Here is a 55,367-nt window from a genome sequence, read left to right as displayed (position 1 = left end):
ATGACTTGAGGCCTGATGTCTAAAAGCTCTTTTGGAGGCACTGTGAGCACAAAGTTATAAACAGAGACAGTGGTTCTAGAGAATAGTCTACAAAAGTACTCATCTGATTGACCCATTGTAACAATGAGATGTACAAGACACTATGTTGAAAATGAACTTTACAACTTGGGAGTTGGGGGGGAGGAGTTGGGGAGGTGGGGATGGATAGGATGGTAGAGGAAAAACAAAGGAGGGGTAACAATGCTCCATAGGAAATGTACTCATTACCTTACTCATGTAACTGTAATCTTGCTGTACAGTATCTTTTGTTGTTGTTGTTGTTGTCCTTGTTGGTTGTGGGGCCTGAACTGGGCCTGGGCATTGTGCCCAAGCTCTTCAGCTCAAGGCTAGTGCTCTATCACTTGAGCCACAGCACCACTTTTGCCTTTTCTGTTTTATAGTGCTGAGGAATCGAACCCAGGGCCTCATACATGCAAGGCAAGCATTCTACCACTAAGCCACCTTCCCAGCCCATTTATACACTATCTTTACAATAAAAAATATATATAAAAAAGAGAAAAAAGTACTCAGTTTAAGGAGCGAATCGTCACCAAAGGTACCAACAGAAATTATAGTTTCAAATAAACCCACCTCTTTCAATAATTCACTTCTGCAATTACACACAGGAGCATCTGAGTTACATATCAAAATGCCAATAATAGATAGTGATAGTCTGTGTATCTGTCATTTGTGAAGCTCCTCTTATATGACAAACACTATGGAATATATTTAGAGTCAGGAGGATTTTGATTTGGAGGGCAATCCTGTCTACACAGTGAGTTTGAGGCAAGATTGGACTAGATAAGAAAATGTATATCAAGAAATAAAATATAAGCAAATTATATTTAATATTTGTAGTGTTAATTCTTAAATACTTTAAGGTCTTATTTTACCAGCAAATAGTTTGCATCCGTTTTTCAGAACCAAATGTTTAATGTATAATAGACATAAATATAAAACTTACCAGCATAACCATTTTTTTGGTATACAGTTTAGGATCATTAAATGCAACACACATTTTTGGGCAACCATCACTACCCATAGTGTTTCATCTAAATAAGGTGCAAGATGAAAATCTCCATTCTCACCACTCCTATACAACATCACAGACTAGAAAACATGGAAGCCCTAGACAAAGAAATTAGTTTAAAAAAAATCAAAGGCATCCAATCAGAAAAGGATTGAAATTTTCTTTCTTTTTTTTTTAACTTACTTATAATTTTTTGGTGGGATGAGGGGCTTGAACTCAGGGCCTGGGCACTGTCCCTGAGCCTCTGTGTGCTTAAGGCTAGCTCTATAATTTGAGCCACAGCACCACTTCCAGTTTTTTTTTTTATTATTTGAAAACTTTTTTTTATTATTGTGAAAATACTGTACAGAGGGGTTACAATTACATGAGCAAGCAATGAGAAATGAGTACATTTCTTACCAAGCACTGTAGCCTCCTTTGTTTCCCCTTCCCACTCCTTCCTATTCCTCACTCCCTCCATGCCAAAGTTGTAAAGTTCGTTTTTTGACATAACATCTTGTACATCTCATTGTTGCAATGGAAACAATTATATTAAGTGAAGTAAGCCAGGCCCAAAGAAACATAGGTCCCATGGTTTCCCTTATTTGCAATCACTTCCAGCTTTTGAGTGGTTAATTGGAGATAAGAGTCTCATGGGGACATGCCCAGGCTGGCTTCAAACTGCAATCTTCAGATCTCAGTCTCCTGAATAGCCAGGATTGCAGGTGTGAGGCACTGGTACCCGGCTTAATTTAATTTTTTTAAAATCATCTTTAAGTAGTTGTACAAAGGAGTTTCAATTTAACATGTTAGTTTAATGATTTTTTCTATTTGAAGATGACATGATTTTACATGTACAAAACTCTAAAGATATAATCAAATACTGATTAGAACTTATAAATGCATTCAGTAAAATTGTAAGATCAGGATACAAAGTAGCTACACTTACACAACAAACTACAAAAATTAATAGAAAAGAAGAATTTATATTTTTACAATAGCATCAAATAGAATAAGATATCTAGGGAAAGAATTTAATGTAAGACATGAATTAGCAAAACAAAAGTACAGAGAACACTTTGATATTAGCAATAAACTTCTGGATATAGCACCAAAATCATAAGCAATAGAAGAGAAAGTACAGAGTTGTTTTTCTTCAAACTAGAAAGCTTTTACACAGCAAAGCAAATACCAGTAAAATAATGAAACTTACTGAGATGGGAAACATTTAAGACTAATATCCAAAATAGACAAGGAATTTCTACAACTCAATAACAAGAAAACAAATAAACCAACTATGTACATATGATCATATAAAATGATGCTTACTGAAATGAACTCCAAAGACATGGAAGCAAGAGGTTTTTTATTGTACTTCTTTTTCTTTTTTTTTTGGTTCACTCCCTTTTGTGGTTGTTTTTGGTTTCTATACCCTTTGTCTTGCAAATAAATTTATTGGATTTGGGGAGGGGAAACACAGAGCAGAAACAGTGGGGCAAAGGGTGAACCAATTCAGCAATGATACTCACTAGACACTGTTGGAAATGAACTACACAACTTTAGAGGGAGGGAAGTAGTAGGGAAAAAAACAGAATGAGGGAAAGGATGACATTGTTCAAAAGGAAATGTACTCATCAGATTTATGTAACTGTAACCCCTCTGTACATCACTTTTACAATAAATTTAAAAAATTAAAACAAACAAACAAAAATGGGCAAAACCCAAAAACAGATCTTTACCCCAAAAGACATAAATGACTGCCATGCATATGAAAGGTGCTCAGGATCATTAGTCAGTAGGTAGGACCACGTGAATCACATCACAATGGAGACATCTTTCATGCTAGATAACAAATATTGGGGAAGAATCAGTACACTGTGGGAGGGAGAACAAATTGGTTATCATTATGGAAAATGGTGGAGATTCAAAAACAATTAGAATTTAATATGATGCAGCAATCTCACATCTGGGTGTTCATCCAGGGGAATTTAAACTATATATTTGAATCCTCATGTTTACTATGTCAATCTTTACCATAGCCAAGATACAGATGTAACTCACATGCTCTTCAACAGCTGAATTAAATACATGAGCCTTACATGGTAGCACACATCTGTAATCTGGGTATTTAATAGCTAGAAGGTGTGGGTTCACAGCCTGAGGATAGCCTTGAAGTACAAGAAAATGAAACTATTCAAAAAATAACTAAAGCAAAAAGTGGTAGAGTACATAGCAAGCATTCAGTTATGAGTTCAAATCCTACTACTGTAAAAAAAGAGAAAAGAATGTGAGATAACATTCTCTCTTGTTACACCACACACACACACACACACACACACACACACCCAACTCCCCCCCCCCCCACACACACACCAGGATATTTCAAAAATAAGGAAATTCTGCCATTTGCAACAATATGGGTGTATCTGTGAGTTACTCTGTAAAATGAAATAATCCAGACCAAAAAAAAAGACAAATTCTATATGGTTTCATGTATATGTGGAACTTAAAATATTAAGAATCATAGAAATAGTAACATAGTGGAGGGAAAGGGAATGGAAGAAATTTCAGCGAAGTCTTGGAGATGTGCTATAGAGCGTAGATTCTGTAACTAATAGTATTGTAGATTATGCTTAAATTTACTAAGATGGTAAGTATTTTGCTAAGTGTGTCTTTATATTCTAAAAGATAATGGACCTTCGGGAAATTTTGGGAGGTGTTTTAGGCCTTGTTGGTTTAATGATTTTATATATTTAATGTACCTGTATCGTTATATGTAAACATTTAATAACAACAATACCTTGATAAAGTGGTTTTTAAAGGATGTGACCAGTTATAAAACAAAATTTAATTAGGCAAAATAATGGCATATTTGAGAATAAGACATAAAAATGGCTAAGACCTGGACAATACAGCGGAAGCACTCTACCTTTCTGTGCTTTGTACTGTAGGGTCTTTTGCAGTACAGTCATTGCAGAAGTTTTTTATGAATAGGATTGTTGCAATTTCAGACTCTAGTTGGAAAGTACCTCTCTTTTCCCTCAAATTCCTCATTTACTCTATTGTATTTGAAATTCTTTGGTAGCAATAACAACCCTCCATTCTCTGTATGGCACCTGGATGAAATGTCCCCAAACACTGGGTCAACCAAGCATAATTTAGTATAAGATATCTGTTACTGAGATCAGATGTCTTTGTAGAAAAAAAAACTCTTAAAAATATTGGGGAGGTGTTGGAAGGATACGGGAGAGGTCGAGAGCTTGTCATTTGGTGAAGAAGAAGATAACATCCTCTCCCAGCTGACATAGATCAGCTGTGGACGCTAAACAAGGTGTCCATTGCTCTGGATTTTAGGGGAACACTCTAGGATTTCACTCCTAAGAACTCTTGACTGTCAGTCTATCTAGTCTCAGAAGAGAAATGATCAGTACTTCAAAAGGCAAACAGATCTTACACATTCATGGCCCAGGGTGGAGTAAGATACTCAGCAGGTAAACAGGTGTGGCCTTGCTTTATGTTTTATGCTAACCCAACTTACAGGAAAAAAGCTCCTGAAGGAATGATGCCTTCCTTCCTTCATGATAGTTCCAAGAATAGAGCTCTAGAAAATATTATTTCTGGAGAAGTCATTTGCTTTCTCCTTGGGGCCATTCAGGAGGTTAAAGTGTTTCTCACCGGAGGTCTTGGTGCTCTTATCTCTTTCACACATTCTTCTACCAATAAGGTTAGTAAAGGAACAGGGGAAGAAAACCAAACCTTCAGTGGAAATCTCTAGAATATTTTTATATTGGTTCTTCATCTATGATTTGCAAGGGGACACCCAAAGTATGTGTCCTTTGAAGTGAAGACAGTTCTGTAACATGTGAAGATGGTATAATGATGGTGAGAAGCTGAGGAAAATCACCAGAAGAAAAACAAGAAAGGATCTTCATGGCCCAGGATGCCAGACTTGCTACAGAAATTCATGTTATTGTGTGTCCCTTTATTTATTTTTCTTTCTATATAATCCTTATACTCAACCACATGGTCTTTTTTTTTTTTTACAGAGTAAATTAATGAAAATGGCACAATTTTTCAAATTCAGAGGCAGACTTCCTCCTTCTTCAGGACTGTCACTTCGATGAAGATTACAGTCAGCTCTGCATTTATCATCTCTCCATGAGGTAGTAAAGACATTTTACATAAATACCCAACCCTACACACATCAAATTAACCATTAGCTATGTCTGTGTGCTTAGTATAGAGACACAGGAGGATAGATTATGAGAATGGAGGTTGGGGGATAATTTTTGCAACTGAAGTGGTACAAGTGGTGTGATGGTTTCCATAGCTGCCAACAATAACACACGGGGTCATGTAACTACTGCCATAAAAGTCCCTGGGGAAATTCCTCAACCTCCTTGCTCAAAAGGAATGTTGTCAGAGACTTCAGCAGAAGCACAGAAGCAGGACGTAGCAAAGCAATACCTAGGTGGCTGCCACATGGAGTGAGAGCATAACTCATTTGTGAACGAGAAAGAAACAGATACCAAAGTTTTTAAGTGATTCCATCACTCACATAAAAATCTCAGACCAAGTTTATCTATAGATACAGTAGACAGGGGCCCTGGTTGTTAGGAAACTTAAGAAATATTGAAGTGTTGTTTGTTTGTTTTCTTTTCCGTTCCTGTCTTTGAATATCTTCTCCCATTTGCCTGCAGTTGATTTACATTCATCTTGGAAATTACCACCATAATTGAAAGAGAAAATAGAAAGAGTCTATAAACAATGATTACAGGAATACGTAAAAAAAGTTTCATAAGATGGGATGGGAAGGGGAAACAAAGGAGGACACTATAATGCTTGATAAGAAATGTACTCATTATCTTGCCCATGTAATTGTAACACCTCTGTGCAGTATTTTCACAATAAAAAAAGTTTCATAAAGCAAGAGTATTCACAAGTAGAGACAAGGTGCCAATCCATTAATTATGATATGATCTCCAAATTTTCCATAAATTTCCAGAAGAAAATGAAGTAAATATTGGATCATTAAAGTTCTTCTGAAAAAGCAATGAAATTTAGCATAATATCAAATTTCTTGATGATAGCAGTTCGCTTGGCACTTACAAATTAAGACATTTCAGGGTCTATTTAAACATTATAAAAATAGGTAAAAGCTATGGAAAGCCTTAGTAATTTAAAAATGATGTTGACATTACAGTCTCATCCTGCTCCAAATAGCTGTTCCAAAATCTTTTTCCTTCCTCTTTTTTTCACAAATAAACTTTGGTAATGACCATCTGCATAAGATCTGAGGATGAAAAACAAGACATAGTATTTTGCTTCCAATCTGGACTGTAATAATTAATAATCACACACATAATATTGTAAATGCTAATGCTTTCCAAGATGAGCACGTCTTATTAGTAAGCACAGAAACACTGTATGAATTAATGCTCATCATAGGCAATGCACTCTGACATTTTTTTTCTGTTTCACTTCATGATATTTCCCTTAGTTAATATGTACGGTCCTGACTTTCTGAAGACATTTCATAATCTACCATTAGAGGAATTAGCTGAGTCAGTACAGACAGAGAAGCCTTCCTCAAGGAAGTGAGGATGGGGCTGACATTGAAGATGAGTAAGAGTTAACTAGGTGACAGAGACATGGAAGCAGACGACATGCAACAAATGGAAAACCTGGGCACTAACAGAAGTCAGTATGAAGGAAGGCAAGTGTGCAGCAATAGTGGTACACAGAGGAATGAAGGCGTTGGCTGAGAAAGATGTCTGAAGCCAGATAGGCTTATGGGAAGGATTGTTGCCTTTGAAAACAATGAGGTGACACTGACATTTAATACTTAGAAAGATTATGTGAACTAAGTGTGCCATGTACATAAGGCTAAGAATGACTATAGAGAACTACTAAATATTAATCCAGGAAGGGAAAAATGTATGTGGTTTGGTTCTATCATTGTGGACATGGAAAAAAGAAGTGTCTTCAAAAGATATAGAAATAAATTCCTTTTATTTCACAAAGACAATAGCTTATAAACATTGGCTCTTGAATACATGTCAATGCTACATGATCAAAGCTTTGATGGGTTAGTAGGGCTTATTCTCAAAGATTTTGATTTGATGAGTTTGTGGTAGAGCACTGGTATATGTACATATTGCAAAGCTTCAAGGAGATCCTGATATATGACTAGAGTAGAAAAGTATTAAGAAGATAGCTTCCTTTTTTCCTTTATACTTATCTTCTTAAATGACCTCCTCCAATTCTTTCTACATAAAGACTATCTGTATGCCAGTGACTTTCTACATAAAGACTATCTGTATGCCCAAATGTTTAATGCAAGCCCAGACCTTCTGCTGAATCACACATTTTTTACAACAAAATATCATTTCATATCTCTGCTTTGATTATGTAACAGGAATTCCTGTTGTAATAATTAATACCACCAAAATAAAACCTTGAATCCCATCTATCTTAACCTTGGGTTTCCACGTCTCAGCAATGGAAACTTCATGCTTCTACTTGCTCAGGTTAATCCATACTATATCATGCATGCCACACATCTAATTCACTGGGAAGTCCTGTCAGATATCCCTTTTGATAACTGTTCAATCCCATGATGTTAATACTGCTCAGCTCCACTGATCTTTATATTATACCAAGCAAAATTTTACCTTGACATCCTCACACCTGCTGTTCTCTGTGTCTTGAGCACCATGGGATCTCTTTCACTTCTTTTACCTGTTTGCTCAAACATTATTACATTAGAAATCTTCTCAGGGCACTATAATTAAAATACATATATGTGCTCTCTCTCTCATCACATACATAAAGACACAGACACAGACACACACACACACACACATACACACACACACACACACACACACACACACACACACACACACTTTTTCTTGTCAACTATCACCCTACTTCTCAAACAGAATACTCCTTGAGTGGGAAACTTTGGTTTAGTGCCTTATCCTCAGTTCCTTTAACACTTCTGGGTATGTAGACAAAGTTCAGTAAATATTTGATGAAGGATGGAGAAATGGATATGGAGGGAGAAGAGGTGAGACTGGACAGGAGATCGGGTGGCTGAGTTGCACAATCATGTGTGGTATACACTTGTACTTTTGCCATACTTGAATAGCATTGTAAAATTTCAAATTTGCACCTCACTTTTTGTCAGGTAAAGCTGTGCATTTGCAAAGTAGACCTTAGGAGAGGTGAGGCAGAAGGTCAAGCAATGGGTACTATATTGGCTCTGCTCTCAGTCAGCCTGGCCTGGAGCACTATGCTCCACCATTTTCATGTATAACTACAGCCAAGTCACTTAACCTCTCTAAGCCCTTATCCAAACATGGGATAAAAGAGTTTGTGGAAGGACTAAATAAAGGTAATCCATAAATACTTGGGGCATAGGAGTTGTCATCAAATTTTAGCTGGTGTTTATTATTATGTGATAGAGCGGGGTTAGATAGTAATAAGAAGCTAGTAATAGAAGATAAAAGAAGAGGATTAGATACAAAACACTGGGATTAGTCAGCCACGCATGTTTAGATAAGGAAGATCATTCTTACCTATTAAAATGCTTGTTTAAAGTAAGGGATTTGTAGGTGTGTGGTGCTGTCACAATCTTTCTAGTATTGACCTACTTAGTCCTCTTTATTTCATAGATGGAGGTAAGGCATAATTAGATCAAGTGTCAGATGGAAAGAGGAAAGTAGCTGAGAAAAATAAAAGCCTGATTCAGCAGAGGATTTAGTGCGTCATGTTACACCAACCACATCCTGTTTTTCTTTTAGGCCATTGACCAGTATCATGTGTCCAAGCAATATCAGGGTAGTTCAGATACACTTTACTTCACATCAGCAGTGATTTCCTGATACAACCAGTTCCTGCTTTCATCAATATGACCATCAAATGGTGAGGAAGAGAACAAAAGTCCTAGTATTGGGAGACATGTTGGATGAATGACTGCATTTTATAGATGCAGAACTGTCTGTATATTCAATCACAACACTTGGAATGAAGAATATGTCTGAATACATTTGAGTGGTCAATTCGCTGAAATCGAATCATGCCCTTTGGGATTAGCATGCCATTAGGAATTGGCATGTTTGAATGGATTTAGAACCAAAGCACAATTTTAGTATTTACCCAAATGGTTTTATATGAAGGTGTACACTGGGGTATCAACATGATTAACAAAACCAGATTAGCAGTCTCACTCACAAAATTGCACAATTGGGCTGGTTTTATTATTGAATTTGGCACTCCAGTGTCTTTATGCCTCTTATTAAACAGATAAGTATCAGTGGATTTCTGTAAGGCACAGTATGAGTTGGCTGACCAATAACAGATAAATCCTTAAATCAGACATTGAAACAGGAGTAGTATGTTGTAATTAAAAAGTGTTGATAGTTTAAATTTCATCTGCATTGGAGCATTTGGGAAAGGAATCTGATAAGAATGGGAAGTGAAGATGGGGAGAATGAAGATCTTGGAGGCTCCCTCTAAGCATGCCCATCCACAGATTAAATGGGCTATGATGCCCAGCTGTGATATACACTGAAGGACCATCAACCAATGCTCCATGCTTACACCTGGCAAGTCTTGTCTTCCTGGAGAACACTTCTTTGTTGCTGTTTAATGTAAACATGAGACAGTGTTGGTCTGGAAGTTGAGCACAACTGGTGATGGAAGGACAAGGTAGATAGCAACCATGGGATCTCATTGTCTTCGCAGGTGATCTCTAGGATGTGTTGTCCTGGGTTCTGCAACAGACTTGACTGAGGCAACTCAGTTTTAACTACCTGGAAACTTAAGGCACCTGATATGGGCTAGAGTTTAATGAGCAATAGAGATTTATAAGGCATTTCTAGGGAATACTAGACATTGTCACCTAATAACATCTTATATGCCAAATGCCCACTTTGCTAATTATAGCCTGGCAAAATGCCAGTGTGTTTAGGTTTTAATCATTATGCATCAGGATCCCATGATGTCTCAGACATAAAGGAGACATAAGTAAAAAATAGTCTTATCACAAATGTGTTATTTCTAGGCAGAGTCATTGGGCAATATATTTTACATAGCTACCAAACTATGCATTAATGGGGTTTTTTTGTATGTGTGTGTGTTCATTTTTTGGTTTTGTTGCTGCTTTTGTTTTAGTTTTGTGGTGCTAGGGATTCAACCCAAAGTCTTGTACATGTTAGGTAAGTGCTCTACCATTGAGAATCAGTTTTGAAAATAAACTGGCTGGGTTTTGTCTGGCTGGAATTTGTGTCTAGTTTTTTCTTAGCTTTCTAAGCTAACTTCTATGGAAGTGGGGCTGTAGCTTCAAAACTGGTCAGACAGGTCTTGGTGTCTACAGTAGTATCTATAATTTATCAAAATCACAACTGGCATTAGAGAACTATACATTTCTGGGGAGACTACATAATCTTATGGCAAGAGAACATGAGTGATAAGTTGAAAGAGGAGGATGCTGGCAAGATCCTGCTTAGGAAGTTTATTCAGTGACTCAACACTTCTAAGATTACAGCCCTCTAAGACTTTGGGATGGCTATAGGGGAGTGAAGAAGAGGAAGAAAAGAGATAGGAGGGAAACTTAATAAATGGGAAAGAAGAAACATGCCTGTTAAATTCCCAAATAAGTATGTAAAGATGGGGAGAATAGGTGAGAACAGCAGAGACAGAAGTGATGGAGAAGATTCTAGAAGATTAGGCTTACTCAGTGGAGAAAAAGAACTATTGTTAGTAATCAGAACACACCCCCCCCCCACACACACAAAAACAAACAACCAAAGACAATCACATTTGGCAATCACAGTTGCTGACTTACAGATTAGATCACAATTATTCTCTCCTCCTATTGCCTTGGAGAGCTATGACAAAATATTTAGGTTTGCTATCTTCCAAATATTATGTCTTAGTTGGAGAGCCTTCTGCAGAAAGAAGGTGTTTCAACAGCTGCTCCTAGAAGCTGTGAGGGTAGATGTCCGCTGCAGCGATGGGCTTCTGGACTGTTAGGTGGATATTGAATTACCACCATATCTTTGTTGTCCTTATCTTCGTTGTCAATAATTGAATCTGAAAGAGACTACAGAGAGGAAAATGATTTAGGGTAGACAACTATTTAAAAGATTTAAAGTAGTGAGGAGAAAGAAAAATATCACCCATTTGGTGCTGGAAATTGGCGTATATCTTGGTTATAGCCACTAAGGTGGTCATGTTGAGATCATCTCCCCTTTGTTAAAAGTTTGGAGAGGTGTAGGTAGCCCAAATGTCCATCCCCAAGTAGAGTCCACATAACATTAAGCTAAGATGTAGTATTTTATTTGTCTCTGCTACTTTTTTTTTTTTTTTACCAACCCAAGGAAACAAAATAAGTGATTTAAGACCAAGAAAATGCCCATTAAAATTAGAGAAGAGTGATAGGGATGCAAATATAAAGACCTTCAGTCTCATTAGAAGTCAAGCTCAGAAGTTCTGAAGTTGATTTATAAAACTGATAAGCCTTTGTCAGGGAATTAGCTGAAGTAGGAGTAAATGAGTAGTTTAAGGACCCTTTGTGACTGTCACCTGTCTCTCCTACCTGAACATTATAGGAGTCTGTTGATCCATGGACCCAACATGCCTGAATCTATGAGTTCTGAGGGAAATAACCATTTCCTACATCTAGAAGAGAATTTTTTTTTCTTTTTGTGTAGTGCCAGTTCTGGGGCTTAAACTTGGCCTGGGCATTATCCCTGAACTTTTTGGCTCGAGGCTAGAGACCTACCACTTGAGCCACAGCTCCAGTTCTAGATTTGAGGTGGTAAATTAAAGTTGAGTCTCCTGGACTTTCTGACCCAGGTTTCCATCACCCTGCCATCCTAAGACCTCCGACTCCTGAGTAACTAGGATTATAGCCACTTATGCTGGGCCAGAAGAGATTCTTAGTTACATTATATCTCATTATATTCCTTCCTGGTCTTTTGCATCACAGTAAATGGCATCATCATATACTCAAGTATGTTCTTCAATTAATTGGAATGATTTTTTAACCTTTTTTAACCTGTGACCAATCCACCTGCACATCTTGAAGGATGTATCTTCAAAGTGAAATCCCCCAACAGTGCTGCATTTGTACCAGTATAATCCTACCCCAATCCATTTTAAGTTTTCAGCCAAACTAGGAATTAAACAACTCTGTAAAGGACCAGATAGTCTTTTTACTTGGCAAGCCTCTCAGACTCTGCCACAGCCCCTCAGTATTCTCCTGTCATGTGAAAGTAGCCATAGGAAAAATGCCATGTCAATTATTATAGCTATATTTTACTAAAACTTTATTGACACAAATGTGGCAGACTAGGCTGGCCCATGGCAGATACTTGCTAACTCTTCACCTAAAACTGTCTTTTTTATTGTGAAAATACCTTACAGAGGGGTTACAATTACCTGGGCAAGGTAATGAGTACATTTCTTATCAAACATTGTTGCCTCCTCCTTTATTTCCCCTTCCCATCTCTCCCCCCACCCCCTTCCCCCATATACCACATTTTCTTGATCCATTCATCTACTGAGGGGCATATGGATTGGTTCCATATCTTAGCTATGGTAAATAATGTTGCAATAAACATAGTCGTGCTGGTAGCTTTAGTATGGTCTTGTTTGTGATCATTTGGGTAAATGCCCAAAAGTGGGATTGCTGGGTCATAGGGGAGCTCTATATGGAGTCTTTTGAGGAACCTTCATACTGCTTTCCAAAGTGGTTGAACAAGTTTACACTCCCACCAACAATGCAGTTGGGTTCCCTTCTGCCCATATCCCTTCCAGCATCTGTTGTTATTAGAGTTCTTGATTTTAGCCATTCTAACTGGGGTGAGGTGGTATCACAATGTTGTTTTGATTTGCATTTCTTTTATGGCTAGGGAGGTTAAGCATTTCTTCATGTGTCTATTGGCCATTCTTCTTTCCTCTTCAGAGAAGTTTCTCTGTAAGTCTTTAGCCCACTTATTTATTGTTTCTTTGAGGATTTGTTGTTGGGGGATTTAATTTTTTGAGTTCCAGGTATATTTTAGATATGAGACCCTTGTCTGTTGTATGGCTAGTGAAGATCTTCTCCTAATTCGTGGGCTTTCTATTGATCTTGCTATCTATTTCCTTTGCCATGCAGAAGCTCTGCAATTTCATGTAATCCCATTTATCCAACCTTTCTTTGATTTTTTGTGTTTCTGGGTCTCTATTAAGAAAATTTTGGCCTGTGCCAAGGAGACCTAGGGTTTCTCCTATTCCATCCTGTAATGTTTTCAGAGTGTCTGCTTTGACTCTGAGGTCTTTGATCCATTTGGAGTTGATTCTGGTGCAGGGTGATATATAAGGATCTAACTTTAGTTTTCTACAAGTAGTTAACCAATTTAGCCAGCACCATTTACTGAAGAGGCTGTCTTTCTTCCATTCTAACTGGGGTGAGGTGGAGTCTCATTTAAATCCCCCAACAACAAATCCTCAAAGAAACAACTGCCCAATAAATAAGTGGGCTAAAGACTGAAAGAGAAACTTCTCTGAAGAGGAAAGAAGGATGGCCAATAGACACATGAAGAAATGCTCAACCTTCCCAGCCATAAAAGAAATCCAAATCCCTGTGAATTTTTGGATCACCTCTTCTTGAGGAATGAAGTTGGAAAATTGATAGGTATCGCATTGAATCTGTAGATAGCCTTGGGAAGTATTGCTGTTTTCAAGATGTTGATCCTTCCTATCCAGGAGCGTGGGAGGTTTTTCCACTTTCTAAGTTCTGTTTTGGTTTCCTTTTTCAGGTTTTAAAAGTTTTCATCATAGAGGTCGTTCACTTCTTTGGTTAATTTCTAGGTATTTTATTTTTGTGGGGCTATTACGAATGGAGTTGCTTTCCTGATTTCAGCCACACTTTTCCCATTGTTGGTATACGGAATAGCCATTGATTTCTGAGGGTTAATTTTATACCCTGCTACTTTGTAAAGTTGTCTTTTATCTTGAGTTACTGAAGGTAAATTTGATGCCACTCTATTTTCTTACAGAATTTAGAGAATTTTTAAATCATATCTTCTTATGACATAAAATCTTCACAAAAGGCTTTATTTTTTGCACATAAAATAAAACTTGAGCTCTGTCTCTTGGTCTAGAAATTTCTGAGTGGCCTGCTTCTTGCCTACCTGTCTAATCTCAGTCATACTACTCTCTCCTGTCTATTCCAGCTCCAGCCAGCATGAGCCCACATTTCATTCAGACACAATGAACATTTTACTCCTTCTGACTTCTGCTCCTTCTACCTGAAACCTTCTGCTATAGGCTTTTTCCAAGCCTGTATCACTTTTATCATTCTAATGTCAGTTTAAAATATCATTGCTGTTCTAATGAGCATTTCCAGCCCATATACCTTTAGTGGAGTTATTGAATCACTGACTTTTTCATGCCATCTGTCAGAATGATTTCCTTGTTTTCTTTTTACCTCTCCTGCAGGAATATAAGTTGTATGAAGAAAAAGTCCTTGACATCCCCAAGAACCACTGAATCACGAGCTTTTAGTATAAATCCCAATTAATACCAATTGAATGCTGGAAGGAATAAAGCATAAAGACAGGTAAAAATATTGAAGAGTCTGAAGTCAGAAATTGAAATTTGCAGAATTGAGACAGAATGAGAGGGGAGAAAGAGAAGGAGGAGGAGGAAGAGGAGGAGGAGGAGGGGGGATGATGGGAGAGAAAACAGGAAAAAGGGAAGGAGGGAGAGTGGGGAGAGAGAATCTTGAAGAGATTAGTTCAGGGAAAAGTTAAATTGTTGCTGAAGGGAACAAGAGGACTTGCTGACTGAGAACAAATAAAAGTCTTTATGTCATATTGGGTCCCCACAAAGAAATAGAAGAATATATGGTACTGTGATCTGACTGGTTTTATGATTGTTTTAAATTTTACTAGCATATGTGGTGACCATTATATTGTTGTTATTACTATTATCATATACTTATGAAAAGCATTATTGTAAAGCTCTGAAAACATATATTCTGAAATCTTGATGAGAAAGTATTCCAGAAAAAGTAATTTAAGTATCATGTAGATAGTCCTTCTTCCCTTGTTAATACTGTAAAAGAAGCATCCGTGTGTGTGTGTGTGTGTGTGTGTGTGTGTGTGTGTGTGTGTGTGTGTGTGTGTGTGTGTGTGTGTGTGTGTGTGTGTGTGTGTGTGTGTGTGTGTGTGTGTGTAAGAATCTACTCAAAAACTTGTTAAGGAGATTTTCAGTCACTCCACCCACTCCTGATTTAGTGGATGATCTGGGGTAGAGCTCAGGAAATATATTCATTTTTTCCCATTGGAGATCCAGTTCACATTCCCTTCGAAAGTACTCAACTGTGTTTTTAACAGAGTCATAAAGCTGTACAACTCTCATCACTGCTCAGTTCCAGAATGCTTTCCTCATTCCTCAAACTCATATCCATTGGGTACCCCTTATTCCTCCCTTGCTAAGCTTTTGGCCACCAATAGTTTCTCTGTCCCATAGACTTGCCTTTTCTGTCATGGAACATAAGCAGAATCATCCAATACATAGCTTTTTGTGTCTAGTTTGTGTCTCTCAGCATAGGCTTTTCCAGGTTGATCCATGTTGTAGCACATATCAGGACTTTCTTGGTTGATTCCTTATTCCACTGAATGGACATTCTAACATTTTGTTTAGTCATTCAGCAATTGATGGATACTTAGCTTGTCCATTTGACTATTACAAATAATGGGGCACATTTTTGTGTCCAGATGAATTTTCAATCCTCTATGTTTTTATATCTAAGATCAAAATGACTGGATCATATGACAATTGTGTGTTTAACATTTTCAGGTACTGTTAAACTATTACCCACATCTTCTGCACCATTTACATTCCTACACTTAATGTATGAAGGTGAACATGTCCTAATGCTTTAAAAAATAATTTTATTGTCAAGGTCTTAATGCTTTTATTATACCAATTCAAGTGGGTATAAATGTTATCTCTGTGAGCTTAGAAACAATGATAAACATTTTTGTGGTTATTGATTATTAATGACAGACATCTTCCCTCTCTAACTCTTTCTCTTTCTCTCTTTTTATCTCTTCTCTTTTGGTCATGGGGATCAAACCTAGAAACTAATATGGGTCCTTCTATTAAGGTATATCTTAACGAATTCTACCACTTGAGCCCCACTTGTGACTTTTGGGGGTGAGGTTGTTTAATTAAGGTAGACTTTCTTGCTTGGGCTGACTTTGATTCATGATCCTCCATTTTCAGCAACCTGAGTAGAAAGGGTTATAGGTGTGAGTCACCAGTGCCTGGCTATGCTTGTCTTCTATTTTATTTTTAATTATTTAAATTTTACTGTCAAGGTGACGTACAGGGGAGTTACAGTTACCTAAGTAACTGTTGAACTTGTCACCCCCTCCCTCATTTTTCTCCAACTTTCCTTCTCCCTTGAATCCCTGCTTTGTCTTCTATTTTAATTAATTAATTAATTAGTTAATTAATTAATTATGGCTAGGTTGTGAACTTAAGGTTTCATGCTTGGTAGGTAGGTGCTCTGCCACTTGAACTACATTTTGATGATTTAGGATTTTCCCTTTTATTGTGATACTGGGGTTTGATCTCAAAGTTACTATACCAAGTGCTCTACTAAGGTCTACTTAAGCCATGCCTCTAACTCTATTTTGCTATAGGTTGTTTTCAGATACTTATTTTATAGGTTTTTATTTTCCTAGGGCTAGCTAGCCTTCACTGATCTTTGGCATCTATGCTTTCCTGCTTGGCTGGGTTAACAGATGTGTGCCAACACACCAAGCTTTTTTCCTGGCCTGTACTACAGATAAAATCCTCCAAATCTGTGGCTCCACATAGTTGCGATTATAGGCATGAGCCTCTGCCCAAGAGCTTTTCTAGTTCTTGTTTCTTATTGAGTCGTTTCTTTATTACTGCACTGAAGAGCTCTTTATATGTTCTGGATACTAGATGCTTATCATAGATTTGAATATATATGTTCAGATTCCTTAGGCTATCATTTTTACATTTTTTGGCAATATTTTTCGAAACATAAACAATTTTTTTTCTTTCGTGTAAACATCTAAATGATCATTGTCTAATCTAAGACCATAAAGACAAATAGATATGTCTTATTCTAAGAGTTTAGTTCAGCATTTATATTTAGCTTATTAATTTTGCATTAATGTTTTACATGGTGTGAAAGGGAGATCCAACTTCACTCTTTAGTCCATGGGTATTCACTTGTTCAGCATCATTTATTGAAAGAGCATTCTTTCCCCATTTAATTATCTTTGCACCATTATTGATATCTGCTTGATTGTAAATGTAGGGGTTAATTTCTGGCCTCTCAATTCTACTGACTCAGTTTACACATCTTTCCTCATGCCAGTAGGGCACAGCATTAATTACTATAGCTTTCTAGTGTGTTTTGAAATCTGGAGGGGTAATTTCATCAAATCGTTCTTCTTTTGAAAGATTGTTTTCACTATTTTGAATCTTACATTTTCAGATTTTTTTTGTCTTTCTTACTGAACTTAAAAAAAGTACTGTTAGGTATTTGTACAATGGAATTGCCATCCAACAAGGCAGTTTATGAATACAATGCATTTTGATCACTGCTAGATAGATTTTAAGATCAGGCTGTCAGGTACCTAATTTAATTTCTCAAACTCTGTGAAACTAGAGGAAGGAGACAAAAATTTAAGGAGTGGAGGTATACTTGACTTAAAAAAGAGATTTTAGACTATTGTTAGTAGCTGATATTGCTATTATTTTGGTTTACATAATAATATCAATTTTAAGGGTGTATAAAATTTCTTATATGAGGATGAAGAAGAATGAGTTTAAGAATTTTAAAATGCAAGTTTTTCCATTTCCTAACAAATGGGGCAATGTCATTCTTTCTGATGGAGGCATAGAATTCCATTGTGTATATATACCACATTTTCTTGATCCATTCATCTACTGAGGGGCATATGGGTTGGTTCCATATCTTACCTATGGTAAATAATGCTGCAATAAACATAGTTGTGCTGGTAGCTTTAGTATGGTCTTGTTTGTGATCATTTGGATAAATGCCCAAAAGTGGGATTGCTGGATCATAGGGGAGATCTATGTGGAGTCTTTGGAGGAACCTCCATACTACTTTCCTAAGTGGTTGAACAAGTTTGCACTCCCACCAACAATGCAGTAAGTTTCCCTTCTGTCCATATCCCCTCCAGTATCTGTTGTTATTAGAGTTCTTGATTCTAGCCATTCTATTTGGGGTGAGGTGGTATCACAATGTTGTTTTGATTTGCATTTCTTTTATGGCTAGAGAGGTTGAGCATTTCTTCATGTGTCTATTGGCCATCCTTCTTTCCTCTTCAGAGAAGTTTCTCTTTCAGTCTTTAGCCCACTTATTTATTGGGCAGTTGTTTCTTTGAGGATTTATTGTTGGGGGATTTAATTTTTTGAGATCCAGGTATATTTTAGATACGAGACCCTTGTCCGTTGTATGAGTAGTGAAGATCTCCCAATCCATGGGCTTTCTATTGATCTTGCTAGCTATATCCTTTGCCATACAGAAGCTCTGAAATTTCATGCAATCCCATTTGTCCAACCTTTCTTTGATTTGTTGTGTTTCTGGGTCTCTATTCAAAAAATTTCGGCCTGAGCCAAGAAGACCTAGGGTTTCTCCTATTCCATCCTGTAATGTTTGCAGATTGTCTGCTTTGACTCCAAGGTTAAAAACTTATATTAAATGAAGTAAGCCAGGCCCAAAGAAACATAGGTCCCACGGTTTCCCTTATTTGCAATAACTAGTATATGTCTGAGACAAGCAGAAAAGGTCCGATAAGTTGATGTTAGGTGAAATAACCCCAAGATAAGTTTTTAAATGTTTTTTCTTTCATGTGATTGTTTCTTTCTTTTTTTGGCACATTATTGAAAATTTTTTTATTGTGAAAATACTGTACAGAGGGGTTACAATTACATGGGCAAGATAATGAATACATTTCTTATCAAGCATTGTAGCCTCCTCCTTTGTTTCCTCTTCCCATCCCATCCTCCCCCCTCATGTGATTGTTTCTAACATATTTATAAGATGATTTCTTTGTTGCTTTGTATGTCCCTCTCCCACGGTATAACCCCTGCTTTCACTGTATTTGATGTTGGTATAATGTGTAGAGGGGAAGGGCAAAAACATATCGTTTAAATAGGGATACAGGTGGACCCATTGCAACAATGAGATGTACAAGTAGTTATGTCGAAAAACGAACTATAAAACTTTGGCGGGGGTGGGAGGTGAGGTGGGTGGGGGATAGGAGATGGGAATGCATGGGAAGGGGAAACAAAGGAGGAGGCAACAATGCTTGATAAGAAATGTACTCATTATCTTGCCTATGTAATTGTAACCCTTCTGTTTGGTATTTTCACAATAAAAAAATTTAAAAATGCATCCACTCAAGATCTGACATGTCAGAATTCCTTGCTCTGAGGAGAGCCAACCATATAGTCAATCTGAAAGCGTATGCACAGGATTACTCTGCAAGTATGAACTAGCAACTTCCTCTCTTGCCTGTGTTACACCAGAAGCAAGAGCGCAGTTAGAAGAGATAGCCATCCAGATGGAACCTTCAGTGTGTCCTGCAAATCAGATGATGGCAAAGCGATGCTGGCAAACTTCTGAAGGAAAAGAAGGCTTCCACATATAGTCATCAAACCATGACATAACTTGGTCACAAAAAGGCAAATGTAATGAACATCAGCAATCACTTATAGAATAAATTCATTGGTGGCACGATAACCTAATTCCATGAATGATATGGTGTCTACAATGGGCTGACAAGCGTTTCCTTGTGGAACCCTTGCAGGCTTGGAATTGTAATGATTAAGCCAGGTATGGTGGCACAGAACTGTAATGTCAACATTCAGATAGCTGACAGGAAGACTGGGTGTTCCAGATCAGCCCAGGCTAGTCTCAAAGGAAAGAGGGTGGTGAAATACTTTAAAAAGAATAAATAGCATATTTCATTTTTGAAAAGTATTTTCACATTAACAAATAGTTGAACCATGTAGTAGAGCACTAGCTTTGAGTGAAAAAGCCAAGTGAGCATGTCCCAGTAAAAGAATACCAAATAATCCCCCATTTAAATAAAGAGCCCATCCGAGTATTTGAAAAACAAACAAACAAACAAAAAACAAAACCAAAGACAAATATGGAAGAGAATTAGAGAAAAGGCACTTTTAAGGATAAAACTTAGTTTAGTAAGAAGGGTAAAATTTTATATGGACAAAGCAGAATTGTCTTGATCCCAGAAGTATTACCTCATGTTTTAACGATGTTACTTTACTATTTGATAAGCCAGAAAAAAGGAAAGATTTTTTAAAAAATCTTTCTTGCTGTTGTTTTTAATGTACTTATAATGTACTGTGTGATTTTTTTTGTTTTCCTTTGTATGATTTTCCCCCCATGGTGTAACCCCTGTTTTTACTGTATTTTATTCTTTTTTTTTTTATTGTGAGAATACTGTACAGAGGGGTTACAATTACATGGGAGGAAAGAATTTTAAAGTTAGTAAAAGTCTAAGTTTGACTGATGAGTTGATTTGTCCAAACATGACTGAAGACCTCCATTGTGTATCTCAGACTCTCCACTGAATAAAAGTTAGGAGGGATTTAATTTAGACCTTGTTAAATATGCTATATACATGAAGATCAAACAGAATAGTTTAATGTGTACATTTCATTATGTCTATTTAACTTCAATGAAGGCATAAAAACAAAACATGTAGAAAGTTTTCATGGCTATCTTATTTTGTTCCTCTCAATATAGTTTTAGGAGGAAGAAAATTGGTATTTATTAGTTTTTAAAGTTCAGGATCATACAGGAAGTTTGTGACATATGAATGACTAGAATCCAGTAAGACAAGTGTTCATGGCTAAGGGAATTTCTAATATAGAAATATGAATAACGCTTTTATTTTGCAATAATCACAGAGATCTGGTACTATACTTTGATATAAAACTTTCATAAAATTTATTAATTTATATTACATTAAAAAACCAAACACCCAAAACCTTGGAGCTGGGTGCTGGGTGCTGGTGGCTCATGCCTGAATTCTAGTTACTCAGATGGCTAGGATCTGAGGATCAAGATTTGGAAGCCACCCCCAGGAAGGAAAGTCTATGATACTCATGTCATCAACCAACCACCAAAAATATCGCAAATGGAGCTATGGCTTACACAGTAGAGTGCTAGCCTTGAGCATAAAAGCTCAGGGATAGTGCCTAGGTCCTGAATTCAAGGCCCGGAACCAGGACTAAAAATATAACAAAACAAAAATCTTCTTGGACAAAGCCACATAACAGATAACAGTTTGTATTCTATTTCTCATACATCAACCATTTCTCTTTTCTAACATAAACAGTCTGGTCTTAAATTTAAATTACAAAAAAGAAACTATTTCCAAGGAATATTCTGTTCCAAAGAAAATAACTTGCAGTCTGATTTACTAATACTGAATTTTTGGAAACCAAAATGACTCAACATAAAATACTTTGTTAGAGAAATTTGGTCAACCTATTCTTCACAAGAAGCCATACTTTATAATCTCCCTGGTAGTCCAAAAGGAACTCTTAGTTTAGCATTAGCCATAATTTCTAGGATTTCATGATTTGGGGATTGGCACTTCAGCACAACTTATGTCAGAAGGAACAATTTCCTAATTCCCAATTCTTGTAAAAATACCTTAAATGCTCATGGAAGTAGTTGTTCACTGAGAATTCATCATGGTATTTTACAAGGGATTAGTGGTAAAGCATCATCTAAAGATTGTGTTTTCTCTTATCTGGTTATAGACCTTGTCTTGGATACCTGTCAAATATTAGATCTTAGCTTGTTTTTCAGTCAATGATAAGAGAAACATATGGTTTTGACTGTCCAAGAAGCACATAAAACACACCTGTAACTACATCCCAATTTTTTCCACTAAGGCAGTATTGATAAAAGCTCACTGTATTTCAAATACATTACCTATCAAAGGTTTACAATATATCAAATGGAAAGGCTATATATTGTGTCAGTGTGCAGAAGTGAATGTTCTACAAAAAAGTAAAAATAAAATAAAACAAATGCAAGGCAATGGTTGCCAGAAGAGAACAATCGAACACACTGCCATTATTAGGCACAGTGTTCTAAGCCTAACTTCTGTGAAGGACCTTTGTAGTACTATACAAATGCTTTCTTAAATTATTTAAAGTAGTTATCACTAAAAAGGATTTCTTTCTCTTATTTGCTTTGCTTAGCCCAGATCAAATTTCTGAAGGAAGCAATAACTACTTCCTATTTCTAAGAAGTCCTGGGCTTCTGGATATTAAAAATTTAAACCTCATCTGTTTTTCTTTTCTCTATATGTTATCTAACATTGGCAACAACCACAACAATAACCAAACTAGGCTTGTACAGCTAAATGAAAGTAATTCGTGATCTCTTCTGTCCAGCAGTTGGTGAGGGACAACCCTGTATTGATTATTTAGAACCTTGGTCAATCCACCCATACCTCAGTATGTAGTTAGGGTATGTGCATTTGATGTTCAAAGACCAAAGGTAATATATATTCATCTCCAATGGTCTTGAGAGAAAAAGCTGATGGATTTTTTGTTTGTCTTGAAGAAAGTGAAGGACATAGAAAGTAAAAGATACCTTCAGAGTCAGTGATCCAGAAGTCTCTTGGAACCTGGTATTACTGCAGCCCTGAAGACAGGCACAAATAAGCCAAGGATTTCTATAGTTCAAAAACATGATCCTTGGTCAGTATGATACAGTGTTTAACAAGATTGTGGAAAACACTGGAAGGACACTGGTCAGTGACTGCTTTATAATCTAGAATATATATAATTTGTAAACATGTATATATATATATATGTACGTGTGTGTGTGTGTGTGTGTGTGTGTGTGTGTGTGTGTGTGTGTGTGTGTGTGTGTGTGTTGTAGCTGGTTCCTTAGTGCCCAGTTTCCAATCCTGAATTTTTTACAGCACCTCAGCTCTTCAGCTGAAGGCGAGCGCTCTACCACTTGAGCCACAGTGCCACTTCTGGTTTTCTGGTGGTTTATTGGAGATAAGAGTCTCATGGACTTTGCTGCCTGGGCTGCCTTTGAACCATGATCCTCAGATCTCAGCCTTCTGTTGCTAGGATTACAGGCATGAGCCACCAGCACCCAGTGAATTTTCTACTTCTTAATTATTTCTCTGGCCTGTAGTTGGTAAAGAGAAAGAGTACTTATCTTATTTGTCTCATCCTTTGTATTATATACAAATCTATCTTTTGGGGGGATGGGAAGGAGAATCTCAGAAATGTTGAGACATAGGACAAAGGATAAACAAATGCAACAATGATACTCACAGGACACTATGTTGGAATGAACTTTACAACTTGGGGGGAAGGAGAATTGGAGGGAGAGTTAGTGGGAGAAAATGGGAGAGGCAGTATCATTGTTCGACAAGAACTGTACTCATTTCCTTAGTTATATAACTGTAACCCCCCTATACATCACAGTTACAATAAAAAATAAAAATAAAATAAAAAATCTACAAACAAAAAGAATCAGCGGGAAACTCAAGAAACAATGAGCAGGTGTTGAGAGCTGAAATCATAGAGACTGTCTTCATATTACATAACTGATATTATAACTAAAATTTTTTTGCTTCTGACAGAGACAATAAATCAAGCTATCAGGATAAATGTCATTTGTGAGTCGTTTCACCAGTACTGGGGAAAACAAATAACAGAATTTTTTCTACCACCTGGACATAGTACAGGAAGACGAATGCCTTCTTTTTAAATTGGCAATAAAGAAGTAATCGCTGTTAAAGTACTCTGTCACTACTCATTATTGGAGCTGTCATTCTTAAATTAGCGAAATCTGTGGTTCATGCACATTCCTATTTGTTTTTGTACAAGGCCAGCACCAGAGGTGCCTGGACTAAGGAGCCAGATGTGGCAGTAGGCCAGAACAAGTTCAATGAAAAGCCAGGTGAGGTTAGAGACAGCTTCCTGATGAGGTTGAGCAACACAGCAGCCCACTTCCATTGCAGGGACTTTCTACAACCTGCTTTCCAGTTAGAAACACTGTTTTTCCCCCCCTTATATTCTGCAAATAATCCATGGCAAATTGATTCAGAGTGAAAAGCAGGTGAGGCATGTACATGTATGAAACTGTCAGTTGAAACTGAGACTCTGATCTTATAACCCTTATCTGGTCTTATCCTCTGATGCCAAGACTAACTCATATGGTCACTTGTGTTTAAAGTATTATATTTGGAACTAACCTAAGAGTGTCTGTGTGATGTGGACATGCGTGCATGTGCACAGGTACACACACACACACACACACACACACACACACACACACACACACACACACACACTTGTCCAACCTATGTCATTCAACTCTTTTCCACAAAGTCTTATTACAGTGTGACTTCTTCCTTGTGATTAAGTTGAATTTAATGGAACAAGCTCTTTATTCACATTTCAAGTTTTGTCTCATCCATGTTGGTGAAGCTAGATTGTAATCTCAAAAAAGGCAACGTGATGTCTCTGGAGCAGCTTTCTCTGGATTAGGGCTTCTTAGAAGGCTGGAGGATTACATTCGCTGAGTCAGGTATGATGCTGATGGTATCAGGAAGTTGTGCAGGACATAGAACTTCCCTTTTAGAAGCAACAGCCAAACCTCCCAGCTTTCCTCAGTCAGACTTCAATTTTCCTTCCAGAATAAAAGTCTTAAGGTCAAAATACCATCTTGCTCAGGAATGGAGGTGATTCTATTCCAAAAGGAATGGGTTGGGGGATTTTATCAAATTCCCCAGAGTCACAAGGGACAAGGAAAAGAGTTTCATTTCATGACTAGTTTCTGACTACCATCATTTGTACCATCATTTACTGGCTCATTAGAGGTCAAAGGTCTTGATGACAATCTACTAAAGTATCTAGTTAGATTTCCATGAAGAAAAAAACCCATGCTACTCAATCCTAGCCATGACTTTAACATAAAAACTTTAATCCTAGCCATGACTTCAACATAAAAACTTTAACCTTAGCCATGATTTCAACATAAAAACCTCAGTTCTGGAAGCCGTTGCCCTTCAGTTTGAAGGAGGCGGGGGGCGGGGGGGAACCGCTGGGCTCTAGAGAAGATTTTGGAAATAGTTTTAAGCATGAATAATGAAACTGGAAGGTTCCAGAAGTCTGGAACCTCTCCCTACCTCATGAAGTTGTTTAGAGAAATTAAAGTTCATTCACACCCTTAGATCAGATCTCCAGATGAGCTTCTCAAATGTGTCAGCTTCTCTGAATTCTGTCAAATCCACCCATGGCTGGAGAACCCCAGCAATAGCACTAGGTATAGGCTCTCTGTAACTGAAGTGTGTGTGTGTGTGTGTGTGTGTGTATGTGTGTGTGTGTGCATGTGCACGTATGCTCGTTCTAGGGCTTGAATTTAGTGTCTGGGTACTGTCCCTGAGGTTGTTCCCCAACCTCCCAAGGCTAGCCCTTGAGCCACAGCTCCACTTCTGAGTAGCTATGATTATAGACGTAAACCACCCTGCTCTGTTACTGCTTTTAGTCAGCTCCACTACCTCACACCCCTCTCTACCTCCCAAAGACCCAAACTTCATCTAATTCTATAGTGTATGGACTTGTCAGTAGCAATTACTCTTTCAGAGTAATTTGCCGGGTGTGACATTTTTGTTTCTTAAACCACCCCCAACAAATGACTGTACTCACTAAACTACAGATCTAGAATTTCTAGTAAGCAGACTTGATTTCCAAGTCTATTCCTATATATTTACAATTCGGACACAACCATATTAACTCAAGTATGGCATCTGCATGGGGGGATTCCATTGATGGAACTCCTTTAAACAATGAATTATCATTGAACAAAAGGAATATTAGAGAATCTGTGTTATGTCCCAAGAGGTGATGTGAAGGGGAGGGGACACACAAATGGAGAGAGGAAGGGTGGGCAAATGCAGTCATAATATTCAGTGTATATCTGGAAAATGGAACTGGAGAGATTGACCTATCAATCTGGTGGGGATAAAGGTGGGGGAGGAGCATGGAAGGGGGCACATTGATCACACTGTGTTGTACTCATAACCTGATTTAGGGAACTGTAACCTCTTGGTACTACTTAGCAATCAAATTTAACATTTGAATAAAGAGGGGGGGGAGATGTGAAGCTGGTCACTGATGGCTCCCACTTGTAATCCTATCTACTCACGAGGTTGAGATCTGAGGATTGCACTTTGAAGCCAACCTGGGCAGCAAAGTCTGTGCAACTTTTATCTCCAATTAACCAGCAAAAACAAACAAACAAACAACCAGAAGTGGAGCTATGGCTCAATCAGTAGAGTTCTAGCTTTGAGAAACGAAATAAAAGAAAGAAGAGATGCATTGTACTCATAATCCATTTATATAGCAACTTAAAGATAGGCACGTTCATCATCATTTCTTCGAAAGCTGGCTGATAATCACTAGATAATCTGAGAAATAATCACTAGATAATCTGAGAAATTTAGAATAAAGGCAAGGAGAGGAAGGTCTTTCAAATGAAGAGCAACGCTAGTTATGGATTCGATGTCTATGGTAACTGAAGACCTAAGGAAGTTTTTCTCAAGTCAAACCTCGCTACTTGGGTTCCAGTCCTCTGGTCTCTATGTAGACACAGGTCGCCTTTCCCAGCGCACTCTCTCCTGGTGAAGCAGCCCAGGAATGATGTCCCCACCAGATCGCTCCTTCAGACTGGGTCTAGCAGAGGCAGCTTCTGCCGCCATCAGCGCTGGGGCTGGAAAGTTCTCTTCAGGTACAGGGGTGCAGGCTGCCCCTCCCAGACACCCTTTTCCCCAACCTTCCATGCCCAGCTCCCTCCACCACCTCCCACCCCTAAGCGTAGGGAATTCCCCAGCATCTTCGAGCTTGGGCTTCCTGCAAAAGGCGGATAAAAGGCGTGCAAAGAAGGCTGGAAGCGACAGTGCTCCCGAGCCTCCAATCTCCACGCCTCCTCCAGCCTCTCCCCAGGACCCGCGCTCGTCCCGGAGCTATTTCCGCTATGAGCCTCCTGTCCAGCAGCCCCGCCTGTGCCCGCGACTCCCGGCGCGCGCCGAGCGTCCTGCTGCTGCTGCTGCTGCTGCTGCCTTGGTCCCAGCCTCTGGTGGAAGGTAGAAGAAACCCGGGAAACCCTTGGCAGGGCTGCAGATCCCTCCCTCTGCGGGGCTGATGCATCCAGGGCTGGAGGGAAGGGCTCTCTCAACACCCTTTGCAAACCATGTCTCTTCCCCAGCTGTCCCCGTCAGTGCCAGTGCGGTGGTGGTGAGGGAGCTGCGTTGCACCTGTTTAAACACCTCCTTGAAGGTGCACCCCAAAACGATCACGAGGCTGCAGGTGACCCCCGCAGGCCCGCAGTGCTCCAAGGTGGAAGTGATGTAAGTTTTAGGTGCTGTGCACGGTGACCTTGGCTAGAGGGAAGCCCCCCACCTCCTTTTGGGTCTTTAGTCCTGCGTGGCTCATGCGGATATTCTCTGACTGTCTGCAGAGCCTCCCTGAAGAATGGGAACACAGTCTGCCTGGATCCAGAAGCCCCCTGGATAAAGAAAGTCTTAGAGAAAATGTTGGACAGGTACTTGTGGCTCTGAGCTTGATGGTTATTTCATCTCTTCCCAGTCAGGATTTGGGTGTTCTCCATGGCTTAGCATAAAAAGGTTGATAAGAAGCAGACATGGTTTTACATGGTCCTGGGAAAACCCTTATGGTCAATTTTACATGTAAATGAGCCGTGCTAATGAAATGCATGAGGTTGACAGTACTGCCAGCCTATTCACCTCTTCATTATAATTTTAAGAACTGTGCTTTGAAAGCGGAGTGGAGTGGACCCAAGTGTGGAAATTGGAGTTAACTGATACAATTCTTTCTCAACAGTGGAAATAAGAAAAGGCAATAAAAAGGAAATGATCATCCATTTGGACATTTTCCCCAGTCTTCATTGGAGTGGTTTTGGGGGAAGAAACCTCTGAACCTATGGAAGACAAGAAGGAAGGTTCTTTATTTCCTCCTCCCAACATTTTTCTTTGTGAATTCCCTACTTTGAAGAGTGTGGGGGGGGGAGGGGAAGGAGTTAACCCCTAAAGATTTCTTCTCAGTTAGTGAAGCATTTAGCTAGTGTCTTCTGCTGTTTGTTATCATTTTTCCCCCTGTTATCATTCGATCCTTGGGCAATTTGATTAGATTGGCTGGTCAAGAGTCATTGACTGACTAAGCCGAGTGCCAGTGGCTCATGCCTGTAATCCTAGCTACTCAGGAGGCTGAGATCTGAGGATCCAGGTTCAAAGCCAACCTGAGCAAGAAAGTCCATAGGACTCTTTTCTACAATAAACCACTAGAAAACCGGAAGTGGCGCTGTGGCTCAAGCGGTAGAGCACTCCTCTTGAGCTGAAGAGCTGAGGGACAGCACCCAAGCCCAGAGTTCAAGTCTCACAACCAACAACAACAAAAAGTCATTGACTGTAAATCTTTCAAAGTGTTTTGAATTGAAGGTGATTATTGTATTTCTAGACCAGACTCCTAATAATGTTTCTGAAAAGGCTAAAGATTTAGTAGATGAATGATGTTTTGCTAGAAAGTTGTTAGGGAGGAACACTTGTATCCTCTCATGAAAGAGAAAATATTCAGTTCTTGTTTTCTGGATAGTGAGGTACAGACTGTTTTACTCTTCACTATGGTATGATATTTAAGTTTATTGTGTTAGAAATCTATTATGTCATACAGTAACTTGTGAAGGATATATTTCCTTATGTAGAATTTCTAAATGTTTAGTTCTATAAGGACTAATATATCCTTTTCATATAACTTTAGACATTTGATGTCTTCTTAGTATGGCATAATGTCATTACTTACTCATTAAACTTTTATTGTACATGGTATTTATTATTTTATTAGAAATACTATTACTCAGGTCAGTAAATGTGTGTTTTGGGTAGATGAACAAGAAATAGATAAATTCCTGGCTTCTAGCTTTTGTAGAGATGAATTTAATTTTTTTCAACAATGATCAATATCTGAAAGTTTTGAAAACATAGACATATTTAACTATGAATTCACTATCTAGTCTTCAACATTCTAGTCTAGTCTTCAATTATCTAATGTACAGCATTGTCAAATGAGCTCCAATAGTGTGTCTTTGAAAGGTTTTTGACCACTTTGTTCTAAGACAGTAATTACCTATATCATATCCTTTCTATTAAAACTACACGTTTTATATTATACATATATTAGATTTTTTTAGAAAAAATAAAATATTTCTAAAGTTCACTTATGTTGTTTCTTCTTTATTATTATTGTCTTATCTTTAAGTAGCTGGGCAAAGTAGTTTATGAATACAATGCCTCTTGATCAGTGTCAACTTTTTCAATGTTCTGTTTCTACTTTCTTGTACTGTTGCAATGGATTTTATTTATGTTTCATCTTATATATCATTCACTATTCGTGAAATTAACTCTGCTTTTCCTCCCTCGTGGAGATGACCCTTGCTTCTTTAGCCCTCACATCAGCTCTAGCTATCTATCTCAAAACTCACTCTCCTTCCAGTCCCGGCTCTGCAACCTCAATGGACCCTTCACTCTTTAGAAAGCACAGAGAAGATAATTCTAATCTTGAATCTCTATCTCTTGGAGCTCATAGATTAAAGCCTACATGCTGCTAGGCGGTGGGCCTAGTAGGAAGTATTAGGTCATCAGGGGCATATACCTGAAGGGAAATACAGTGACCCTCCTTTTCCTCTTTCCTTCATACTCAGTCATAAAGTAAGCAGGCCTCTTATACCATGTGTTCCTCTTATGTGATGTCCTGTGATGCCTCAGGCCCAAAGGGTCAATGGGGCATGGATTGAAACCTCCAAAACTATGAGCCAAAATAAACCTTTCTTCTTTTTTAAGTTGTTTATTTCAGGTATTTGTTACAGTTAATACACAGCTGACTGAGACACTTCTTGTGTCAGATATGAAATAAAAGTCACTAAGCACAGGTTCTGTGTCATCTCACTACATTATTACTTCAACTTCAGGTCTCTGTTATACTTTTTGCAATAAGGATTCTAATTCCTTAATCATTCATGCTCTTTCCGGGCTCTGTGTTTTGCATTTGCTATGCCTGTACCTGGAAGGAAGTTGCTGTATTTTGTCAATAAGAGGAGAATTACTCATCCTTGAGAACTCAGCTTAAGCCATAACTTCATGAAATTCTCGTCCACTCCCAGCAGAGTGTGTGCTTTTTCTTATGATATTTCCATTGAATTTTCTAGATGCTGGATATTGGAGTTATAACACATATAATTTTAGTCTACTAAGAACTCTTCTAGAACATCTATCATAGTTTTTATATCTCCACCTCCTAATGTGTGGTGTAGAATGAAGTGGTGAATTAGTAAATCAGCCTCATTGAGGCAGATAGTGTATGAAAATCAGCAATTTCACTCATAATAAGGTTAACCGAACTCTTTTCTCCCTCTTGCATACGTGTAAAATCCAACAAGACACCAACATATTCAGTCTCTCCACTCTCTGGATACAATATCTACCTTTTACTTTCACTTGGCCAACTTCCATTCTCTCACTTTAAGGTAATCTGTCTGACCACATTTAAGCTCTTTTTTTTTATCCTGCCATAGTACTTTGTACTTTTCCTTTGTATCATTTTCTTACCACATATAGAGTTATAGATTATATACAAAGAGCCATTTAAAAAAAAATACGTATCTATTCCAATTTCACTGTAATCTCCATAAGGGCAGAGATAATGTTTGTCATGTGCATCTTACTCCCAAAGACAATAACCAGCACAAAGGAGGTATTTAAATAAATGGTAATATAGTCAAAAGAAGACCTGCTCTTCTGTACCTCTCATATTACGATAGAAATTCATATGAACAGCCCTCTCAAGGGAAAAGCAAGAAAAGGAAATAGAGTAACACTCTCTCTCTCTCTCTCTCTCTCTCTCTCACACACACACACACACACAAGCAATTGGATTAATACTTTATATATGCTTACATTGGTATAGATTAGTGCAAAATACTGATATATTATGTTCAAACCTATATCAAACATAAGGCTTCTTGTCCCATTATATATGAAATATCAATTTAATTAATATATTTTCTACTACTGTACATTGTATCCGGAGGATAGAACAAAAGAGAATACTAACATATTGAAAACTTAGAGCTGTTCAGTGATGTGGATTTACTCACAAAGATTTCAGCATTATAGAAAAGCAAAATTACCTCTAAACTCTAATAATTATTAAATTTATATAGTTGCTCTTTACTTTCTCAAGCAATATTTCTTTTATACCTTGTATATGACTGAAGCACTAAAACAATAAACCAAATTAGTGTGAATGTTTAAACTCCACTTTTTCAAAGTTTTGAACAGTCCCTGATTTGTTATGTAAGTCCCAAATACTTACTGAATACATACATGATTATGATAAAAGTATTTTAACTGTTTGGATAATGAAACACAATTTTATCAAATAATGATTCCTGGTTACTTTGTCTTTTATTATCCTTCAAGATCTTTGGTGTTTTTCCAGAAACAAGACTTATAAGTTTAGTTGGTTTATAGAAAAAAGAATCAGGTATCATTTTTAATGTTTTTGCAATTCTAATTGTTGTTCCTAGTCTATGGCCATTCTAAAATGAAAATATAGGTAATAATGTATAATCAAAGTCCAACTCAAAAAAGCTACTGTCTGCCATTTCTACAATTACAAGTTAATCACAAATGCAAGGTCTGACATATCTAGAGAACATTAATGTATATTTATCTATGTCATAGTTTCCTAGTAATCACCTCAAAAACGATTTTCAGTCTTATCCACCTGAAACTCTCTCTCTTTCTCATGTATGAAATCACTTGGAATTAAACAACTGATCAGCCAGAATCCAGTCTTTGTAATTGCACTAATCCAGACAATTTTCACAGGTCTCTGGGTGTGACACATCCCAATTCTTGAAGGTATGACAAGGCTTATGATAAAATGTGACTAGTGGCTTTGTTTTTCTATCATCCTTTTCAAATCCCTGCATAAGGAAAAGCATTATTGTGGGTAACTCTCACATACACAACTTCAAAACCCCTTCCTAGATTCCATAAAATGAGAAATTTACCACATAGAAGAGGCACCTGGGGATTTCTGCCTTCATGACTAAATCAAGGAAGAGAAGCAAAGTATAGCCAGTTTCTGATATTGGCTGACAGGCCTGGTTCACTCTTAAGTCAGCTGAATTAATATTATATGCCTGAACAGGAATGACTATTCATACTTTATGCAGAGAAAGATAAGGATACAAAAGATCTACAGTTGGGATCTAAAATTTAATTTCACAATATTACAGAGTCCTGTTAATTAAATATAGAGAAACTGAAAAAAATTCCACCTCCAACCCCAACCCCTACTCTGGAAAACCACCTTCTTAATGAGTTTTCCTTTCTTCTCTTTTCTTCTTTCTCACTCTTTTCTTTCTTTTCTTCTTTTATTTTTCTTTCTCTCTCCTGCTTCCCTCCATCCCTCCCTTCCCTCTTCCTCCCTCCCTCCCTCCTTCCTTCCCTCTCTCTCTCTTTCTTTCTTTCTTTCTTTCTTCCTTTCCTTCTTTCCTTCCTTCCTTCTTTCTTTCCTTCCCTTCCCTCCCCTCCCTTCCCTCCCCTAATTTCCCTCCCCTCCCCTTCCCTTCTCTTCCCTTTCTTCTTTCCTTTCCCTTTCTTCTTTTCTTTTCTTTTTTTTTTTTTTGTGTGTATGCCATTACTGAGGCTTGAGCTCAGGGCTTGGGTCCTGTCCTTTCACTTTTTTTCTTTTCTTTTCTTTCTTCAAGCCTAGCCTTTGACCAATTGGGTCATAGCTTCACTTCTGGCTTTTGGTGGTTAATTGGAGATTAGAGCCTTATGGACTTTTCTGTCTGTGTTGGCTTTGAATTGCAGTTCTCAGATCTCAATCTCCTGAGTAGCTAGAATTGCAGGAATGATCTGCCAGTGCCCAGAGTGTTATTCTTCTTCATAGTGTGAGGAACAGTGCAAAATCAGAGCAGGCACTATTTAAATATTGTGTTGAGTACTTCTAGCTATGTAACATTCCCTATTTAAGATCTCCACTTCTTCACTTCTCCCATCTATATAGTAGTATAATAATGATATCTCACTGATAACTTGCTGATATTTATTGGTTATCTCGTTTTATACCAGAGTCTGTGAAGGATCCTTGTGATTTGGAAATAATGACAATGGGAGCTTTCATACTGAGTTAAGCCCTGATACTGTTTATATTAAATATACTTGGTTTTCCTGTGAAATGCTGATTTTCTCAAAAGGGGAAAGAAAAGCTTGGAGGGAAGGAAAAGGAAGGAAGGAATAAGACAGGAGAGAAGAGATACAAGAGAAGAGAAGTAAGGGAGTGGAAGGGATTGTAGTTCTTTTGTTTCCCCCCTTTTCCCCTCTTTCCTTCCCCTTTCCCTTCTCTTTTCTTTTCCCTCTTGCTCTCTCCCTCCACTCTCTTGCTTCCCTCCACTGTGTTTGTTGTTGAGAAGTTACATGCCACTTCAGGGAATAGGAACAGATGTCCCAGTAGACAACAGCAATCCACCCCCTCTTGTAAGAAGGAAGCCATTTTGATGTTCAGCCACTTCTGCTCTTCCTGACCAGGCTCATGGTGAGCATGGGGAAAGGGAGGACAATAGAAGAAGCTCTTATTAATGTAAATCATTATCAGAAATAATACATTGATCTTTTAAGCCACTATATTCAGGGTTGACTTGTTACAGAGACAAACAGGGTCAGTGGTACTTGTTAACAATTTGTAAGCTCTGTATTTGAATTGTATTTGAATTTTCTCAGAGGACGATATTGTAAAATGTGGTAACATTCATGCATATGGTGTTCGACAAATTATATTACCCAAAACAGAGTGATTGGGGTCAGAAACAATTCTTACCAGCTCAGAGCTATACAGGAAACCAATTTTGTTTCAGTACTTATAAAACTCTTTTGTTGCCTACTGTTGCAATTTATTCACCAAGATCCTTTAACTAACAAAGCCCAAATATTACTTACCCCAGGAACTTCTGTACCAAATGCTTATTTCCTATATTTAGAGGATGGACATGAAAAATACCACTTCAAAATACTCTAATGCAGCATTTGTATAGGTTTTAATTTTAATGGATAATGATCCTCTAAGGTCTCTAATATTTTATTTTAAAGAGCTAACAGATATGTTCTATCTGAGGTCTTAGGAAAACTTACTTGTTTCCGGAATGACTCAAGTATTTTATAAGGCAACTTAAAGAGGGAAAAAGAGATAAACTAATTTACCACAATAAAGGATGAAAATAAAGATTCAAAAGAAATGGTGTCAAGTTATTTTAAAACCGAAGAACCTTTTACATTTGTTTCTTCTACTTTCAGCTTTTATTGAAGCCACTATTTTGCATAAGGTAACTAAATTTAATGTAATGACTGATTTTAAAGTAGTAATTTACCTATTTTTGTGTAGTGTCATCTGTGCTTTTTTATTATGAAAGTAGAAGAAAATTATGCAAATGACAGAAATACAAATTAATAGTAATAGTGATTTATATATCATTGCTTTGGCTAAATATTTTAGGTCTTGCTTTTGAAAAAGAAATAGTTAAATGAGTAAGTCACAGAAGAATGCTATAATGTCTGGCACATAATACTCAATTAATATTACTTGACTAAATAAAAATGAGTAAAAATATGTTTGATGTCAATGCTGACTAAGAGGCTTAGGACATTTTAACAAAAGAAAACTTAATAGAACTTCCACTGAATCTTGCTAATGACTTTTTTGTGACAAGATGCAGTTTTTTTAAATAATGCTGGAATTGTGAGAGTACTCACTTATACAATCCCAGTACTAGAGGGGTGGTGGCAAAATTGAGTTAGAGGCTAGATCAAGCTACAGAATGAGTCCCTATCACAAAAATAAAAAACAGAAAATGACTGACTATATGCTCTCCTTGTTTCCTCGTACCAACAAAATAGTATAATAATCTAAGAAAATGAAAAAAAAAAAAGAAGATGCTAAAGTACTTGTCCAATAAGCACAAAGCCCTGGGTTCAATCCTCAGGACAGAAAGGGAAAGAATAAAAGAAAAAAGAGAGAGAAAAAAAGAAAGATAGGTTTGTTTCTGCTTTCTGGATGAAATTACAAAAGACAATTCATTTGGAAGACAGAAAGAAGCCCATAAGTTGATATAATACTTGGTTATACAAAGATAGTACAGATTATATCATTTCAATATAATCACTAGCTCCCTAGGTAGAGTGGCTATACACCAGTAAGAGCTATGAGTATTGAAAAAGGGAGAGTATGAATGATGCATAAATTTTACAACTAATTTAGCAGGAATTTTGATCTGTCTGGTTTATCTGGGTTGGGCACACATTGACTACTCTGTAGGGGTTATATCACCACATAGCCTCACTTCCTCCATCCCTACCTCTTCCTCCTTTCTGTTGAAGAGCAAGGATATCAAATACTTCTGCAGAGTATATAAAGCCACTTCTTCACACTTCTACACAGCAGCCACCCTCACGTTGAGGTTCTTCTGGCTCTGGGAACAACACTAGCTCAGTGTTCTCCATCATGACACACAAAGTTGACGCCAGTGCCTCCTGTCCCAGTGTCAGCCCACTTCAACTCATACATGTGTTGCTGCTGCTTTCTGTGTTCTTGAGCATGCTGGTTCCCTCTACCTTTGGATACGATGAAGGTAACAAAAACCCTGCCTCCCTGCAAATGTGTGGAGAGGATTTGGAGGGGTGGGGGAGGCGGTTGTAGTGCTTCTGAAACTGGAGTCATTATAAGAATAACTCTAAGCTATGTTTAGTGGTTTGTTCACATGTGCTGGGTAATCTGCTAGGCATGTTACTAAAGATTTGCCAGTTACATCCCTAACACATGTATGGGAGAGGAATAACTACTCCTGACTTGTAAATAAGGAAACAGAGAAATGATCAGTCACTAATACGTTCTTCCATAGGTGACATTGAAGAGTACATGGAACTGCGCTGCATCTGTGTGAAAACCCTCCCTGGAATTCATCCCAGTAAGATCCAATCTGTGGAGGTGATCCAGCCAGGACCCCACTGTGACAAGGTTCAAGTGATGTAAGTCCCTGATTCTGTATTATGGACTCATTGCCATTTACCTCCATCCCTTCTACATGATCTTCTCCAGCTTCACAGATCTGTTCTGCCAGTCTAATGGGATGATTCTGTTCTTTTCTGCAGAGCTACTCTGAAGGATGGGAGGAAATTCTGTCTGGACCCAAAAGTTCTTACAAACAAGAAAATGCTGCAAAACATGTTGAGAGGTCATAAATCAGCTGTTTAATTTTACTTACTTTCTGATCTTAAGAGCAGAATTTTGAAGTCATGCCTTTTCTAGTGTGTTTATTTATCCTTGACACCTATTCTTATTGTATGCAAACTTAGATCTATTTTTCTATTCTGTTTCAAAAATTGCATTTTGTTTTAAGACGGCTACTTAAGGGACGACAGAAAAGATGAAAACATGCTTAGTTGTAACATGTAATTTACGGTTTGCTCCATAATTCTTGTCTTAACATTGTACTATTTTGTATTTCTTTATTTGAAAGTTTCTTCCTAAACATGTTTGTGACAAGTTTTTTTCTGTACTTTATTTTTAGGCTGGATATGCCCAGGCTGATTAACAGGTTTCAGTGGTTTAGCAGCAATAGGAATGATAGAGACTGTGGCATAGAATACTTGCTTATAAATGTGTTTCATGTATTTAGGCACTTAGAGGTTTTTCAGTAACTTAGTAGTAGAATGTCTTGTTTTAGAGAATTCTCTTAAAAGTTTATTTTAAACTTCAAATATTAAACATAATAAAAGTATAGAAATTAAGTCTTGCAAGCAGTGGTTATTGGCTTTAGAGTGTATGTATCTTAACACTTGTAGAGAAAAAATATATGATAGAAGAAAGCATGAATAGATATAAGTTCTATATTTTTTGCAAAAAGGGTGGAAACAATAGATTTCATTTGATATTAAATGTTTTGTGTAGAAGGTTTGAATATATTTGCAATTAATATCTGCCTGCTTACAAGTTTACTATTAGAACTGGACTTGAAAATAAGTACAAAAGAGAAATATATTTTTCAACTAGTACTACTGTGGTTTTTTTTTAATGGTGGTACTGGATTTTGAACTCAGGGCTTCAAGGTGACTAGGCAAGCACTCTACCACTTCAGTCATTTCCTCAGCGCTTTTTTACTTTAGCTATTTTTTCAGACAAATGCTCGTATTTTTGTACAGGTCAGACTAAGTACCATTATTCTCTTTTATCTCTACCACCACCTCCCTAGTAGCTGGGATTACAGCACGTGACTACATATTTAGCCCACTAATTAGGCTTCTTTAATCAACACAACTCTATTCTTTCCAATCCAGAAAATTTACACCTGTAGTATTCCTATAAAAATACTAGCATGGAAATAAAAGTAGTTATTAATTTATTGTCATATATTGTCAATTTCCACAGACTTGTTGGAGAAGCAGCTTTAATTCTCTTGATTTTTTAAAAACCAGCATTCCACAATATTGCTAAAAAAAGTCACTAAGTTGATTATGTGTGCCATTTCATTGTACTGTTAGTCAAAGTATATTAGTAATTTTTAAAATGCCAAATATTTTAGGTGTTTTCCATGCATGAATTAAATAATTCTGAAGATAGCTATAATCTGCTTCTGAGTTGGTACAACCTAGCTTCCCTACTCATTAGTCATTTAAATTTGGTCACACTCTTTAACTTATAGTACCTTAGCTCTGGATGAGCGATCACTTAATACCTGTTGTATATATGTGAAAACTAGACTTAAGTTCAAAATACTTTAAGTACTCCATGCCATACAATATTAGTAAGTGGTTAACAATAGTAATATTAACATCTCAAGTATCACAGAGAAAACTACTACAGTTCCACTGATTAAATAAACTTGCTTTGAGCTCACTTAGGACGGAACTCAGTGGTAGAGCAAGAACCACTGTATCATACTACTCTCTTGGATTCCTTCTCTTCTGACAAGCTTCTGCTAGATATTACATAGTGTTGTTGACACACAACACAGGATTCAATACATAAATATCATATTATATATATTACACTGGTTATAGAAGAAATACAGTCACCTATTTCAACCCCTGCATGGACTTTGGAAAGTATTCAGTGAACAATTTTGTGTCATTAAAGACTCTTTTTAGTATCTCTCTCACATCATAGGCTCAATGCCTTAAACTCTTTTATCTACAAGATAAACACATTTATTCAGTAAGAATTAGCCAACGCTAGCCACAAATATGTAACAAAGCAGTAAATGGAGATTACAGGTGTTTTCATTAGATTTCTCCAATAATTAAAGATAGCTCAGGCATTTTAATCTAGCTGTGATGGTTTCCTACTGAAAGCTGTGAGAGCTAGGCTCTTGAGACATGCCAGTTTGTTTGTGCTATGCTTATACTTCTGAAGATGTGGGTGTCTTATTGTAATGTGCACACTCTGAATTATTTTGTTTATATGTACAGAAGAAGTGATTTGATTATCCCCCACTTTTACCTGGATCATTTGTCCTGCAAATATTGAGGTCAAGGGGAATGGCTGTATATATCTAGTATATTGTTTATTCTCATCCAAAACCATCTCCCTCCTTCCCTGTGATGTTAACCTAGAAGGTATCCCAAGTTTCAGTTCTACAAACACATGAATTAAAATATGTGTTGCAGCAGCCACTGTATCAGATGCTGAGTGGTCAATTATTTATGTCACAATGAATTGCCCTTGAAGATCTCACTGTCCATGTGGGAGATAGCTGGACAGCTAACCACAGCCACATGTAACACATGTAAATCTCCAATTGCCCTTAGAAACAAACCTATTACCAAATCAAAGCTTTATCATCATTTTCAACACTCACTGCTGTCACTAATGTGGTTACTTTTTATTGAGTCCTTACTAAGGGGCTAAAAGTGATAAATGTTATGACCTCCAAAAATTTAGGGCAAGAAACTACTTTTACACAGACACATAAATGTGCCTATAGTGTATCTTACATGTGTGTATGTGTGTTATTTCTGAGAAACAGAGTATAGGTGTTATAAGATAGAATGACAAAGGGAACATAAGAGATATAGTTTTCAGAGCAGGCTCTTCTGAGGAAGTGATCTTTAAGCTGACACCAGAAATAGGAATAGGATTTAGCCTACTAAAGAGTGAGTGATGGGAAGATGGAGAAAAAAGACTTCCAGACCCCAGGAGTGTGTAGTTAAGTTGCATCCTCCTGAAGAAATTTCATCCTATTGAGCTTGAGGATGTCCAGTAATTCAGAGGGAATTCAGTGAGAACTGATAATCACTCCTAATTTTTATGACAGCTTTAGGCTTTGAGATGAGAGCATACTTATTTCTGAGAGTCAACTTACTTCTGTTCTGCTCAAGGAGGGATTCCCAGTTCACGTTGGTCTTGTTGTCTTTCTTATGTGATATTCCATTGCACAACACAGCACAGCTGGTTTCACCCAGTCGCTGGTACTGGTTCAGGGAACAACAGGCACTGGGAGCAATTATCCAGGAGGGAGCAGAATGGAGAAGCATCTGAGATGTTAAGTTTTTAAAATAACAATACATTCACACTATTTCTAAAAGAGTAATGAGGACATTCATTAGACCTTGCTTCCTATCCTAGATTGGATGCTGGTGAATGGAGCCAGGGAAACACCATTCAAGAGACTGAGGAAGGCTTTTCTATGTTGCTGTGAAATTCAGTCACTGCCTGGAAACCAAATTCTGGTAGCAGAAAACAGTGGCCAACACCACATCCTTAACCACACAGTAGCCAAACTCATTAGCAAGCAACAAGAATGGGAAGGAGGAATTGGCAGTCTTTGGTAATATAATTACCAAAGGGAAGGAAACGAGGGTATCTGAGTGCTGGCGGTGTGTGCTGTGAACATTGACTTGTGACATAGAGAGCCCTGTTATTATGCTACATGAACTTTGTAAAACTCAGGTGCTGCAGTTTCTAACTCCATAGAAGTGCGGGTATGTAAGGACAAGTTGTAGATGTCCATCCTGCTGCCAGTCCCCAGCCAAGGCAGTTGACCCCAGACTTTGTTTCCTTCTGTTGTGTTTTAATTTTGACTGGCCAGAACCCAACTCTTTTTTTTTCCCCCCCAAAGTGTCTTTGCTTCCTCATCCCAGTTCCTCATTCCAGATGCTGGACCCATAATCCATATAAAAGGTCTTGAAGCCACTAGCTTGGGCAAGTCCTGTCCTTGCTTGTCAGACCCCTGCTGGGAGCCTTAGCGACGAGCCCCTCCCCATCCCTTAGGGACATCAGGTGCCCCCCCCCCCTACCCTGGCCCAACCTGCAGCTCCTGTCGTCTGTGGTCACCTTAGCCAGAAGTAAAAGCCTAAGCAAGCTGGGGTAGGGTGGAAGGTGAGGGTGGGTGGGGAGAGAGTCTGGAACCACCTCTCCCCTCCCCCCCCCCCCCCCCCCGCACTGGGGAGTTCTTTTCGCTAATACTAGCCACTCTATTGGCTTGCCACGTGTGCCGGCTTTGTGCCAAACTCTGCACTTGCAGGTCTTCCCCTACTGAATACACCTCCTTGCTGAGGGACGGGACTTGTGATCTGTGGCTAAGGTGCTGTGGTCCTACAGGAAGTCAGCACACCTACTTGAGCTTCCCTACATCCCTTCCTTTGCTCCTGCTCCATCCCCCAGCTGAACTTGGGGGAAAAAAAGGATCATGGATGAGTGGGGAGTGTGTGAAGATCGCCTCTTGAGCAGATCTCAAGTGCACTTCCATTCTAGAGGTGCACAGGCAGCGCACCCCTCTGCGTCACCACCCAGCTTTCTCTGCTCCATCCATGCCGCTCTTCCCTCCCCTGTCCATCCAGCCCTACTCCGTTGATTTCAACCCCATAGACTCAGGGACTGAAAGGTGTGTGTCTTTTTCTCTTTTTGTTGAAGGATGGAAAGAAATTGTGCCTTGAGCCACAGGTTCCCAGGTACGAAAGAGTAATGAAGAAACTCATGGGGAGTTAATTATTACTAGTTACCTCATTCTATAGAGCAGGTGTAGGTTTTGTTCACTTTCAATCTCACTGACAAATAAGCTTCTGATGCTTACCTGTCATCAAATCTGAAATAAATAAAATCAACCAGGTTGTGGTATAACCAAAGTATTTTGTCATAGTAGAACAAAAGTAATGTTGATGTCACAACTTTCATTTAACAAAACAACTCCAGCATTTTAAGCAAAAAGGATTTTGAAGGTATAAAAATAGCTGGATTTGCTTGAGATGGTTTTCTGTTGGCTGATAATTATTTGCCTATTTACTAAGTTATATTACTTCATAGCTACATATGTATGTTTAAATAACTCAGACTTACTTTATCCCCTTAATATTTGCACTCTATTAGAGTATTACTGTGAAAAGAAATACAAGTGAAACCAGAATGATTATTAATATACTGATACAGGAAATTATATGAAAATATTTTTCTTTGTTGGTGTTTTGAAAATTTTGCCATTCATGAGATGATCTATTACAAACAGTTCTTGTTGTCACATTAATGACTGCAATGGATTTGGCATTTGGGAACACATGCTGAGTTTGTTTATACTGCATTCTGGTGTATGTGTGTGTGTGTGTGTGTGTGTATTGTATATTCATAATGTTGCTCTAAGCAACCCAGAATCTGAGCATGCTAGGCAAGTACTCTACAACACAACTCCAGTCCTTATTTTGACTGAGACAGGGTCTCACTATGTGCAGCCCAGGGCTTTAAACTTGCAGCCCTTCTGACTATGCCTCACAGAGTACTGGGATAACAGATGTGACCCACTATTCCAAGTTGTCATGCACATATCTTGGATACGTTTTCCCCCAGTATCCTCAGGTACAGGGAAACTTACTTGCAACTCCCTATAATCCAATGCACTCTTCCCTGAGAAATGCATGTCAGAGAGATCAAAAGTATGTTAAACAACTGTGGAAACCTGGAGCGGTGTTGTATAGTACTTTCATTCATACTGTGAAGGACACAACTACACTTTCGGGAGAAAGAAAGGTGTTGTAATATGGATATAGTAGTTATCTATTGCTCCTGTAACATGATCTCAAATGCAGTGGCTTGAACAACACCAATTCATTACTTTATAGTTTAAGGCATCTCAAATCCAAAGTGAGTTTTAATAGGCTGTCAGAGCTGTGTTCCTTCTGAAGTTAGAATCTCCTTCTGAAAGGAGATTCCTTTCCTGGTCTTTCTTAGCTTCTAGAGGCAGCCTTCATTCCTTGTCTCATGGTCTCTTCCTTCATCTTCCAACTGTATCACCTCCAACTTCTTCTTCCTCTCCTCTGCTCTTTCGGACTCTCATAAGGACCTTCATGAGCTTCATGAATATATTGGGCTATGCTAGCTAATCTAGAACAGTCTGTTTTTACCATCTATGAAAGTCATGTTTGCCATTGAAGGCAATATATGTGCAGAAATATATTTTGGAAATCTTGTGGGTAGGAACATCATTTACCCTAACACCATGGGTGAGAAGGCAAAATCTGCTTGAGGCACTATGAAGCTACAGACCTTTCTCACTAGCCAATGAAATTTCAACTCTACGTAACAGTATTTGTGTAGTGGTAGTTACACACCTAAGACAAAATAGAGTATGATATAATTGAGGGTCTTGGAGACTGAACACACATAGAATAACATACTCATTAGAGTGCACTAAGGAGAGTACTCTCCTTCTTACTGCACTGTGGAGAGAAAGAAAAGCATTGCAGAATACCATCACATGTATACTGCAGGTTAGCTATTTCAGTTACAGGGATGAGGTAGCAGTCTGGGGAAGACCACACTTCTAGTTCTTTGTTCTGGCGTTTGTGTTGTATTACCTGACACTCAGGCAAGTAACATGGTAGCTTATTCTACAGCCAGAGACTATCCTACAAGCTAGTAGCTCTTGGAGGTGAATTAGGAATTTTCTAGGGGAACAAAAAGAAGACTGGAACTGTCACAAGATGCAAAAGAGATAGAAAGACATAAGATCATCAGGTTCTCTACATGTTTGGACTGTAGTTCATAGTTATGCAGGGCTAGAGACTCTGCATGGGGGGGGTCAGGGTGGGGAGGGCAGTAAGCAAGGATCTCCTCTTAGTAACTGAAGCACAGTTGCCCAATTATCTCCCCCAAATGTCGATATTAGCATATCATGTTCTTTTATAAAATATTCAAAGTCAAAAGTCCTTAGCAGGGCACGCAAGGCTCTGCCATACTCAGTTCCCTTTTGTGCACTGTCTTCTTATCTGTGAAATGGAAGTATTATATTACAGATGAACACTTCACAGATTATTGCAAGGGCTAAAATAAGTGACATATGCAAAACATTTGGTGTAGTACCTTATATATAGACTGGGCTTTACAACAACATGTATTAATTTTACTATTGCTATTAATATTGCTCCCCACGTATGATCCCAGTCAGTTCTGAGTGCTGCCTAAGTCATTAACTAACAGAGTAGTTTTCAGTGATAAGTAGCAAGAAAGAGGGCAATATCACTATAAATCTTCTATCCAAATAAACTTTGATGGGGGAAATAATAAAAAAGGATATAGAGGTGGCAGGATGTTTTTTGTTCATTTCTCTTTTATTGCCTGTTTCAAACAACACAGTTATATCTAGTAACTAGTAGACTTAACTCAAAAGGTTAAAACAAACCAATTTTGCAGGGTCAATTAGCACTGGAATGCTAGGGCCTCTTGGATCTGCTTCCAAAATAACTTAATCTACTATTCTGAGAATGCTTATAAAAGCATACTTGCCTTTATCAGCAAGGGCATTTAGAGAGTCCCTTCCTGCCAGGAAAAGGCCCATGATACAGGGAAATGCCCTTTTGTTTGAACGTTTATGGTGTGATAGAACTTGGGTATACTTATACTCCCTCCACCCCCATCTCTGCAACTGCATTTGTGGTTGGAAAACAGCAGAAAATGTCTTCATACTTGGCACTTACTGCCTACTCATGGCTCCTGTTAACAAAATAAAACCATCTGAGTATATTTTGCTCTTAGAATTTGTTCCAGACTTTTGTAATCTTGGCTTTTTTTCCCCTTACAGGACTTTGTGGGGGAAACAATAACAATTCCTGTGCATTGCACAGAACATTGAGTGTTTTGAAGATATGGGTATATTTTTGTCATTATAGAAGACATGTTCATTAGGAAGTAGAAAATATAGAGGCAAAAAATTTAAACCTGTATTTTCACCACTTAAAAACATTTTCTTTTCCTTTTTCAAACGTAAGTCATTTGATATAGCAACAAGGTCAATTGTTAATGTTCAACAAATTTCATTTATGTGCACACATTCATAAAGAAAGCATTTAAAAATTACTGAATACATTGAAAGTAGTAAGGGAGCTAAGCACTGGTGGCTGATGCCTATAATCCTAGCTGTTCAGGAGGCTGAGATCTGAGGGTCGCAGTTCAAAGCCAGGTCAAGCAGGAAAGTCCATGAGACTTTTATTTCCAGTTAACTACCCAAAATCTGAAAATGGAGCTATGGCTTGAGCACTAGCCCTGAGTAAAACAATTAAGGACAGTGTCCAAATCCTGAGTTCAAGCCTCATGACCAGCATCCACACATAAAAAGTAATTAGGGAACATTCCTATTCCAATTTAACAGTTAGAAAAACCAAGTCCTTGAATAATAGAATGAGTTTTTATTGTCCAGAGAATGAATGGCACTCTCATGTGATTTAGCATTCATACATACATCATACACACATACACACATGTGTGTGTTTGGAGGTTTGTTATATGTAATCATCTTGTTTCTACATATGTGTATTTCCACACACATGCATATGTATTTGTGCACACTCATACATTGTTAACATAAAGTTAACAATACAATGTTTAAACTTGTTCTGATATTTCATATCCCATCCCATTCTATCCCACTATATTCTACTTTTTAAAAAAGTCAACCACAGCCCTATAAAGTAATTGTATAACCCATTGTCTGCTACTCCTAGTTTAAAAATGTGATTCTTTTAAGAGAAAAATGTTTTTAATTATTACTATAAAAGTTTTTAGGGCCTGGCATTGGTGGCTTATTCCTGTAATCCTAGCTACTCAGTAGGCTGAGATCTGCAGATATAGTTCAAAGCCAGCTGGGGCAGAAAAGTCCCAGTGAGAATCTTATCTCCATTTAACCACTCAAAAACCAGAAGTGGAGCTGATGTTCAACATGGTAGAGTGCCAGCCTTGAGCAAAAAGAACTCAGGGACAGTGCCCAGGTCCTGAGTTCAAGTCCCACAACCGACTGAAAAAAAGATTCTAATTGTACACAGTATTATTTTTTGAATAAATAGCCTATAAAACAGAAATCTTCCTGGTTTTAATTCCATACATGTTCAATTCTTATTTGTGTGTGGAAGGGGAGAGGGGAGGCAGTCCTGGGGCTTGAACTCAGGGCCTGAGCACCATCATTGCCCTTTTTTCACTCCAGATTACTGCTCCACCACTTGAGCCACATGTCCACTTCCAGCTTTTTGGTAGTCCATAGACCTTCCTGTCCAGGTCAGCTTCAAACCATGATCCTCAGATCTCTGCCTCCTGCATACAGTAGGAGGCAAGACAGGGCCCTCTGCCAGGGCAGAGCCAGATCAAATGATTTTGAGGGCCTTGTATGAACTTGTGGAGCACAGGTTCCACAGCCCTGTCTTACGGCAACACAAAACAGAGTAAGCAACACCTTTGTAACTCAACTTTGACTCTTTGTGGCCATGTTCTCCTTAGTTTCCTCATTTGTAAAGCAAGCGGAATACTGCCCACCTCACAGGGCTTCCTAAAGGAATAAGTAACACTTGTAAGAGAATCAAGCATGCCTTTAGACTCAGAATCAACTGAGTAAATATTCCTGTTCTCCCCCTTTCTTCCTTGGAGCTTTGCCCCCTGAGCACATATCACACCCATTCAGGGAGAACCACAATCCTTGAGATCATAAGGAACCTATTAAGAACAAAGCCAACAAGCCTGGACTTCCTCAAACAGAATTAAAGCAGGAAGCTTGGGTACAAACAACTAGTCAGAACAAAATTTTAATCAGAAATATACCCCTTGTCTTTTCCACACTTGGGAACAACTCAAATAAATCAAATAATAAAGCCACAGTGTTTATCTACCAGTATGCCCACAGATTATAAAAATATACAAGATATCTGGTGATTGGGGACCTGGCTTAACTGTATTTCTAGCAAAGAAAAGAAATAAATCCTTTGATGTAACAGTTTGAGTCCATTATAATAACAAAATACCACAGATTGAATAATGTACAATGAACAGAAATTTATCTGGCTTGTGGCTCTGGAGATGTGGAAGTTCAGTACTGAAGGCTGCATCTTGTTGAGTTGCAACTTGTTAGAAGGCATCGTGTAGTGAAAGAGAGAGAAAGAGAGGGAGACAAGGAGGGAGAGAGAGAGAGAGATGGGAGGGAAAAAGAGAGGGAGGTAGTAGGGAGTCCCAATGCTTTTCTGTAAGGAATTCATATCCACTTTGGCTTTAATAAACCCACCCCTATGATAACAACATTAACCTATGTCTGAATTTTTGAATATGTTTATTATCTTTAAGTAGTTGTACAAAGGCGTTGTCATTCACCAAAGCAGATGATGCATACAAGAACATCTCCATCACCCTTTTCAACACTCACACACCCCTTCTATTCCTTCTCCTATCTTCATTTAGTTTATGTATTTGACTTTTTGCCATTTATCAAAGCAGCCAATGTGTACAACACATCTTGATCTGTGCCATCACTTCAACATCTTCCTTCCCCCTCGACCCCTCCCATTCCTATATTCTCAGTTCTGTGGTATATACATTCTTTCCCCATTTCCCCTTCACTCTTCTACCTCTACCCCCTTGGCCCTACCCTCTTACAAGTACCCATTTCCCTGTACTTATTTTGTTGATCTTTGACTTATTCTTTTTTAAAGAATTACACTATTTGGGCTCTTCATAGAGTCTATTACACTTCAGTTAATTCATTTGTAACCATTTGCTTCCTCCCTAGTGTAGTTACTTGTTGATTTATAGGCATATTCTAGGTAACACAAAGGAGGAAAGCCATGCTATCTATAACCACTTCTTACTGTACCCATCTTTCATTGGTTCACTGGGAAGTAAGTTTCTAACACATGAATTTGAGGCACACATTCAAATAGTGTCAAAGTAAAACTCTGCCAGAGACGTATTTCTTTTCACAGTCAGATATAACACAGATATAACAGGATTATACTACTTTCTAGCATGTGTGTTGAAAGGCAATAAAAATCTAAAAACAAAGCTCTTGCTTCTCAGTGGTCTTCTTTCTTCTGTACTTCTTGAGACAATTATAGGGGATGTTGGGAAATAAAACAATGCAAATGTTTTTATCCTCAGAATAGGTGGTAAGAGGCATTATGATGGCTATTTATCTTTTTCTATATTAAATCAGGATATAGGGTCAAAACTATTCCCTCCTATGTTTTTTCTGATTCACGATAAATGCTGGGAAGAGCAAAGATGAAGAGCAAACCTGTGTAAGTCTTTGTCATACACCAGAGGAATACTAATGTAGTTAATGCTGATGACCTAGCACACAGAAGACACCTAGCCACCAGAAAGTTAACTGAACATTACAACTACTGTTTTTCCAGATCCTAACCTTTTTAGGCTCAGAGTTGTCTCCAAAGCATTCATAAACATTTTAATAAGCTGGGCACCAGTGGCTGATGCCTGTAATCCTAGCTACTGAAGAGGCTGAGATTTGAGGATTGCAGTTTGAAGGCAGCCTGGGCAGAAGTGTCCATGAGACTTTTATCGCCAATAAGCCATTCAGAAAAGGCTGGAAGTGTCACTGTGGCTCAAATGGTAGAGCGCTAGCCTTGAGCCCAAAGAGGCTCGGGGACAGCGCCCAGGCCTCGAGTTAAAGCCCTGGTACCAGCATGCACACACACACATACAAAACAAAAACTGAAAAAGCAAAAAATATTGCAGAGCTCCCTATGACCCAGCAATCCCACTTTTGGGCATTTACTCAAATGATCACAAACAATGTCATACTAAAGCTACCAGCACAACTATGTTTATTGCAGCATTATTTACCACAGTTAATATATGGAACCAACCCAGATGCCCCTCAGTAGATGAGTGGATCAAGAAAATGTGGTATATATACACAATGGAATTCTATGCCTCCATCAGAAAGAATGACATTGCTCCATTTGTTAGGAAATGGAAAGACTTGGAAAAAATTATATTAAGTGAAGTAAGCCAGGCCCAAAGAAACATAGGTCCCATGGTTTCCCTTATTTGCAACAACTAGTATATGTCTGAGCAAGCAGAAAAGGTCAGATAAGTTGATGTTAGGTTAAATGAACCCCAAGATAAGGACACAAGTGTTTTTTTCTTTCTTACTATTGTTTCTAATGTATTTATAAGGTGATTTTTTTTTTGTTACTTTGTATGTCCCTCCCCCACGGTATAACCCCTGTTTTCACTGTATTTGATGTTGGTATAGTTTGGGGAGGGGAAGGGAAAAAACAAATTGTTTAAATAGGGATACAGGTGGACCCATTGCAACAATGAGATGTTCAAGACGCTATGTCGAAACATGAACTTTACAACTTTGCGGGGAGGGGGTGTGTAAGTGTAGTTGTGGAGATGGGAGGGCAGGGATGGAAGGGGAAAACAAAGAAGGAGGCAACAATGCTTGATAAGAAATGTACACATTACCTTGCTCATGTAATTGTAACTCCTCTTTATGGTATTTTCACAATAAAAAAAGCATTAAAAAATGCAATACTCACCCTTGGCACCAATAATGATATCCTGGCTGTTTCAATTAGGATCACAGTTGTAACTAGCAGACCTTTTAGAAAGCATTTTCTCTCTATCCACATCTTCCAATGCTATAATAGAAGCTCCTTAAACATTACTTTGTTGTAGACATTCCATGACTAACATGCATACATAAGGTACATGGAATCCAACCATTTATTTCTCCATTTCCACCCAAATTTCCACCTTATGTAACTGGATCTTGTATTTCTTTAGTGTCTTTATTTAGGAATGTTGATCACGGAACTAGCTCAATCACACATTAGCAGTAGCAATCTTTTGAAAATATCTCCCTCAAAACTTGCCTTGCTATATGGACAGAATAGGGCAGGGGAAAATCAAAGACAGTTCTAACAAAATTTTTTTTTGGATAAAGAGTATTAAAAATATTGGGGAAATGCTTTTAAAATGAAGATTTTTATAATTTGTAATTTTCCTAGTGGAAAATGGTGTCTTTAAGCTATTTATAATATTTTCATCTGTGGTTGAATACATTGTTCTTGCAACTTCCTAAATTTTACTTCTTTAAACACAAAGAAACAAACATGCTTGTAATGATAGCTACTGGGGAAGCTGAGATCTAAGGATCTGGTTTGAAGTTAGCCTGAATAGAAAATTTATGAGGACACTAATTTCTAGTTAACCAGCAAAAACAAAAAGGAAGTAGAGATCTGGTTCAAGTGGTAGAGTGCCAGTATGAAAGAAAACCCCAAGTGATAGCATAGGTCCCTGAGTTGAAGCCTCAGTATCAGCACACACACACACACACACACACACACACACACACACACACACACACACACACACACACACACACACACAAATAAGAAATAAATACAATAAAAATTACCACATTTTCATCTTTAACAGATATTTCTAATGTTTCCCAATATAAAATTTCTCATTACCTTTCTTTTGTAATTTAGCCATTGTATATTCTTCTTTTTACACTGTATAATCATGATGAACTTTACTTAGTGAACACCATTTCCAGATAGTTCAGGAAACAATCTTAGAAAGTTAGGATGTAAAGCAATCTATAAAATCTTTAAAGCAAACAAACTATTGCTTGGATGTTAGGTGATCTGGCTGTAACTTCTGCTACCTCAGCAATTCTGTGGGCTCACTCAGCAGATCTGGCTGTCTAAGCAGTTGCCCCTCCCTCTTTAAGTGATTTATGGCCATCTATTACCCAATTGTCCATTCAGTGGAAGGAGATGGCTGTCTCTCAGAGCGGAGGGTCCTTCCTTGTTATACAAGTAGCAGTGCTGCCCGCTAGAACATCCAAACAAGCACAAAACTCCCAAATCATCCCCTCTCCCCATACAAATCTGTGAAAAACTAACATATGGAACCTTTCTCAATGTTGACTAAACGGTTTTAAATATTTGACAATGGGCATATCAGAAGGCTCTCATGCAATATCAGAAAACAATCAATGAACTAGCTTTGTAGAAGAAAAACTAAATGAAGCATTTTACCTGAGAAGTTGAACTTTATCCAATGTACTTCTTCTTCTAAACCTATGACTATGCCTTATAGGCACCAATGGCTATAAATGCATAAGATGAATAGCTATAATTCACTTGTTTTCTGTCTAGACCATGCATGTCTAATTAATTAGCTGGATCCTCCTACTTGCCATGAGGCAGATGATTCTAAAGACACACACCCCAGCTCCATCTGCAGCAATTCGCCAAGACCTCCCTTGCTAGAATCCTGATTTTGCTTCTACTCTGTTTCAGACCTGGGTTGCTTATTAATGAATGCATTTTCAAGTTTAATCTGTGTTCATTTGACTTGTCGGCATCCATGGACCACAGCACTTTCTAAGGATTTCTGTTCAGACTGGCTATATTAGGTAGGATGCTCTTCTTTACTTCTCCCTTTAGAACTCACACTCTAGCTTTAGCCCAACTGTCTTTACGTTCACTTAGCTCAAGGGATTTTATGCAGGCCCCAAGTGGGCAAAGTGAGCAAAGGAAAGTAAAGGAATCTGAGGATGCTGTAATGTGTTATAGCAGTTTCATTGTGTCCCTTCTTGGTATCCCCTATGGGTATATCTAACCCACCTTTCCACATGACATCGTGTGTGAAGGGATCTGTACTAAAGGGAAAGGATAATTCTTGGGAAGGAATTATGAGCTTTTGGATGGACCAGGCATTAAAAATGGCCCCTTGGTATCAAGTAGGAGAGTCCATTGACTTATCTTTCTGCTTCTTCTAGTACCATTACCTGCCTTGGGACCAAATTCTAATTTAGATAAGTAGGCTCCTTATTGTTATTCTCGGGTCCTTCCCTTACTTGGCCCTTTTTTTATGTGAGTCATGTACTTCCTCACCTTGAGCTGCACCAAATTCCAAGTTTTCTCTGGCAGTTTCTATGAGTGCCAAAAGCTCCAATCTTTGCAGAGTATTATGAGCCTCCACACAGCTCCATATCCAGAAACGGTTTAGTCCCGGCAGAGTCTAGCTTTCCTCTGTTAGTAACCTCATGCAAAGCTTACTTGAACTCACTACTTGTAAATGACAGATCAATGCTAGGCAGATGAATTGAGAGCTAGAAGAACAATGAAGTACACAGAGAACTTGTAGAAGAAAGTTGTGTACAGCTCAAGTACTGAAGACGGGTAGTATTGGCAAGACTATTTCACTGTGAAGGGATGAGCATCACAACGAACCCATCTTACAACAAAACGAAGAAAACCTATTGCCCCTCAGAACTCAAAAGTCCTTGAATAAATTACAGCCAGCTGGAGAAGATATGTTCAAACAATTTTCTCCACGGTGAGAGTATATCTCATTTCATGTATTGCCTGTGCTTTTCTCTGGGCCATTTCACTCTCCAAGAACTGGGACACTTGCTGTGGTTTAGATGTAGTGGGCCTCCTGAGTCCACATGCTAGGATCTTGGTCTCTGCTGTGACTAAGAGATGTCAGATCTCTGAGAGGTAGGGCCTATTGGGTGCCATGTACATCAGTGGAGATTTCCTTCAAAAGGAGAAGATAGTTCTCAGGAGACCCTTGTGTTATTTCATTCAAGGGGGTGGGGTATTATAAAAAAAAAAAACAAGCCCAGGACTCTCCAACTACATGTGTTTCCTGATGTACCATATGATACCTCTTGCTCTCTTTCTCTCTCTTTTTGTCTCTTTTTTCCTCCTTCTCCCTCTCCAGCTTTCTCCACGTATTACTATAGCAGTACCCTAAGGAAGAAAACAGTGGATCTACAAGAGAGGAGTTCCCTGGATTTTACTGTTTATCTATCCTGAATAAGTCTGTGACAGTTACAGGAAAAATGGAATTAAACCACAAGAACTTCCATTTTGAAAGATGGCAGCTGGCATAGGGTTAAAAAATGGTGAACAAGTCTAGCACTCAGTTCTTAAAATGTACGAGACTTGGAGAAACACATTCAATCAAGTAAGAGTGAGTTCATCATCCTAGGTTATGGTATTACTGTGTTTACCATATTTTTAGTTTTCATCTATACAGATTTCATGGATTTGAGTGGCATGTGAAGGGAAAAAATAATCATGACAACAAAGGCCTTTCCTTTTTTTTTTTTTTTTTTTACCAGAACCATGTGCTTTTGATTATGTTATTCCCAGAAGTCGGATTGTGCATAATCTACAAATGCTAGCTGTGTCTCTACGTAGCTCATTCCTCTGGCAGCTCCTGAGGTAAACATGACTGACTACTCTCCTTCCATATCCATGCTCTCCTTTTTGTTAGTTCTGATGAATTACAGCAAACACTTTCCATTTCTCCTCAGTTACCTGAAATAGAAGACAGGTTCAGATAGTATGATCAATGCTGGACAGCTTATTAACTCCGATGAAACAATATGAAGTGGTACGATTGAGGCAGCAGATATTTTAGATTTTCATGTTTGAATAAGTATGTTCTCAACAACAACAACAACAAAATCAAATTTCCTTTCTACAAAGCCAGCAGGTAAAACTTTCAATAGCCCTCAATTTCATTATATGCTATTCTAAATGGACTTAGAGAAAAAATTTAAACTTGGTTTACTTGGGGATATTCCCCCCCCTCCCTCCCTCTCTCTCTCTCTCTCTCTCTGTGTATGTGTGTGTATGTGTGCTGGGGTACTGGTGCTTGAAATCAGTCCCTCACACTCTTGCACATTTCATAATACCACACATACCACAACTCCATTTCTTTGGATAGTCTTAAATTTACAAAAGTTGCAAACTAGTTCAGCATCTGTGAGCTTTACAAGGCACATTGATCATAACCAAGAAACAAATATGCCCACACTACTTTTAATGGCATTACAGACAGTATTTAAATGTTATCTCTCAAGCCCAGGTACGAATCCAAGGCAGTGTATTGCAGTTAATTTTCATGTCTCCATAGTTTCTTCTGAACTGTCACAGTTACTCCGTCTTTTCCTACTTTGCATGACCTTGACAGTTTTGAACAGGGCTGCTCAAATAGTTAATATTCCATTCAACATGATTTGAAGAACATTTTTTGCGGTGAGACTTTGGTTTGAAATTTCAGGAGAAATACCAAAGAATGCTCTTCTCGTGTGGTATCATGGCCTTGTACGGCAGTGTTCACTATTGCTTGGCAGAGGGGCGCTGTGACACACTTCTCCGTGGGAAAAATAAAGATTTTTACAAAATTTGACACTTAAAAAAACTATAATAAACTATAACAATGCTACAGGAGGGAGTTACGCTCTTACTGAGACAAAACTATGTTGAATTTTAAAATTAAATAAATCTGAAGTGCCTTGAACAGAGTTTCAAAATCAATCTTCTTTTGAAATCTACTTAGCATATATTATAATCTTATATATATTATATTATATTGTTTTTTTGAAGGTAGTATACAGAAAGGTTATAGTTGCATAAATCAGGTAAAGAATACATTTCTTCTTGGACAATGTCACCTCTTCCCTTGCTTTTTTCCAGTTTTTCCCTCCTGTCCCCAGCCACAAGTTATATAGTTCATTTTCAACATAATGTCTAGTGAGTACTACTACTGCTGTTTACCCTTTGTCTCTGTGCTTGGCCTTATCCTCTCATAGACAGATAAGTGAATAAAGACAAAAAGGAAAGAGAACAAAAACAACAACAAAGATAGAAAAACTCTTGTTTCCACTTCCTGGAGTTGATTTTGACAAATATTACATGACCAGAGGCTCATAGGCATTGTGTCTTTGTGTTCCTCTCCTAAAAATATCTTCCTATGGTCTCATTGTGTGTGAATGCCTAGAATCCTGTATAGTTTATTATACCCCAGTGTATTTTAGATCTAGCTTCTGCATATGACAGGAAACATACACTGTTTGTCTCTCTGAGTTCAGCTTACCTCATGTCCATGATTTGTTCTAGATCTATCCTACAAATGACATAGTATTAATCTTTCTAATGGTTGTGTAAAATTCCAATGTATATAGGTACCACATATTTTTGGAGCTACTCCATTATTGTAGGGCATCTGGGCTGTTTCCGTAACTTGGCTTTTGTGAATAGTGCAGCAATGAACATGGATGTTCAAATGTCTTCATGGTATCCTGGCTTGTGATGTTCTGGGTAGATGCTCAGTCATGGAATGGCTGGGTTATAGGGAAGATCTAAGTGTAGTCTTTTGAGGAACCTCCAGACTGCTCTCTAGAGTGGTAGTGAGTCTTTTTGTTTTAGATCACAGCAGAATGGCTAAGCCATGTTTCTCTGGATTTGACTCCTAGGCTCAACGACACATGACATTTGACATAATTACTTACCCTCTTTGTCTTTCAGTTCCTTTACTTGTAACTTGAAAGTTCTGTGAAGATAATAATACTATCTGCCTTATGGGGCTGTTTAGAAGCTTAACTTTGCCAATATTTGTAAAATGTTTAGAAGGGCAGATGTTCTGTACCTGAAGGTGGGTATAGTGGCTTAGTAATTTGCCCACAATGGATGGTAAATCAAGAAGGAACACAGCCCATTTACTATTTACCCAGAATTCTGTAAGGTCTTATCACAGAACTGCTATATTCGTTGAAGAAATAAATATTCAAATGCATCTCAGAGACAACAATTAGGAGAGACTGGAGAGAAAAAAATCTTCATGTTTTTCTGATTTAAATTTTGTAAATGAAAAGCTTGTACTAAGACTCAAGTTGGAAAAACAATACCTTGCTCAAGTTTTAATGATGTGCATATTTCTGGCTAGCTTTCCATCAAACCCCAGAGACAGAATGATAAAAAAGAGGAGTAAACTCAAAAATGTTTCAATATTCATG

At 38.0% G+C, this 55,367-nt stretch overlaps 2 protein-coding genes across 2 annotated transcripts; both read left to right on the top strand.

Moving 5' to 3' along the window:
* The first annotated feature begins 27,123 nt into the window (after positions 1-27,123).
* LOC138820587 (alveolar macrophage chemotactic factor-like) lies at positions 27,124-29,361 on the top strand. The gene is made up of 4 exons (XM_070012310.1): positions 27,124-27,282; positions 27,405-27,546; positions 27,657-27,740; positions 28,040-29,361. The coding sequence occupies exons 1-4, from the start codon at positions 27,174-27,176 to the stop codon at positions 28,059-28,061; spliced, it is 357 nt and encodes a 118-aa protein (XP_069868411.1). The 5' UTR covers positions 27,124-27,173; the 3' UTR covers positions 28,062-29,361.
* A 6,302-nt stretch (positions 29,362-35,663) lies between these two features.
* Positions 35,664-38,939, top strand: LOC138821038 (platelet basic protein-like). Its single transcript, XM_070013114.1, has 3 exons — positions 35,664-35,903; positions 36,174-36,300; positions 36,424-38,939. The coding sequence occupies exons 1-3, from the start codon at positions 35,777-35,779 to the stop codon at positions 36,524-36,526; spliced, it is 357 nt and encodes a 118-aa protein (XP_069869215.1). The 5' UTR covers positions 35,664-35,776; the 3' UTR covers positions 36,527-38,939.
* Positions 38,940-55,367: the final 16,428 nt, after the last annotated feature.

Source organism: Dipodomys merriami, unplaced genomic scaffold (genome assembly GCF_024711535.1).
Source record: "Dipodomys merriami isolate MVZ:Mamm:240054 unplaced genomic scaffold, mDipMer1.0.p SCAF_9, whole genome shotgun sequence".
NCBI classification, from domain to species: Eukaryota; Metazoa; Chordata; class Mammalia; order Rodentia; family Heteromyidae; genus Dipodomys; species Dipodomys merriami.
This window is presented reverse-complemented; position numbering and strand designations above follow the sequence as displayed.

What these genes read in the sequence shown, in the direction of transcription:
- LOC138820587 (XM_070012310.1), top strand. Translation starts at nt 27,174, where the DNA reads ATGAGCCTCCTGTCCAGCAGCCCCGCCTGTGCCCGCGACTCCCGGCGC. An exon ending in TGCTCCAAGGTGGAAGTGAT is followed by an intron (nt 27,547 to 27,656) that starts GTAAGTTTTAGG and finishes GACTGTCTGCAG; the next exon opens with AGCCTCCCTGAAGAATGGGA. An exon ending in TTAGAGAAAATGTTGGACAG is followed by an intron (nt 27,741 to 28,039) that starts GTACTTGTGGCT and finishes CTTTCTCAACAG; the next exon opens with TGGAAATAAGAAAAGGCAAT.
- LOC138821038 (XM_070013114.1), top strand. Translation starts at nt 35,777, where the DNA reads ATGACACACAAAGTTGACGCCAGTGCCTCCTGTCCCAGTGTCAGCCCA. An exon ending in TACCTTTGGATACGATGAAG is followed by an intron (nt 35,904 to 36,173) that starts GTAACAAAAACC and finishes GTTCTTCCATAG; the next exon opens with GTGACATTGAAGAGTACATG. An exon ending in TGTGACAAGGTTCAAGTGAT is followed by an intron (nt 36,301 to 36,423) that starts GTAAGTCCCTGA and finishes TCTTTTCTGCAG; the next exon opens with AGCTACTCTGAAGGATGGGA.